At 41.7% G+C, this 72089-nt stretch overlaps 1 protein-coding gene across 1 annotated transcript; it reads left to right on the forward strand.

The window, feature by feature from the left end:
- The first annotated feature begins 17281 nt into the window (after positions 1-17281).
- On the forward strand, positions 17282-26270 carry LOC109192832. Its single transcript, XM_019343534.1, has 10 exons — positions 17282-17479; positions 17579-17695; positions 17746-17877; positions 19149-19310; positions 19512-20070; positions 20863-21771; positions 21843-22291; positions 22328-22594; positions 25371-25718; positions 25881-26270. Exons 1-10 carry the CDS (start codon positions 17282-17284, stop codon positions 26268-26270), a joined length of 3531 nt encoding a protein of 1176 aa, XP_019199079.1.
- Positions 26271-72089: the final 45819 nt, after the last annotated feature.

Genomic DNA, 72089 nt, shown 5'->3' on the forward strand with positions numbered 1-72089 from the left:
CGTCCCTATAGCCAGAAAATTGGCTATGTCTGCGTACCATGGTACGGTCGACCCTCCCAATAACTTTTCTTCAAGAAAACATTCATCTATTTCTTTTTCAAACTCGACGGCTTCATTATCCTCTAACCTTGACAAGTGATCAGCGGCTCGATTCTCTACTCCTTTTCTATCTACGATAGTAACATCGAATTCTTGGAGTAATAAAACACATCTGATCAGTCTAGGTTTTGTTTCTTGCTTCGTCATTAGATAACGAATAGCAGCGTGGTCCGTATGAATTGTAATTTTAGACAATAGCAAATAAGATCAAAACTTTTCCAGGGCAAATACAATTGCCATAAGCTCTTTCTGGGTTGTTGTGTGCGCCCATTGAGCTTTATTCAAAGTACGGCTTGCAAAAGCAATTGGTTGAAAGGCTTTCCCTACTCTTTGACCCAGAACTGCACCAACAACGAAATTACTTGCGTCACACATCAATTCGAAGGGTTGGCTCCAATCTGTTCCTATTAGTATGGTGTGCTTATCAACCGCTCTTTCAAATTTATAAAAGCATCTAGACAGTCTTTTGTCATTTCGAACTTAGCATCTTTTGTGACACCCGAATTTTCTAGCCTCTCTAAAATTCGATATTCCTCCTTTTCTCAATTATCACTTCTTTTCTGATCGAGCCATTTTAAAATATCATCATCCCTATTTCGACTATTATTGTTGTTATAAATGAAAATATAATAATGAACGTACAGTTGTAATTTTGTACATCATCCTAAGCGAGGCTCGGGCGGGGGACAATGATGTAGTGAACGGGACATTGTTAGTGCATGCTGTTCCAGTGGTAATCTGGTTTGATTCCGGGGCGTCCAACTCGTTCATATCCCCAGGACTCGTGAAGAAGTTAGGCTTAACCGAAGGCGTCGGAGTGAAGTTAAGCGTCAAAGTGGCATCCGGAGATGTTAAGGCCTGTGACCGTCTCTTCAAAGACGTTAAGATAGCCATCGGTGGAGAAGAGTTTTCCAGTAATCTAATACAGTTCGGCCTGGACAAGGTAGATGTAGTCCTGGGTATGGACTGGCTAGGGCGGTTCAGAGCTCAGATCTTGTGTGGTGAGCAGAAAGTGGTTTTGAGAGGGCCAAGTGGAAAGAGGGTGTCGTACCGAGGATCAACAGAGGAACCGGGGATTAAGTTAGTGTCCATGATGAAGATGAAAAAGTACGTGGAGAGAGGTCACAAGATCTTCCTGTACTCAGTTGAAAACCTGAAGGCAAAAGGAGATGCGGCTCAGACCATACCTGTTGTATGTGAGTTCCTGGATGTCTTCCCCGAGGAGATTTCGGGAATGCCTCCTCTGAGAGAAGTGGAATTCTCAGTAGATCGTGTACCTGGTACAACGCCTATCTCTAAAGCTCCCTATCGTTTAGCGCCTAAGGAGATGCAGGAGCTGTTAGAAAAAGGCTACATCCGGCCGAGTACATCACCGTGGGGAGCGCCGGTGCTTTTTGTAAAGAAGAAGGATGGGAGCATGAGGTTGTGCATCAACTACCGCGAGCTGAACCAAGTCACAGTCAAGAACAAGTATCCCCTGCCGCGGATCGACGACTTGTTTGATCAACTCCGAGGTGTCGGGGTGTTCTCCAAGATTAACCTAAGATCAGGTTACCATAAGTTGAAAGTGGTAGCAGAAGAGGACATCCCTAAGACGGCGTTCCGAACTCGCTACTGCTACTACGAGTTCACGGTGATGCCGTTCGGGTTGACCAACGCGCCAGCAGTGTTCATGGATCTAATGAATCGAGTGTTTAAGCCTCATCTCGACGACTTCGTGATCGTGTTCATCGATGACATCCTTGTGTATTCTCGGGATAAAGAAGAGCACGTGGGGCATCGTCGGACAGTACTCCAGATTCTAAGGGAAAAGCAATTGTACGCCAAGCTTTCGAATTGTGAGTTCTGGAAGGATAGCGTGGCATTCTTGGGCCATGTGATAGACATCAGAGGCATCTCGGTGGACCTGGATAAGATTCGGGCGGTGAAGGAGTGGACCGTTTTGACGACTGTGGCGGAAGTAAGAAGCTTCCTCGGACTAGCGGGTTACTAGCGAAGGTTTGTGTTGGACTTCGCTAAGGTGGCTCAACCGTTGACAAAGTTGTTAAAGAAGGACATGCCTTTCCAATGGAATCAAGGTTGCGAGTTAGCGTTCTGGGAGTTGAAAGAGAGGCTCACGACCGCACCGGTACTAATCCTACCATCAGGGACAGAGGGGTTCGAGGTATACATCGATGCATCCAAGAAAGGACTAGGTTGTGTGCTGATGCAAAACGGGAGAGTGATAGCTTATGCATCGCGACAGCTTAAAGTGCATGAAGACAACTACCCCACGCATGATTTAGAGTTGGCAGTCGTAGTTTTCGCTTTGAAGATTTGGAGGCATTATCTGTGTGGCGTGCGTTGCAAGATCTTTACGGACCACAAGAGCCTCAAGTATATCTTCACCCAAAAGGATCTCAATATGCGTCAAAGACGGTGGTTAGAGCTCATCAAAGACTATGATTGGATTTACAATATCACGAAGTAAAAGCAAATGTTGTGGCGGACGCCCTAAGCAGGAAGACCATACTTGCCGTTAGTTCCATTTGGATAGTGGCTGACGAGCTTTGCAAGGAATTTCAAAGGATGAACCTAGAAGTGGTGGAACGAGGTGAAGCCGAGTCGGAAGCCCGTCTTTTCAACCTAAGGGTCGTACCTACGCTTTTGGAGGAGATCAAAGCGAAACAGTTGAAGGATGCTAGCTTAAGGAGGGCAAGGGATGACCTAGCCAAAGGAAGAGGGGGACCGTTTGAGTTGTCCACGGACGGGGAGTTGAGATACGAGGGCCATCTATGTGTACCTACATCATGTGATCGGTTGAAGCGTCAGATTTTGGAAGAAGGCCATAATACACCTTACTCGGTGCATCCCGGAGGCGACAAATTGTACAAAGATGTGAAGAAGCTTTTCTGGTGGCCTAACATGAAGAAGGAGGTAGCGGAGTTCGTGGGCAGATGCTTGAATTGTCAGAAGGTGAAACCGGAGCGTTGTAGGGTCAAAGGCTTAGTACAGCCGTTGGAGGTTCCACAAGGAAAATGGGACTCCATATCTATGGACTTCGTGGGAAGCTTGCCAGTAACCCGTTCTGGTAAGGATAAAATCTGGGTAATAGTTTATTGCTTGACCAAGACCGCTCGCCTTATCGCGATGAAAGAAACATGGACAATGACGCAGTTGGCCCAAGCCCATGTTAGTCATGTGGTGAAATATCATGGAGTACCAAGGGATATAGTCTCCGATCGGGATCCAAGGTTCTTATCGCAGTTTTGGAAATCCTTACAAGCAGCCTTGGGAACCAAGCTAAATCTCAGTACCGCCTTCCATACGGCAACAGACGGTCAAACAAAGAGGACTATTCAGACTATCGAGGACATGTTGAGAGCATGCATGCTGGATTTTCAAGGATCATGGGAGGATCACCTAGATTTAATAGAATTCTCCTACAACAACAATTATCACTCGAGTATACGCATGGCTCCTTATGAAGCTCTTTACGGCCAAAAGTGTCGCAGTCTGTTGTGCTGGGAGAATATGGTCAATCCGATAGTTTTGGGACCGCAGTTCTTGCTTGACACCGCAGAAAAGGTTAAACAGATTCAGGGAAGGATGAAAGCGGCACAAGATCGTCAAAAATCCTACACCGACTTAGCAAGAAGGCAAGTAGAGTTCGAGCTTGGAGATAAGGTTTGGCTGAGAGTATCTCCTACCCGGGGAGTGATGAGGTTTGGAAGGAAGGGCAAGCTAAGCCCCCGTTTCATAGGACCTTATGAGATACTTGAGAGGGTTGGGAATCTAGCTTATCGATTGGCTTTACCTATGGAGCTGGAGCGAGTCCATAATGTCTTCCACGTATCTCAGCTTAAGAAATATGTTCACGACCCGACACATGTTCTACCACCGGAAGTGATTCCTTTGGACGATGATATGTCGTATGAAGAAAGGCCGCTCAAGATCCTGGATTTTAAAACCCGGGATATGCGTATGAAGTCCGTGAAGATGGTAAAGGTTTGGTGGTCACATCAAGGCGTAGAAGAAGCTACTTGGGAGCTGGAATCAACCATGAGGGAGCGTTATCCAGACTTGTTCTCGGCAGGTACCTCGTTTTACCACTTGTTAGTTATTTGTTGCTTGCCTCGTGTGCTTGTTCTTGCATGCTTGTTTATTGAGTAGTTAGCTTTGGTGGTTGGTGCTTTGAGCTAGTTGTTTAGGTCTGGGTTGTTGGTTAGAAGTTGGTGGTTGTGTTTGGTTTAGAGTTTGATATGCTCAATATCTCCGTTGGTAAAATTCTTTCAATCCTTATATCGATATACCTTCTTGCTTGCTTTGATGTCTTGTGAATCCTATGGGTTTTGACCATAAGGGATGTTCTTGACACTCTTGTCACATTGTTGCTTCATACCACCGTTTATTTTGAATTCGTCGTAGCCAAGCTTCAGGGATGAAGCTTCTTTGAAGGGGGAGTGTAAGATCTAAGCTCCTCTTGTGTTTTTAGTGTTTTCTAAGGTATCTTTTTATAAAGGTGAAATCGTTATGTTGTTTTGGTGTGTTCTTGAAGTGGGTGTGGAAATGGAACCTTGTTGAGAGCTTTCTGAAGTGTTTAAAGTGAAAGTTGAGTCCTCAAGAGGTAACCCATACTCTACAAAATCTATTTTGCTTACCTATATGATGATTTCTTGGATTCTACATGTGTTTTGCTATGAAATGTGAGTGTTTATGCATTGTCTTGTGAAAATGCATATCTAGAGCTTGTGTTTAGGGTTCTTGTATGCCATTGCTTGGCTATTCCTTTGATTCAAGTCATTTTGTTGTATTTGGTGAGATTTGGCATGTTTTGGACTCGAATATAAGCTTGGAGTTGAAAATCCCCGAAGGGATTAATTTTGGTACAGGTGATGTACCCGCGGGCGGAACGGCGGGTAGTGCACCACCCGCCGCCCCACCCGCGGGGTACAAGGTGGTTTGGTGTGGTGTTCCCGCGGGCGGAACCACGGGTGTGGGTCCACCCGTGGGCCCACCCGCAGGGTACATATGTTGGTTGTGCGGAGATTTGTTCCCCGTGATTATTTTGACTCGGTATTTGGTCTTTTGACTTCCCGATGTTCTTTTGTGGAACTATTTGAGCGTCTTCTTGATGTTTCCTATGTCTAGAACTATATGGTAGGAATCCATGTAGGTTTTGGTGTCTTGAATCGTGCTAAGTGTTCAACATTTTGATTCGTTGAACCGTGATGAGTCTTGTGTGTTATTCCGAACTATGTTTGGTTTACCCGTTTGATAAGCATGCTAGTTCGGTGTTTAAATGCTAGCATGTGTGTTGTTTGTCCTTTCCTATTGGTTGATGATGACTTGTGTTAATCATCGTTGTTGTTGGACTGTGATCCATTCCTTGTTGAGTCTGGTTTCATATCTTCGTTGTGATCCGTTGATTGATTCCTGTTGTGGTGTGGTGTGCGTGGCTGTACCTGGATTGCACGATTAATGGTATGGGACATTAGTCACCAAGGTACGGCAGTGGTCCTCGTGGTGGCCATGACTCGATTATGGAGTTTGTGACCTGTGTGTCGGGTTCACGTATTTCTTGGGAGGCATGTGTTGCCAAGGCATGTGTTGCCATGTGTGTGATCGGTACCCTCGTGTACTATGAATTGGTGGTTTTGTTGGCGGTTTGTCAGCGGATGGGGACGACGGTCATCGGAGGGAAAAGGTTGGACTTGGTGTACAGGGGTCCTAGAGGTAAAGGTTGGAACTAGCTATAAGGTTGGGGGTAGCTATAAGGTTGGAACCGGGCATATGGAAGGCATATCAATTCGTGATGGGTGATGTCACGAAGGCTTGTGTAGCCGTTGTTGTGTATTTCTATATTTGTGACGTTTGATGTCACAAAGGCATGTGTTGCCAATGGGTGTGTCCCTATTCTTTGTGTTATGCATGTCGTGTGTTAATCTACTGTGTGATGGTAGAGTATACCTTGAGCCGTTCTTGTGAGTCGTTACTGCTTCTTGTCGTATTGGGGTGTGTTCCCTCATCTTTTGTGAGTGCATAGAGTCTTGTGTTGATCTCTATCTTGGCTTTCGAAATTGATATATACTATATCCCGTTTCGCAAATGATTTTGTAAACATATAAACTATCTACATATGATATATCACATGTATTGGTGGGTTACCAGCATCATTCGCTGGCCGGACGTCGTGCACTTTCTTATGTGTTTCTTTTAGGTGATGAGTAGACGAGAGCGCGATCTAGAACCTATTAGCTTAGATCCCTAAATTTTGAGACGTTGTGGCCTGTGTGCCAATGTTAGACATTAGTACTGTAACACCCCGTGTTACGGCCTTTAATCCCGAATTAATTATTTAATTAATCCCGTTAATAATAAGTAAAAAGGATTTAATTTCGTTAGGAATCCCTTTAATTAATTAATATGGTCCACTATGGACCATGGACCCTTATCCCTAAAACAAGCCCTTAGTCCTTATAAGGAATAGAATTAGTAAACCCATACCAATCAGACCTTAATTAGGACTCCTAGATATATATATATAAGGACATAGGAGGCACCTAGAAGTCACACCACAACAGATATCACCAAACAAGAATTCCAAGGGATTCCCCACCACCAAGCCTAGGGAGGTCAATCGGATGGAAATTTTAGGGAAGAACCTTAATAGCCAAGGGAGGATTAATTAAGGCTAAGAGGTAACCCATGTCTCAACAAAACCTATTTTCCTTGCTATATTCTCCTTCTTTGGCTCCCTCTATATACTTGTGTCTTGATGAATTTCTTTATGATAGTCGTGATATAATCTTGTTGATTGATGTGGTGATTTTATGTGTGATCTTGATGATCTTGATGTTTAAAAGAGGTTCTTGATATTTATGTGATGAGTCTTGATAAATCTTGATGTTTTTTTATGATAAAGATAAAATATGATTTTAATGATTGGGGTGGGATTAGAGCCTTAAGATGGATTGGGAATTTGTATTGTGATGTTCCTGATTTATATTCGGGTGGGAATTCGCATGTTCGGGTGTTATTTATGTTTAGAAGTCATGTTAGGATGTATTCAATATGATCCTTGTTTTGATCCGTTAATTGCCTACGTGGTGTCGTTATTTACCTTTAAAAGTGTCTAAGCATGGTTTCGGGTTCCACAAAGGATCCGAGGACGTGTAGTTGATAAAAGAGTCAGTGGGGGATAGGTGGGGGTAGGGGTACCCGCCACGTACCCACTGCACGTGAATCACCGCCAGGCAGCGGGCAGCCGGCGGGCAGACGCCTGACCACCGGCCACCCGCTGCCCGGAGGTCCATCGCCGGCGGGTGATCCCCCACCCACCGGCTACCCGCTGGTCCGATACCCACCCCAGGTCCTCGACTTCCCCGTTTGATGTTCCCCATTCCCCGTGGTGTCCCAACGGACCCCGTTTGTCGGATAAAAGAGTCTTAGGAATTGCATGCTAGCTGAATCGGTAACCCGTTGATCTAGGTGGAAGTCGTATGAACCCCTTACGACTATTCTTAGTATGTGAATGATCACACGTAAGCTTATTTATGCGTCTCCCCCTCCCAATGTGCTATTATGTGCTATTATGTGTTATGTGATGCATGATTCCCCAATTCAGTTGCGCTCAAATTGGCTATACGGGCAAGTTGGATGGGTTGAGAACCATACCAACTGTTAACCAGGCCGGTTGTGATCGGTGAGGTATATAAATAGTATATAGGGTTGCGGTCCACTGTTTGGTTACACATGAGTTGCGGTTCATTTTCCTGGCTGCGGTCAGTGATTCACTTCTTGGGCTACAGCCCACGGGCCTCGTGTGCGGATGGTCCACCGACTGGACGCGCCAGCGGTGTGTAGGGCTATGGTTGGCCACGATCCACCGAGTGAAGGGCCAGCGGTGTGTAGGGTCGTAGTCTCCGAGGATATTCGCCCACCGACTAAGTCCCTCAATGGTGTGAAGGGCTTGATACGCTCCGATCCACCGACTGTGCTCGTCAACGGTGTGTAGGGTCGTAGTCCACAAAAGAGGATCGCAGTCCACCGACTGAGCGCGTCAGTGGTCTATACGGTTGGTTGCGATCAACCCCTTCATGCTGCGGTACAAGGTAGGATGCTGCGGGGCCATGTTAGTGCTATACACACTAACCCGCATGTTCGGGGCATGTGATTGGTCCCGGGGCGCCACCAAAGTGTGCTTATGTGATTTGAATGATGATGATTTGAATGATGACTTGAATGACGAATGAATGATGAGTGAATAATGATGTGGATGATTTGAAAGTAAACTGTGACCTTAGATATATGTTCTTTATGATGTTGTCTCTATATAACTGTTTATCATTGTTAAATACGCTTATCCCTACTTGTCGAGTCTATCCCTGATTTTAAAGCTAGAGTCCCCTAAGTATACATCTTCCTGCTGCAAAATGGTTTTCATATATATATATATATATATATATATATATATATATATATATATATATATATATATATATATATATATATATATATATATATATATATATATATATATATATATATATTGTATTTCAACGCGTTGGAGTGGGTTACCAGCATCATTCGTTAAACAGATATATCTGACTTTCAGGCACAGATGAGTAGACCCCGGACCGCGCTAGAGATCCGAAGCGTAGATTAGTTAGTTTTCCTTTCGGCCTGCATGTCATGATTATGTATTGACATTACTTTGAGGATATTTAGTTAGTTTAGCATGTGCATCTGAGTTCACCAGCTCAGATGTGGCATAGCACCCCGCACTCTTATGTTTAGTTTTGGGATTTAATGAGAATTTACCTTTATTATATAAGTTTTAAAAGTTTCAAAATTTCGGGGTGTTACAAGTATTCCTGTTTCTGAATGAATTTAGATAGTGGATTTATGCAGATGTTTCGCCTGTGCGTTCACCTTTGAGTGGGTGTGGCATAACACCATTTATTTCCTATTCATATATTCCATGTTTAGTCTTCCGCTGTGTATGATGTTATGACTAGTTATCTGCATGTCTAAGGCTTAATTTAGCATGAAAATTAGGGGGTGTTACAACACTATCACACCAAGTCATATACTGTGGAGTCAGCACCACGGCCCGATTCATAGTGGATCAGTGTGGAGGGCTCCAAATTATCAACAAACATGTATCACGTAGTCATCCAACGACTCGGATCACATGCATAATGTCATCGCAATGAAATGCACCGCAGCCCAATGGAAACAGAGCTAGCAACTTTATGTGTATACACCCCCTATTGAGATTCCAAGCTCAACGGGTTAGTTACCATCTCTGGCAACCGGAATGAGTTTCCCATGTTGCCCACAAGTCACAAGTAACCAAACGGCAGTCCGGAGCTTCACAACCGGTCCGTTCACACATAAGTCCCCACACTGTCCGGAGCTTAATCAAGGAATAATCGTACACACGGGATCACATCAAGGGATTCAATCAAGGGGTTTCAATGAAGGACATGAAACAATACTCGACAACAACAATAGACCTCAATCCAATATCAACATGATTGGCAACACGAGTTGCCCAACCTCAATAGAAAGAGACAAACAACACATACTTGCATCAATGACACCAAGACTAGCATGCCTATCAAACGGGTAAACCAAAATAGTTCCAATGAAACACAAAGACTCAACATCAATCCAACGAATCACAAGGTTGGATCATAAGCACACGATTCAAGACACCAAATCCTAACATGGATTCCTATCTCACCGTTCTGGACATATGAAACATCAAGAAAACTCAAAAAGCTCAATAATTCAACAACGGAATGTCAAAATATCAAATACCAAGAAGAAGGGATCACGGGGAACAAATCCCCGCAATCCCCAAACATGTTCCCCGCGGGTGGGGCCACGGGTAGACCTCCACCAGCGGGTACACCCTGCACACAAAAATTCAGAATTCGCGATTTTGCACTTTTGAGGCCAAGTTCAAGTCCAAATGACCCCAAATCTTCCACACAACAAAGATATGACTTGAACCTATGAATAGGTCATACAATAGCATTCAAGAACCATAAATACAAGCTCTAAAAATGCATCATCACAAGATCATGCATCAATCACTCAAACACATCAAGAATGCCACATAGAAGCAAATAATCATTATTATCAAGTGAAAATAGGTTTTGTGTAGCATGGGTTACCTCTTGTAGACCAAGAACACCTTCTTCAACCTCAAAGCGAGACCAAAGCTCCTCTAGATGAACCTAGCACTTCACCCACCACTAGATCTTCTACAAACTCCCAAAACCCACAAGGTAGAAGAAAGAGTTAGAGAAAAGATGGAGGAATCTTGTAAGTAAAAGGTAGGGAAGGATAGATCTTAACATTACTAGCCTTGTAGTGTTGGAAAGTTGGAATCATGGTGGAAGACTATGCAAAGCTTGGAAGATCCCTTTTTGACTTGGAGAGCAAGCTAGGAATATTTTAGAGAGAGGTTGGAGAGTTTTTAGAACTTTGGCTGGCATGGAATGAAGACAAGAGGTCTTGCTAGGTAAACATGAGAACCTCTCACTAGTGAAAAGATCAAGTTACCCTTACTAAGGTTTGGATGAATAAGGGATTGAGGTACAACACACATAAGGCACAAGGTACACCTAGAAGACTAGTCAATTTCTAGTCCTTCGATTATGAAATATCATGATTTTAGGAAGAAATTACCAAGGAAGGCTAGGATTAATTCCTTAATTAATCCCAATTAGCATTTAGATTTACGAGGTGTCACATAATAAGTGCGATTCCAGATCAAGCATGGTCAAAAGTGTGTTGTTGTAGACTGAGGGAATAGGAATAGGAATATGGATATAGGGTAAAATGGGGAGTTAGAACCACCCCGAGTATCGTTCGCTTAAGGATAACAACTTGGAGATCATGAAGATCTGTGGGTTGACTACCTAGACACTTAGACAAGAGATTCCTACCGAACAATTTGAAGTAAGGTTTTGGCAAAAGATATTGCGTAACAAAGGTTAGTGCTAGAAAGCTTAAAGGAAATTGTGATAGTCAAAAGATAGATGGAGGTTTGTGGTATGCTTGTGGTGCAATGGCGTTAGTTTGAGGTAGCGGGATTTAATGAAATGACTTTGCTCAACTCACGAGGACCTACGCTTAGTCATGGCATTAAACCTAACCCTCTAGGCAACAATTCCTTGTCCTAGGAATTTCATCGAACACCTAGCCTACTGTCCTTCCCGTGCCTTATCCTCTTGGATCTGAGGGCGGGGGAAGTGGACGGGCACATATTCCGGTTGGTCATGATATCTCGCCATCCAACCTCTCTCAAACCCGCTTGAACCTTGTGGCCATCAAAGTACAAGAGGCCTTACAAAACCAGCCAACAACAAGATTTCAATGAAGCAAATTCAATTCGTAAATCCTAAACATTTGAAATCCTAACTAGTCATCTCAACTCACACACCCCCAAACCTCACATAGATTTAGCTACACATCAAAACAAGCATGGTTCCAACAACGCAAAGCATAGAATAACAATCCATTACATTAAGTATAAAACGAGAGTAAACCGAAGAATCGAAATCGTTACCCAATAGCTTCACAGTCTTAGCTCCAAGACTTGGTAGTTGATGTAGACTTTTCAACAATTCTTCAAAGCAATTAAGAACCCTAGATTCTACAATTATTCTCTCTCTAAATTCTAAAAAGTGGAAGTGTAAAAATGTGTAGAATCCCGTCATCCAATTTTGCCCGCGCTGTTTTATACTTCGAATTCCCATTCACGCTCGGCGTCATGCCGTGACGCCGGCGTGAATGGGTTTTAAGCTTCGCCCGTGTTTAGTTCTCTCGGCCGCATTATATCTCCTTCACGCTGGCTCTCACGGCATGAATGGGCAATAAGATTGTATGTTCTGTCCCTTTGTGCTCGACTGGCCTCCGGACGCGCTCCTTTCTTGGTTTCGTTCCATCAGTTACGTTTTCCGTCGTTTTCTTATAAGAAAATGAAACCATGCCCTTTTCACACTTTAGATGTCTGAATGGGGTATGGTTTCCACACTTTTAAACCTTAGCACAATTAGAAAAACGGATTAAGAACAAAAGAAAGGTAAAAGGATCTCCCTTTTAAATCATAATGTCCATTGTAGGTCAGTTTTGAAACATCTTTGATAATTCCATCAGCACGAACGCTATTGATTCTGCAGGACAGACACGAGAGGATATGATGCGGCCCAACATAATGAAGATCCATCAAGAGTACCAATTGGGCCAATCACAAGGCCCATGTCCAAACGATTAAGACAACTCTTCATTGGTGATATTCAAAGATGCTGGAAATCCAAGTCAAGCCCATTTGCAAAAGATGAAGAAGATTTCAAGGCTTTTTATAATTGTTTAAGTGCTGATTTTGGTGATTAAATTAGGCCCAAATCAGCCCTATTATTTTTGGTCATCATTAATTTAAATTGTTTGGCATAAAAGAGAAAACACTAGTTGTATTTAGAAAGGATTCCTTAAATCCTTTTCTAAATAAAACTCTATTTACTTGTTTTCTAGATTAGGTTTAGGACTCTTTTTCCCATTGTATTTAGATTACAATGCTGCCCTATACCTATAAATAGGGCACATCCATATCAGTTTGAAACAGGCTTTAATTCAATAAAATTCTTAAGTTTTTCTTCACACTTGTGTAAGAAACCTTATGGCTAATTGTGGACTCAATTAGTGGCTAGTCGAGGACTCGAATAGCAAATTGATTCGTGGACTCGAATCAATCTTCCTTTCTTCAACCTTAGATTTAGGTTCGTGGACTCGTTCTTAAATCGAAGGAAACTAGATCTGACTCGAATTGATTGAAGATTGCATCATCGAGGTACTTGAAGCTACAATGGGATTCTTCCAAGTCTTTGAGGATTCGAGACAAAGGGTTTCTCGTGAGGTTTAAGGTATTTCGATCCATCTCTATCTCTAGTTTTGAGAGCATTCTTGGGACAATATTCCATCTTTATTTGAACCTTGGACTAGGTTCATATCAGGCTATAAAAGAAACAAGACAGAAATTGCATAACAAAAATGGAAAACGAACCTTGGGTTGCCTCCCAAGCAGCTCTACGTTTTACCGTCTTTAACCCGATGAGATTCTGAAGCTCTTTTAGAAATCTTCAAGTGCCATGGCAGACACTACCTGTCCAGGTTGATCCAACCCATGGTATTTCTTCACTTGCTATCCATTGAACTTGAATATCCCTTTTTCTGGATGGAAAATATCTAGACTTCCATAAGGGTATACTTTTTCCACCCTGAAGGGCCCAGACCATTGTGACTCTAATTTTCCAGGAAAAAGTTTTAGCCTCGAGTTAAACAGCAGCACTTGATCTCGTACCTGAAATTCCTTTCTTCGGTTGATATGTAGATCATGATACTGTTTACCCTTTTCTTTGTAGGATTTATTAGTTTCATAGGCTAGAATAAGCCATTCATCTAGCTCGTTTAGCTGCCATAGGCTTTGGTTTCCTACTATATGCAAATCCTCATTTAGTCTCTTCAAGGCCCAGTATGCCTTGTGTTCAACTTCTATCGGCAAATGACATGATTTCCCATATACAAGCCTGTAAGGGGTGGTTCCAATGGGAGTTTTGTACGCTGTCCTAAATGCCCATAATGCATCATTCAACTTATCGGCCCAATCCCGTCTATTTTTTGATACTGTTTTCTCGAGTATGGCCTTGATGTCTCTGATCGCGTTCTCAACCTAGCCGCTTGATTGCGGATGATATGGCACTACGCTCCGGTGCTGCACTCCGTGTCTTCCAAGGATTCTAGATATCGGAATGTTGCGGAAGTGGGTCCCTCGATCGCTGATGATTACTCTGGGGATGCCGAATCTGGAGAACAACCTCTTAATAAATATTACCACGCTCTGGGCATCATTTGTCCTAAGTGCTTCGGCTTCTACCCATTTGGAAACATAATCAATAGCTACCAAGATGTACTTAAACCCTCTTGATTCTGGGAATGGCCCAAAAAAATTCAATCCCTAGATATCAAAGATTTCACAAGAAAGAATGTACGTTTGAGGCATTTCAGCTCTTCTCGTAACGTTTGCTATTCTCTGACATTCTTCACAGTTCTGTACACAGATTTGGGCATCTCTAAAAATTCGTGGCCAATAAAATCCAGCTTCCAAAACATTCCTCGCTGTGCGATTTGCCGAATGATGTCCTCCGTACCCTCCTTTGTGGCAATCTCTTAAAATTATGTGTCCTTCTTCTTCCGGAACAAATCTTTGTATTATTTGATCCCCACATACTCGGAACAGATACGATTCACCCCAGAAATAATATTTGGCTTGCCCGCCATAATTTTACGTTTCTCACGTTCTGTAAGATAACATGGCAGCGTCCCTCTAGCCAGAAAATTGGCTATGTCCGCGTACCATGGTACGGTCGACCCTCCCAATAACTTTTCTTTAAGAAAACATTCATCTATTTCTTTTCAGACTCGACGGCTTCATTATCCTCTAACCTTGACAAGTGATCAGCGGCTCGATTCTCTACTCCTTTTCTATCTACGATAGTAATATCGAATTCTTGGAGTAATAAAACCCATCTGATCAGTCTAGGTTTTGTTTCTTGCTTCGTCATTAGATAACGAATAGCAGCGTGGTCCGTATGAATTGTAATTTTCGACAATAGCAAATAAGATCGAAATTTTTCCAGGGCAAATACAATTGCCATAAGCTCTTTCTCGGTTGTTGTGTACGCCCGTTGAGCTTTATTCAAAGTACGGCTTGCAAAAGCAATCGGTTGAAAGGCTTTCCCTACTCTTTGACCCAGAACTGCACCAACAACGAAATTACTTGCGTCACACATCAATTCGAAGGGTTGGCTCCAATCTGTTCCTATTAGTATGGTGTGCTTATCAACCGCTCTTTCAAATTTATAAAAGCATCTAGACAGTCTCTTGTCATTTCGAACTTAGCATCTTTTGTGACACCCGAATTTTCTAGCCTCTCTAAAATTCGATATTCCTCCTTTTCTCAATTATCACTTCTTTTCTGATCGAGCCATTTCAAAATCTCATCATCCTTATTTCGACTATTATTGTTGTTATAAATGAAAATATAATAATGAACTTACAGTTGTAATTTTGTACATGTATTATTTTTGAACTACAAACTAATTATTTTAGAACAAGGGTGTTATATTATTTTGGGTTATATAATTATATATGTACATTACTTATGTATTATATGTATTATATACATATATATGTTATTGTATGCATGTAACGTGTAGAATATATATATATATATATATATATATATATATATATATATATATATATATATATATATATATATATATATATATATATATATATATTTATTTATTTATTTATTATATATTAGTATGCTTGTAGACTAAGTACATTTTAACATGTGGTCAATTTTGATAAAAGATAATTCCATAAAATCTTCCAATTTCAATTTATATGATTACTATAATCCTCTATTAATCATAATTATTTTTCCATCCACCTTTATATATCCTCTATTAACCATAATTATTTTTCCATCCATCTTTATATCATTAAATAAGAGTTTGTAGTCAAGTTATCTTCTGCTTCTTCCTTGTTCCTTGGCCGAAAATCATCATAAGAATAATCTTCTTTCTTCCGTTCTCTTCATTCGGCTTCAGTATTTAAAAAAAAAAAAATTCTTCTTCTCCTATTCTTTGAGTTGAAAGAATCCACTCAAGCCTAAAGAGGAGCCTTTGAATCCTTAAAAGGCTAAGAGGAAAATTTGCGAGCTGTCGTAGGCTCCCAAATTAAAACCTTACAAACGTAGTAACGAGAGTAAGGATCGATCCACGAGGAGTAACTAGTTTAATGTATGCTCAAATTAAAGAGTTTAATGTATGCTCAAATTAAAGGAAGGAGGGTTTGGAATATAATGAGAATAAAGATTAAATAAAAGAGAAATTAAATAAACGAGAAATTTAAATAAACGAGGAAAGGATGAAGAATAAGATATTAAAAAGAATAGAAAACCTTGGTTAGTAAAGATCCACCACCGAAATTTAGCACTGATCATTGATTCAAAAGGTAATTAATATGTAATTGAATATTTGTCGTGAAATTATTTCATTTCCGTTTTCCCTTAGTTGTAGATAACTAAAGCACAAGCGGTTTATTTACCCCTAACTACTAAATAATCTAAGACAAGCGCTATAGATTTAATTTAATAGCAGGAATAGGAACTAGGAAAACCGACAAACTAAATAACACAAGCACAAGCGGTTGCACATGAGACCAATTATCACTAAAGCCGTCAATAATTAACCTCAATTGCTACTGAATATTAAAATAATTTGTAGCACAACATTATCTAATATAGCAAATAATTATATCAAATAAATAACTAGTAGGCCTCCCTAGCAATTAAATGTATTTAATACTCAAATACATACAAACTATATAATAAAACTAAATAAATAATCTCAGAGCATAATGAACTCCGGGGCTTCAATTTACTAAACCAAGCTAGAAGAAATTAGCCACGAATGAACATTGGTAACAACTTTAAAGAATAATCTAAAGGGGGAAGAATGAACAAAGAATGAACGTTTTTCAATACTACTGCTATCATCTATTTATAGTATTCTCAAAATAACCTCAATCAATCTCCCCCATCCGTTTTCCTATTTTTTTAGCCGTATGATGAAGTCTTCCGCGAATGCTGCTTAGTCTTGCGTCCGAATCGGTTGTGTTGTTTGACAAATTCCACTTCTCGCTACTGCGCCTACATAAGAAAGAACAACATAAATATTTTATTTGGTTATTTTCATGGTTTGGAATTTTTAATTAAAAAAGAATTTGGGCTCCACATTAACATTAGAGTAATGTTTAATTAGTGAGTCTAAATTTAACATATAAATTGGTCCACTTCACTAATTATGAAATAAATATAAATTAATCGTTATTAGCTTATTACGTAGATGAGTGCAAAATAAATGATAAATTATTTTATTAAGTAAATAAATACTAAACTAAGTTTACTTTATTTTAATTGAAATTTTCTCTCTAGGGTTTTCTAGAGTTCTCTCTAAGTTTTTCTAGGGTTTCTTCCTACGGTTCTGAATTGGCTTCGTATTTGGCTGGCGATCGGTGCGACTGCCTCTGTGCTGATCGGCGAGCGTTTGCAGTGATGGAGCGACAGACGAGCGCGGCTGTTGAGGAGGAGTTGGTGGAGGGGTATGCAGGGATTGCCCTGCATGACGAAGACGACGTACTGGTATCAGCTGAAGAGTTCGTCCCGGTGGAGACGGGAGAGAACCGGCGAACGTGGGTGCTGGTCGGCAGATTTTTGACGAGACGCATGGTGAAACTGGAGTTCATGCGGGAGGTTCTGGCTTCCGTGTGGCAGCCCGTGTGTGGTGTGCAAGTCTCAGAATTACAACCTAATTTGTTTATGTTTGTATTCTATGATCACACGGACTTGCAGCGTGTGTTGGATGAGGGGCCGTGGTCGTTCGATAATCACACTTTGGTGTGTACACTGGTGGATGATGGGATACTTCCGGTGGATATGGTGCTTGATAGTGTTGATATGTGGGTTCAGGTTTATGGACTCCCAATGGGGTATACAGGTATACATCCATGGTCATACAGGAGCAGGTTGGTAATTTCCTTGGTGGGTTTGTGAAGGGGGATGAGAGGTTTGATGACCGGCCGTGGAAGGCGTTTTACCGAATCCGTGTCAGTATTCCGGTGGCTAAGCCCTTGCGGAGGAGGATGAAGTTGGTAAAACGGGATAATACGTGGTGTTGGGGGAGTTTTAAGTATGAAAGATTACACACTTTTTGCTTCTTTTGTGGCTTTTGTTAGGCCATTCATACAAATTTTGTTTGCAAGCACATAATTCAACACTCACGGTGGACTAGTACCCGTATGGGGTTGAGATGAAGGCGGGGTTGCAGCGTGGACCGAGACCGGTAGGCCATTCTTGGCTAATTCCGGTGGGGGGGGGGGGGGGAAGAGGGAGGAGGCGGTTGAGGGTGAGGGGATGCCGGTTGGCTCGGGGATAAATGGCGGGTTTAGGGGTGATTCGGTAAGGCAGCCAGTGATGGAGGAGGGGGTGGTGACGTGTGGACCGAAGAGGTGGAGAGAGGAGGGGCGGGATGGTGAGGGAGTTGGGGAGAGGGTTGGTGTGGATGTGGCAATGACAGATATTTCAAAAAACTTGTTCATGGCGGGTTCTGGTTCTCATACCCGCCCGTCATTATGAGTTTTTTGAGCTGGAACTGTCGTGGCTTCGGTGATCGACGAACAGTTCTGATGAGGACAACCAAAGGCTCAAAGATCAACATACAAATAAGAGAAGTCACAATTACAAGTTCAAAAGCTAAGAAATTGCGACGGGTTGTAAATGGATTAATCCATGCAATTTGCCAAAAATAAGTGAGGAATTAATCTAAATGGTCCAAATTTTCGTGGCTGCATTGGGAGAATTCAAATGAAGCTAAACTCAATCCATTAAGGCAAATAAATTCTCATTTAGTATAGTTTTAATATTATTCATGTGCTATATTTATTTTATTTTAGGTTACATGTCTAGGATGAATGAATATCATTCATTGCCTTGTAATGGAGTCTTTTGATCTCCATAAGAGTTATGTATTAGCCTATTTAAAGGCTACACAATCAGAATTTTAAAGATAGAGATGAATGAAGTTGAATGAAAGAAATGCTTAGGCATTTTGTTGTCTCTCTTGTGTGTTGAGAGATGTTATTCTAGGCTTATCAAGATAATACCAATCTTGTGGTGCCATCCATTCCTTATCACCTAGGACCAAGGTGTGGCGGAAATATCTTTATAGAAAAACACAAAAATAATCCCCCAAACCAACCCCTACATCAACCAATTCCATCTCCAACACCCTCAAACCGTAATTGTTGTTCCTGCTGTTTTGGTGAGGAAAAGATCGGGCAACCGAAGGAATCTTTGGTGAATCGAATCTTGAGTTCATCCCCCAAAGATCCGTATCAAGTTCGGGAACTGCTGGATATGGCAGGCATCCAGAAAGAAACCTGATTTTATTTTTCTTATGGAGACGAAGGTTGGTAGGGATCATGCTGAGTGGTTACGTGTGAAACTGGGGTTTCAGGGTCTGTTCTATGTGGATAATAGGGGGTTGAGTGGTGGCTTGGCCTTGTTGTGGAAAACAAATGATACGGTTAGTTTGCTAAGTTATTCCAGAAACCATGTTGATGTAGTTGTGCGGATTGATGGTTTTGCGCCCTGGAGGATGACGTGATTTTATGGTTTCCCGGATCGTAGTAGTAGGGAGGAGTCATGGAATCTGTTACGACACTTAAGCTCTCGTTCAACCCTGCCTTGGGTAGTCTTGGGGGATTTCAATGACCTGCTCTTTCAGTATGAGAAGAGGGGATGGTTTCAGCATCCTGAATCGTTATTGAGAGGTTTTGGTGAAGCGTTGGATGATTGTGGTTTGGTGCAGATCCCTATGATTGGGTACCAATTTACTTGGGAAAAGGGGGAAGGCACGGAGACTTGGGTGGAGGAGAAGTTGGATATGGTTGTGGCGTGTGATGAGTGGCGGGTGGTAGTGGAGGGTGCAAGGGTCTATAATATTCTTACTAGGAGATCGGACCATTCGGCTCTATTCCTGGACATTCGGCCAGGCGTGGGGAACCGTGTAGGGCCTCAACAGTTTCGTTTTGAGATGGCCTGGTTACTGGATGAGGGCTGTAGGGAGGTGGTGGAGGAGGCGTGGGGACATGGGATTGAAGATTTGCAGACCCGGTTGGAGAGGTGTGGTATGAGGCTTCAGAGTTGGGGTGGTGATCGTTTCCTTAAGTTTGGAGAGCGAATCGCTAGTCTCAAGAAACAAAAGATGAATTGTCGGGGCCGTATGAGCCCTCAGGCGTTGGAGGACTTTCGCCGTCTGGAAACTTATATGAACCTAGTCCAAGGTTCAAATAAGATGGAGTATTGTCCCAAGAATGCTCTCAAAAGTAAAGATAGAGATGGATCAAAATACCTTAGACCTCACGAGAAACCCTTTGTCTCGAATCCTCAAAGACTTAGAAGAATCCCATGTAGATTCAAGTACCACGATATTGCAATCTTCAATCAACTAGAGTCGGATCTAGTTTCCTTCGATTCAAGAACGAGTCCACGAACCTAAATCTAAGGTTGAAGAAAGTAAGATTGATTCGAGTCCACGAATCAATTTGCTAGTCGAGTCCACGACTAGCCACTAATTGAGTCCACAATTAGCCATAAGGTTTCTTACACAAGTGTAAAGAAAAACTTAAGAATTTTATTGAATTAAAGCCTCCCTAAAACTGATATGGATGTGCCCTATTTATAGGTATAGGGCAGCATTGTAATACTAAATACAATGGGAATAACAGTCCTAAACCTAATCTAGAAAACAAGTAAATAGAGTTTTATTTAGAAAAGGATTTAAGGAATCCTTTTTAAATACAACTAGTGTTTTCTCTTTTATGCCAAACAATTTAAATTAATGATGACCCAAAATAATAGGGCTGATTTGGGCCAAATTTAATCACCAAAATCAGCACTTAAACAATTATAAAAAGCCTTGAATTCTTCTTCATCTTTTGCAAATGGGCTTGACTTGGATTTCCACCATCTTTGAATATCACCAATGAAGAGTTGTCTTAATCGTTTGGACTTGGGCCTTGTGATTGGCCCAATTGGTACTCTTGATGGATCTTCATTATGTTGGACCGCATCAGAAACTGAATTGGTAAGGCTTGAGAAGCAGGATGATGTATTCTGGAGGCAAAGAGCTAAGCAGTACTGGCTTCGTGGGGCGGATGCAAACACTCGTTTCTATCACAGGTATGCTTCTGCCCGTAAACGTAAGAATACTATTTTACGCCTTAGAGATGACTTGGGAGGTTGGGTAGATGGTGATGCAATGAAACCGGTTGTAATGAATTATTTTAAAGACATTTTTACTGTTAATCCGGTTGTGAATGATGGGTCGGGCTTTTTTGCCTCTATCTCCACTCGTGTAACCCAGTCTCATAATGATTGGTTGAATCGACCTTATGATCCGGGGGAGGTTAGGGATGCTTTGTTTGCTATGTTTCCAGACAAGGCCCCGGGTCCGGATGGAATGAATCCGGGCTTTTATCAGAAATTTTGGGATATTGTTGGGACAGATGTCACTGGTTTTATGCTGGAATGTTTAAATATGGGGGCTTTCCCACCTGGCCTTAATGAGTCAAATATTGTGCTTATTCCAAAAACGCAGTCCCCGGAGATGGTAACGGATCTGCGTCTGATCACCCTGAGTAACGTTGTGTATAAGGTAGCTGCGAAAGTTATTGCTAACCGTATGAAGCCCCTGTTGGGTGATGTTATTTCTGTTTCGCAAAGTGCTTTTATCCCTGGCAGGTTGATAACGGATAACATTTTGATTGCTGCTGAGGTAGGCCATTTCCTAAACAGGAAACAGTTGGGAAAGGTGGGATGGGGAGCACTGAAGTTAGATATGGCGAAGGCGTATAATAGAATGGAGTGGTCGTTCTTGAGAAAGATGATGTTGGCGTTGGGTTTTCAGGTTAGGTGGGTGAATCTGATTATGGAATGTGTTACTACAGTATCATATAATGTCATGATTAATGGTGTGTCTGGAGGTCAGATAATCCCGTCCCGTGGGCTCCGTCAGGGGATCCTTTATCCCCATATTTGTTTATTATCTGTGCAGAAGGGTTATCATTGTTATTACAGCAGGCTCTGGATAGAGGTGTAGTACATGGATTAAGAGTGGCGAGAGGGGCCCCTGCTCTCTCACATTTCTTTTTTGCGGATGACAGTCTGTTGTTTTTCAAGGCAAATGTGGATGAGGCACAGGCGACCAAACGGTGTCTTACATTCTATGAGGAGCTCTCTGGCCAGACCATTAAATATCACAAATTGAATATTTGTTTTAGTAGAAACACTCAGCAAGTGGATAGGGATATGGTGGCTGCAGTATTTGGGGTTCAGCAAGCGGCAAATTTTGGAAAGTATTTAGGCTTGCCGGCTTTTGTGGGAAGGAATAAGCGTGCGGTGTTTGCATATGTGGAGGATAAGGAGAGACAGAGAATTGGCTCATGGAATAAGAAACTTCTGCCACGGGCAGGGAAAGAAGTTTTGTTGAAATCTGTGGCTCAGGCAATGCCGACTTTTACTATGAGCGTATTTCTGTAGCCTGATTCTCTGTGTAAAAATCTGGAGTGTGTTATGAATAAATTCTGGTGGCGTAATGGGAGGGATGGGGGTGGAATTCACTGGCTTGCTTGGGATAAATTGAGTATACCAAAGAAGTATGGTGGATTAGGCTTCAAGGATTTGAGAGCTTTTAATTTAGCTATGCTGGGCAAGCAGGGTTGGAGGTTTCTGAATAATCCCCAATCACTGGTAGCGAAGGTGTATAAAGCCAGGTATTACCCAAATTCTGATTTTCTGAATGCCCCTGTTGGAAATAATCCATGCTTTTTGATACGGATCTTTGGGGGATGAACTCAAGATTCGATTCACCAAAGATTGCTTCGGTTGCCCGATCTTTTCCTCACCAAAACAGCAGGAACAACAATTACGGTTTGAGGGTGTTGGAGATGGAATTGGTTGATGTAGGGGTTGGTTTGGGGGATTATTTTTGTGTTTTTCTATAAAGATATTTCCGCCACACCTTGGTCCTAGGTGATAAGGAATGGATGGCACCACAAGATTGGTATTATCTTGATAAGCCTAGAATAACATCTCAACACACAAGAGAGACAACAAAATGCCTAAGCATTTCTTTCATTCAACTTCATTCATCTCTATCTTTAAAATTCTGATTGTGTAGCCTTTAAATAGACTAATACATAACTCTTATGGAGATCAAAAGACTCCATTACAAGGCAATGAATGATATTCATTCATCCTAGACATGTAACCTAAAATAAAATAAATATAGCACATGAATAATATTAAAACTATACTAAATGAGAATTTATTTGCCTTAATGGATTGAGTTTAGCTTCATTTGAATTCTCCCAATGCAGCCACGAAAATTTGGACCATTTAGATTAATTCCTCACTTATTTTTGGCAAATTGCATGGATTAATCCATTTACAACCCGTCGCAATTTCTTAGCTTTTGAACTTGTAATTGTGACTTCTCTTATTTGTATGTTGATCTTTGAGCCTTTGGTTGTCCTCATCATTCCCTCACTCTTTGAGAAGATTCGTCCTCGAATCAAACTTGCCTCGGTCAAATGGAAATGAGTAAATTTCCCAACGTGTGAATTGTATGTCTGCATCAATGAAAGTGAGTGATCCCATGTTTCCTTGAACTTGGCACAACATTACCGCAAATGCATTTAACTTTTGATGTCCCTTTGTCATGCTTCCAAACCTATTCTCAATCCTTGAATTACATTCATGAACATGCAATAAACTTGAAACAAAGATTATTTGGTTCTCAAGGTCTTCTCCCTCATTCTCTTTCTCACAAAGTTCATAAGACAATTCTTCTTCCTCATCTTCACTTTTTTTCTCAATCTTTCCTTCTTTTTCACTCAAATATTCCTCATCTTTGTTTTCACATTTGTGTTCACACATGTTTACATCCTCATTCATTTCTTTTGAGCCCTCATCATATGACAAGGAAAAAGGTATCAAATTCTCAACCTCTTTTTGCTGCAATTTCTCTTCAATTTGTTTGGCATTGTATAGTAAAGTAAACAAGCACTTGCACCGATGAGGAAGCAATCGTGCAATTTCTTTTCTAACACCATACACAAATCTGTTCTTAGTAATCATAGCTGGTTCAATCACGCCATCACGGATCATCAAATCTCTTAACTTATTGTAGAATTCTTCCACACTAAGAGATCCTTGTTGAAGTGTATTTAACTCAAAAGACTCCATGGATAATATGAAACAATGAACAATAAACTAGAAAACACAAGGAATGGCAACACAAATCTGGACAGATTTTAAGAGTGACTTTGAAGAATTTTCTGGAATATTGTGGATGATATTTTGACCCAAACTTTTCATGAAACTAAAGAGTGGTAAGTTTTGTACTTCCAAAAAAAATTTCAAAGCAATTGGATATGTGGAAGTATTTTTTTTTGGAATTTGTTCTCTCAACAGTGCAGGCTGAAATGTTGACAGAAACTGTTCTAACAGTGGCCGGAATTCAACGAATTTTCTGTGTTTATAGGAATATGATTTTAACACAAAACTTTCATGAAACAATAGAGTGTTAGGTTGGGTACTTCCAAAAAAAATTTCAACACAATTGGATATGTGGAAATATTTTTTTGGAATTTTTCTTTCAGAAGACGCAGGCTGAAAATTTACTGCAGAAACAAATGAAACAAGAATTGATTGGTAGATTGTTAACCTCTTTTGTGTGAGGAATGAACCCAAAGCTCTGATACCAAACTGATACGGATCTTTGGGGGATGAACTCAAGATTCGATTCACCAAAGATTCCTTCGGTTGCCCGATCTTTTCCTCACCAAAACAGCAGGAACAACAATTACGGTTTGAGGGTGTTGGAGATGGAATTGGTTGATGTAGGGGTTGGTTTGGGGGATTATTTTTGTGTTTTTCTATAAAGATATTTCCGCCACACCTTGGTCCTAGGTGATAAGGAATGGATGGCACCACAAGATTGGTATTATCTTGATAAGCCTAGAATAACATCTCTCAACACACAAGAGAGACAACAAAATGCCTAAGCATTTCTTTCATTCAACTTCATTCATCTCTATCTTTAAAATTCTGATTGTGTAGCCTTTAAATAGGCTAATACATAACTCTTATGGAGATCAAAAGACTCCATTACAAGGCAATGAATGATATTCATTCATCCTAGACATGTAACCTAAAATAAAATAAATATAGCACATGAATAATATTAAAACTATACTAAATGAGAATTTATTTGCCTTAATGGATTGAGTTTAGCTTCATTTGAATTCTCCCAATGCAGCCACGAAAATTTGGACCATTTAGATTAATTCCTCACTTATTTTTGGCAAATTGCATGGATTAATCCATTTACAACCCGTCGCAATTTCTTAGCTTTTGAACTTGTAATTGTGACTTCTCTTATTTGTATGTTGATCTTTGAGCCTTTGGTTGTCCTCATCACTTTTGTTGGAGGAGTATTATGGCTGCACAGGACCTAATTACTCGTAATATCAGGCGTAGAACCAATGGTAACACTACGTTGGTATGGGGTGATCCATAGCTATTAGGGGATTCTGCCCCAAGAATCGTGTCGGATAAACCCCCTCATTTGGGGGAGGTTAAAGTGCAGTCTGGATTAATAGACCCCGCATCCTCTACCTGGGACATTCCTTTACTTAATGAGTTATTTTCATTCGAAGATGTAGAGCGTATTACTACTATACCAATTAGTCCTGCCTTTGATGATTTGTGGTATTGGCATGGGTACCCAAAAGGAAATTATACAGTGAAGGGCGCTTACTGTGAATTAATGGGGACCGTTATTGTACCCCCAGTGGCTTCTCATCTTGGAATAAAAATTTGGAACCTAAAGGCTCCCCCTAAGTGGAAAGTTTTCTTGTGGAGAGCGGTGAGAGGAGTGCTTCCCACCACTATGAATTTATACAATAGGAGGGTAGAAGTCCCATTAGCATGCCCTTTGTGTGCTCTATGTTCTGAAAATGTTTTACACTCTTTGGTACAATGTGATTATTCTAAATGTGTGTGGAATATTTTGGGTTTAATGGTGCAGAGTACGGTGGGTGATGATTTTGGTGCATGGCTCGAATTATTATTGCAAAATGTTGATGAAAATCATTTCACTTCTATGGTGGCCATCATGTACCATATTTGGCTACAACTGAACTCGGCGGTGTGGGAGTTCAAGGTGGGAAGGCCAGCGCAGGTGCATGCGAAGGCATTGGCATCCCTTGATGCTTGGCGTACGGCTATGGTTAGCCCAGATCGGCAGCGGCAGCACACTGCATCCAGTGTCGCGGCTGGGCAGTCGCCCTTGGCGCTGCAATGCTCCTTCGACGCAGCATTCTCGGCCGCAACAAGGAGATGGGCCTTTGGCCTTGTGTTGCAAGACGCGGATGATGCTTTCATTGCGACCAAGAACAGCCCTCTACCGTTGTGCTAGGGACCCTTTATGGCGGAAGCTTATGCTTGTAAGGAGGCCCTATCCTGGCTTAGAGATCGTGGGGTTACGGAAGTTGTGCTCCGGATAGACTGTTCGAACCTATGTCACGCTCTTATTAATTCAGCGACTGATTTTCGCACTTATGATGGTGTAGCTGTTTCAGCATGTCGAGACTTGATAGCTTTATTAGTTTCTTGTTCAGTTATTTACATTCCCCGTACTTCAAATGTTTTAGCTCATTCGTTAGCTCAGGCAGCCTCTGTGCAGGCGAACTCTTCGATGTGGGAGGATGTTCCTCCGGCTTTTCTTTTGGCTTTGATTAATTAATATATGCAGCATATTACTTTCAAAAAAAAATACTAAACTAAGTTAAATAATATGAATTAATAATTATAACACACATAAATAACATATAAAAATAATACTTATCAAATTCCCCACACTAAAATGTTTTCTTGTCCCCAAGCAAAATATTATTTGCAAAGTAAATTAAAAAGAAATTCCCAAAACTCATAACACATCATGAACAATAATATGAAGCATCATGCAATTAATAAGTTAGTACCCCTGTTCAAAAATAGAGAGAACTAAATAAGTAAGCCTTCACAGGAATATCACTCATCACTCAAGTCTTTGAAGGTATAAATTTCACTCAAGTTCATTCCTATAAAATTGCTCTACCATAGGCTTGCATATCTTCTCAATCACCACTACAAGAGCCGAGCATGACACAAGTCATAAGGACTTTTCACAGGTTGTAATGGGGCTAGGGCTAAGGTAGGGAATGTTTTAAAAAAGTAGCTCAAACAAAACCTTCAAACTAGAGGAGCAAATAAATACAGATAATCCAAGACCCTTACTCAACACCCCCAATTTTTCATTCAAAACATTTTCCATTGCCATTTCAACTATCATTCTCAAAAATAAAGACTTCATCAATATTACCAGAAATTCTCCTTGCTTCATTTATTTTGAGGTAACTTCAGACTCAGAACAAACTGCTGATTCTTTCTCATTTTTCTCAGAATTTTCAGCAACATTTTTCTTTTTCAAACATATATTCTTCATTTCTTCCAATCTTTCATACTTTTTTTTTTTTTTTTTGGAATCATGAACTGTCTTCGTTTTCTTTTTCATAGAAGACCAACGACAAATTGGCAATGAAGATACAACCCGCCCCACTCTCAATCATATTAACAAAACAAATGGTCTCCCCCACACTTATTCTTCACAAACTCATGTAGATTACAAGAATAATTCAAAATTATTCTCCACTAGTTATTCAGCTGGGTCAAGGTATTATTTTTAGATATAAAAGGCTTGTAATGTGGTTCAAAAAGAAAGAAAATAATGGACATAAAGCTCAAAGTGGTTAACAAAGAAAAATAAATCATAGGACAAACTGGTTATTTGGCTAGTGAGGATCAAGATCAAATAATGGCCTTAATCACACTTGAATCATGCACGGTCAAATTAACTTTAACAGAGAATCAAGGCAAGTTCTAGAGTAACAAAATTATTGAAGAAATCACACAATAGAAAGAAAATAAGACCAAAGTGTCAGTCAATGGCTCAAAACACTCACAGGTTTATTGCTTACTTAATATAGCCACTACATATCAAACAGGAAATGCTAACAAACTAATCACAACTTGCCAAACTATTTGTTCAATCATGTTATGAATTCCAAGAAAGGAAAAATATAATAATTTTTCAAAATAATATTCTTTTTGCAGAAATACTAGCAAAGTATTTATTGATTTTTTTAAAAAAAAAATTGACATAAGCAAACAATTAATAAAACTAAATCCCCTCCCCCACACTTATTATCAACATTGTCCCCAATGTTGAATAAAAAAGCACAGAAAAAGGGTTATTGAATGAGAAAAGGGAATAAAAGAAAAATAATGGAACAAACACGCCTTCGGTTGCCTCCCAAGCAGCGCATTTGTTTATCGTCATTGGCTCGACTTATGATATTTCTTTAAATTTCCATCGGTTTTTGAGTACCTTCGATGATTATGAGTATTCAAAGAAACAGTCCCTTCATGCAGATTAGTACTCAAAGATGATTTATTATTTTTTTCTTCTTTGATTTCGTTAGACGCAATTTTATCAAATTTAACCAGCTTCAAAGAATCAACAAAAATTGCAAAAGTATCATCACTAGGAGATTTCATGGTATAATAAATATTAAAAGTCACAAGTTTACCATTGGACTCCATTGCAAGCATACCACTATGAATATCAAATTTTGTTTTTGCAGTTTTTAAGAATGGACTTCCTAACAAAATATGAGAAATTTTATTATCATTTTTCATATCAAGCACATAAAAATCAGCTGGAAAAACCAAGTTATTAACATCAACAATCAAATCCTCAATCACACCCCTAGGAAATGTTGTAGATCCATCAGCCAATTGAATGACTGCATTAGTTTTATTCAGGGGTCCAAGATTTAAAGAATTATAAACAGAATATGGCATGACATTAATAAACACTCCTAAATCTAGCATAGCATTTCCAAATTTCACACCACTTATCATGCACGGAATATTAAACATACCTGGATCTTTGCACTTCTCAGGAAGATTGCTTTGACTAGCCATAGAAACATTCTCTTGCACTTTCACTTCCTCAACTCTTTCTGTATTTTGTTTCTTTTTCAAAGTGCATAACTCTTTTAGAAAATTTGCATAGCGAGGTACTTTTTTCAAAGAATCTAAAAATGGTTTATTAGCCTCACATTCACGAAATGTCTCATACAGATCATTATTTGATTTTCCTCTTATTGGTTCTAAAAGAGCTTGAGGAAATGGGGGTACTGGTTCATAATCAGAAAGAGAAGAAAGCTTACCTTGGGACTTCTCTTTATTATTGGCAATGTTACATGCACTTGTTTCCTTGTCTAAATCAACATTATTTTCCAGCGACATACTTCTCACAGTAATTGCACTTACATTCTCTTTAGGATTAACCACCGTTTGAGAAGGTAGTTTGCCAGAACTCTGTGCTTCCAACCGACTTACCATAGTTTCAAGTTGACCCATCTGTCTTTCCAAGTTCTGAATATTAGCCTTTGTTTCTTGAATACTAGTTCTTGCTTCATGAATACTAGCTCTTGTCTCTTATTGGAATAGTTGTGTTTCTTGTTGAAACTGCAAAGTGTTAGTAGCAAAAGATTTAACAATATCTTCTAGATTCATACCTGAGCTAGAGCTTTGGGTTGGTTGTTGTCTTGAAGGAAATGGTTGTCTGTACTACTGAAAATTGGAACGATTTGGTTCCATTGTGAGTTCCCATAGCTAAGATTTGGGTGATCCCCCCATCCAGGATTATATGTATTAGAAAACTGATCATACATACCTTGAGGTTGTCCAGGAAAACCTCCAGCCATGTTGACTCGTTCAATAGGTTCTTCTTGAAGAGTTGGGCATGCACCAGTTTGGTGCCCAACTACCGAACAGATTCCACATGCTTTTACATTTTGTATATTGCCTACAGCTAATTGACGAACAAGAGTAGTTAAACCAGAAATTTGTTGTTCGAGAGCAGAAATATTTACGTCATTCACTTGCTTAGACGGTTGGCCAAGTCTATTGCCAAATTGTTGAGAATTTGCAGCCATGTTTGCAATTAGAGTTCTTGTAGCGTCTGGTGTGTAACACCCTAGATTTTCGAAACTTTTAAAACTTATATAATAAAGGTAATCTCTTATTAAATCCCAAAACAGAGCATACTAATCATAAGTGTTTGGGGTGCTATGCCAAGCTAAACTATCTAATTATCCTCAAACAACGTCATTACATCATTATGGCACGTAGGCCGAATAGGAAACTAACTATCTAAGCCTCGAGTCCTCTACCGCGCTCTGGAGCTAGTCATCCGTGCCTGAAAGCCAAATATATCTGTTCAGCGAATAATGCTGGTAACCCACTCCAACGCGTTGAAATACAATATAGGTAAATATATATATAGATATACGAAAACCATTTCGAAGCAGGAAGATATATACTTAGGAGACTCTAGCTTTAAAACCAGGAATAGACTCAACAGGCAGGGATAAGCACATTAAACAAGGATAATAAGTTATATAGAGATAATATCATAAAGACATGTATCTAAGGTCATCGTTCACTTTCAAATCATTCACATCATCATTCGATCAACATTCTTGTCACACAAGCACACTTTGGTGGTGCCACGGGACCAATCGCATGCCCCAAACATGAGGGTTAGCGCATATGGATCTAACACAGCCCCGCAACACCCTACCTCATACCGCAGCATGAAGGGGTTGATCGCAACCAACCGTATAGACCGTCGATAGTTTCAACGGCGGATCACAGCCCTACACACCGCTGACGCGCTCAATCGGTGGACTATGATCCTCTTTTGGGGACTACGACTGATGAGGACAACCAAAGGCTCAAAGATCAACATACAAATAAGAGAAGTCACAATTACAAGTTCAAAAGCTAAGAAATTGCGACGGGTTGTAAATGGATTAATCCATGCAATTTGCCAAAAATAAGTGAGGAATTAATCTAAATGGTCCAAATTTTCGTGGCTGCATTGGGACAATTCAAATGAAGCTAAACTCAATCCATTAAGGCAAATAAATTCTTATTTAGTATAGTTTTAATATTATTCATGTGCTATATTTAATTTATTTTAGGTTACATGTCTAGGATGAATGAATACCATTCATTGCCTTGTAATGGAGTCTTTTGATCTCCTTGAGAGTTATGTATTAGCCTATTTAAAGGCTAAGAACAATCAGAATTTTAATGATAGAGATGAATGAAGTTGAATGAAAGAAATGCTTAGGCATTTTGTTGTCTCTCTTGTGTGTTGAGAGATGTTATTCTAGGCTTATCAAGATAATACCAATCTTGTGGTGCCATCCATTCCTTATCACCTAGGACCAAGGTGTGGCGGAAATATCTTTACAGAAAAACACAAAAATAATCCCCCAAACCAACCCCTACATCAACCAATTCCATCTCCAACACCCTCAAACCGTAATTGTTGTTCCTGCTGTTTTGGTGAGGAAAAGATCGGGCAACCGAAGGAATCTTTGGTGAATCGAATCTTGAGTTCATCCCCCAAAGATCCGTATCAGTTTGTATCCTAAACAAGTAGAAGAAATTCAATTGACATTGATGCAAGCTCTCAAACCAGCCTCAAAGAAGGAAGAAATCAAAGAGAGAAAAGTGGAACCTCCATGTTTGGAATTGCAATCATCACTCCAATCCTCTAACTCAGTTTGTAGCCAAACAAAAGGACCACAATCAGTGATACTGTGGAAAGGACCAGCCCATGGTATCAAAGTGCAACCTCTCTTGGTAACTAAAAAGGATAGTAAGCAAGAGAAAAGAAGGGGAGTCACTTTCTACTCACTTTTATTTCAAAAGGATGCATTAGAATTCTCTGGATTTCTTTGCCATATTTCTATTAATGCCTTACTTACTAGATGTCTTAAAATTTGTTTGCATCCATACATCCGAGATTCCTTAATTTTGGTTTTATTAAAACTTTATTTGATAGAGATAAGGAATCACTGGGAAGTTATAAGGCACATTTGAAAACTTCTTATGTGAAATACTACTTGCTCAAGGGGTTTTGGTTCAAAGTCAAAGGGATTGGCACTTTTTGTTGTCTTTTGGGTACTGATTTAATTGTTGATTCACATAAGGGGCAATTTGGTTTTCCAAAGAGTGATGATGTTTTGCATGGATATTTTCATTGGCCAAAGAAGGAAAAAGATGTAGAATCTTATGTTCATAATTGTGCTACTTACCACCATAATACATCTAAATCATTACTTGATATTTCCATGGATTTTGTGTTTGGTTTAGCCTTAAGCTCTAGGAGGAAAGTTGTTGTGCTTGTTGACAATTCAAACAAGATGGCTAAATTTAATATGTCTCATTTTGTTGAACTATTACCATTCATAATGTTTAAATTCCATGCTGTGTCATTAGACTTAATTCCCTTACTTGTTGATTGTAGGATGATGATTGGAGCTACTCGTGTCAAGCATCCCATGAAAAAGTTCCATGAGCGTGATAAAACACAAAGTGAGCTTGCTAATTTGTCTTTCATTGAAGATTTGGATTCGAGGTCGAATCCTTTTCAAGAAGGGGAGAATAATATGAACCAGCTCACACAGAATCCAATAAGGGAACATAGTAGGCTCATCAAAATGCCCATAACTACATCTTCAAAGCACCATTGGTGGAAGAATCAAGGAAGTCCAATAATAATTCCATTCGATAGAGGAAAGTATTATAGTGGCCTGTTTCAAGTGATGTCACGGATCGAAGACAATGGTTAGAAGATTCAAGGTCGAATCATTTTTCAAGAAGGGGAGGATGATGCGGCCCAACATAATGAAGATTCAGCAAGAGTACCAATTGGGCCAATCACAAGACCCAAGTCCAATCAATTAAGGCAACTCTTCATTGGTGATGTTCAAAGATTGTGGAAATCCAAGTCAAGCCCATTTGCAAAAGATGAAGAAGAATTCAAGGCTTTTTTATAATTGTTTAAGTGCTGATTTTGGAGATTAAATTACGCCCAAATCAGCTTTATTATTTGTGGTCATCATTATTTTAAATTGTTTAGAATTAAAGAGAAAACACTAGTTTGTATTTAGAAAGGATTCCTTAAATCCCTTTCTAAATGAAACTCTATTTACTTGTTTTCTAGATTCGGTTTAGGACTCTTTTTCCCATTGTATTTAGAATTATAATGCTGCCCCTATACCTATAAATAGGGCACATCCATATCAGTTTCGATCAGGCATTAATTCAATAAAATTCTTAAGTTTTTATTTACACTTGTGTAAGAAACCTTATGGCTAATTGTGGACTCAATTAGTGGCTAGTCGTGGACTCGACTAGCAAATTGATTCGTGGACTCGAATCAATCTTCCTTTCTTCAACCTTAGATTTAGGTTCGTGGACTCGTTCTTGAGTCGAAGGAAACTAGATCCGACTCTAGTTGATTGAAGATTGCATCATCGAGGTACTTGAAGCTACAATGGGATTCTTCCAAGTCTTTGAGGATTCGAGACAAAGGGTTTCTCGTGAGGTTTAAGGTATTTCGATCCATCTCTATCTTTACATTGAGAGCAATCTTGGGGCAATACTCCATCTTATTTGAATCTTGGACTAGGTTCATATCATGTTGTCACAAAGGCATGTGTTACCAATGGTTGTGTCCTTATTCTCTTGTGTTATGCATGTCGGGTGTTAATCTACTGTGTGATGGTAGATTATGCCTTGAGTCGTTATTACTTCTTGTGGTCTTGGGATGTGTTCCCTTATCTTTATTGTGAGTGCAAAGTGTCTTGTGTTTGACTTCTATCTTGGCTTTGAAATTGATATATAGTATATCCCGTTTCTCAAATGATTTTGTATATATAAATTATCTACATATGATATTTCACATGTATTGGTGGGTTACCAGCATCATTCGCTGACCGGGCGTCGTCCCATATATCTATGTGTATCTTTCAGGTGCTTAGTAGATGAGAGCGCGGTCTAGAGGTTGTTAGTGTAGATCCCTTCCCATGTGATGGTTTGGGCCTGCGTGTCATTGATTAGACTCTAGACTTTATGTTGTTGATGTTGCTTTTTGGAATTGATAGATTATGTTGCAAATGTTTACGCCTGTGCGTTCACCATTGTGTGAGCGTGGCATAACACTCTACGTTTTCCATCTATTTCATTCTTCAGTTTTCCGCTGTGTATGCTTTTATGGGTAGAATTATCTGCATGTTTAAGGTTTAAATCGGTATGGAAATCGGGGGTGTTACAGTTGGTATCAGAGCCTAGGTTTGAGCCTAGGATGATAGAGTCTAGACTTCTAAGTGGCTAAGTGTGGTTTGAGACCTTACGGTGACCATATGAATCTAAGTGTTTAGGCTTAGGGTTCTTAGGATGCACGGTGAGCTGAGCGTTGCTTATAGCTGTTTGCTTGTTTGTTGTCTTGTTAGTAACAGTGTTGTTGTTATAGAAGCTTTGCGATGCCTCATCGTCAGCGTATCGTGACGTTCGAAGATGTGGGTGATACGGCCAAGAGACCCAGAACAACAGGAGTTCGTAACACTCCTAGTGTGGTCGAGCAGTGGATTCGAAGTGGCACGTCCACTTGGATAAGTCCCAGCACAGCTACCCTGCCAACGTCTCGTGATCTAAGAAGGAATAATGGGTTGGGAACCCAGAGTTTGTCGGAAGAGTCATCACAAGAGAGGATCCTCATCCTAAGCGAGGCTCGTGCGGGGGACAGTGATGTAGTGATCGGGACATTTCTGGTGCATGCCGTCCCAGCGGTAATCTTGTTCGATTCCGGAGCGTCCAAATCGTTTATATCCCCGGGACTCGTGAAGAATTTAGGCTTAACCGAAGGCGTCGGGGTGAAGTTAAGAGTCAAAGTGGCATCCGGAGAAGTTAAAACCTGCGACCGTCTCTTCAAAGACGTTAAGATAGCCATCGGTGGAGAAGAGTTTTCCAGTAATCTAATACAGTTCGGCCTGGACGGGGTAGATGTGGTCCTGGGTATGGACTGGCAAGGGCGGTTCAGAGCTCAGATCTTTTGTGGTGAGCAGAAAGTGGTTTTGAGAGGGCCAAGTGGGAAGAGGGTGTCGTACCGAGGATCAACAGAAGAGTCGGGGATCAAGTTAGTGTCCATGACGAAGATGAAAAAGTACGTGGAGAAAGGTCACGAGATGTTCTTGTGCTCAGTTGAAAACCTGAAGGCAAAAGGAGATGCGGCTCAGACCATACCTGTTGTATGCGAGTTCCTTGATGTCTTCCCCGAGGAGATCCCAGGAATGCCTCCTCCAAGAGAAGTTGAATTCTCAGTGGATCTTGTACCTGGTACAGCGCCTATATCTAAAGCTCCCTATCGTTTAGCGCCCAAGGAGATGCAGGAGTTGAAGAATCAGTTGCAAGAGCTACTAGACAAAGGCTACATCCGGTCGAGTACGTCACCGTGGGGAGCGCCGGTGCTCTTTGTAAAGAAGAAAGATGGGAGCATGAGATTGTGCATCGACTACCGCGAGCTGAACCAAGTCACAATCAAGAACAAGTATCCCCTACTACGGATCGACGACATGTTTGATCAACTCCGAGGTGCCGGGGTGTTCTCCAAGATTGACCTAAGATCAGGTTACCATCAGTTGAAAGTGGCAGACCAGGACATACCTAAGACGACGTTCCGAACTCGCTACGGCCACTACGAGTTCACAGTGATGTCGTTCGGGTTTACCAATGCACCAGCGGTGTTCATGGATCTAATGAATCGAGTGTTCAAGCCTCAACTCGACGACTTCGTGATCGTGTTCATCGACGACATCCTTGTGTATTCTCGGGATAAAGAAGAGCATGTAGGGCATCTTCGGACAGTACTCCAGATTCTGAGGGAAAAGCAGTTGTACACCAAGCTTTCGAAATGTGAGTTCTGGAAGGATAGCGTGGCATTCTTGGGCCATGTGATAGACAGTAGAGGCATCTCGGTGGATCCGGATAAGATTCGGGCGGTGAAGGAGTGGACCGTTCCGACAACCGTGGCGGAAGTAAGAAGCTTCCTTAGGCTAGCGGGTTACTACCGAAGGTTTGTGTTGGACTTCGCTAAGGTGGCTAAACCGTTGACAAAGCTTTTAAAGAAGGACATGCCTTTCCAATGGAATCAAGCTTGCGAGTTAGCGTTCCGGGAGTTGAAAGAGAGTCTCACGACCGCACCAGTGCTGATCTTACCATCCAGGACAGAGGGGTTCGAGGTATACAGTGATGCGTCCAAGAAAGGACTAGGATACGTATTGATGCAGAATGGGAGAGTGATAGCTTATGCCTCACGACAGCTTAAGGTGCATGAAGAGAACTACCCCACGCACGATCTAGAGTTAGCAGCCGTGGTTTTCGCATTGAAAATTTGGAGGCATTACTTGTATGGCGTGCGTTGTAAGATCTTCACGGACCACAAGAGCCTCAAGTATATCTTCACCCAAAAGGATCTCAACATGCGTCAAAGACCGGTTAGAACTCATCTCAGACTATGAGTTGGACATACAGTATCATGAAGGGAAAGCAAATGTCGTGGCGGACGCTCTAAGCAGGAAGACCAAACATGCCGTTAGTTCCATTTGGGTAGTGGCTGACGAGCTTTGCAAGGAATTTCAAAGGATGAACCTAGAAGTGGTGGAGCAAGGCGAAGTCAAGTCGGAAGTTCGTCTTTTCAACCTAAGGGTCGTACCTACGCTTTTGGAGGAGATCAAAGTGGAACAATTGAAGGATGCTAGCTTAATGAGGGCAAGAGATGACCTGGCCAAAGGAAGAGGGGAACCGTATGAGTTGTCCACGGACGGAGAGTTGAGGTACGAGGGCTGTTTATGTGTACCTACATCATGTGATCGGTTGAAGCGTCAGATTTTGGAAGAAGGCCATAATACACCTTATTCGGTATATCCCGGAGGCGACAAATTATACAAAGATGTGTAGAAGCTCTTCTGGTGGCCCAACATGAAGAAGGAGGTAGCAGAGTTCGTGGGCAGATGCTTGAATTGTCAGAAGGTTAAAGCGGAGCGTTGTATGGTCAAGGGTTTAGTACAACCGTTGGAAGTTCCACAAGGAAAATGGGACTCCATATCTATGGACTTCGTGGGAGCCTTACGGTGACCCGCTCCTGTAAGGACAAAATCTGAGTAATAGTTGATCGCTTGACCAAGACTGCTCGCCTTATTGCGATGGAAGAAACATGGACAATGACGCAGTTGGCCCAAGCTTATGTTATTAAGGTGGTGAAATATCATGGGGTACCAAGGGATATAGTCTCCGATTGGGATCCAAGGTTCTTATCGCAGTTTTGGAAATCCTTACAAGCAGCCTTGGGAACCAAGCTAAATCTCAGTACCGCCTTCCATCCGACCACAGACGGACAAACAGAGAGGACTATTCAAACCATCGAGGACATGTTGAGAGCATGCATGCTGGATTTTCAAGGATCATGGGAGGATCACCTAGATTTAATAGAGTTCTCCTATAACAACAGTTATCACTCGAGTATACGCATGGCTCATTACGAAGCTCTTTACTGTAAAAAGTGTTGCAGTCCGTTGTGCTGGGAGTATATGGTCAATCCGGTAGTTTTGGGCCCGCAATTCTTGCTTGACACCGCAGAAAAGATTAAACAGATTCAGGGAAGGATGAAAGCGGCACAAGATCGTCAAAAGTCCTACGCCGACTTAGCAAGAAGGCAAGTAGAGCTCGCGGTTGGGGATATGGTTTGGCTGAAAGTATCTCCCACCTGGGGAGTGATGAGGTTTGGAAGGAAGGGCAAGCTAAGCCCCCGATTCATAGGACCTTATGAGGTACTCGAGAGGGTGGGGAATCTGGCTTATCGGTTGGCTTTACCTATGGAATTGGAGCGGGTGCATAATGTTTTCCACGTGTCTCAGCTTAAGAAATATGTTCATGACCCAACACATGTTCTACTACCGGAAATGATCCCTCTGGACGATGGTATGTCTTATGAAGAGAGGCCGCTCAAGATCCTGGATTTTAAGACCCGGGATACGCGTAGGAAGTCAGTGAAGATGGTGAAGGTTTGGTGGTCACATCACGGCGTAGAAGAAGCTACTTGGGAGCTGGAGTCAACCATGAGGGAGCGTTATCCGGAGCCGTTCTCGGCAGGTACCTCGTTTTACCGTTTCTAGGTGTCGTGGTTGCTTCGTGTGTTTGTTTTGCTTGCTTGTTTGGTTGGGTTATTGGTTTAGTAGTTTGTGTTAGGAGTTAGGCGGTTAGACCTTTGGTGGTTGAAGAGAAGTTGGTGGTTGTGCTTGGCTTAGAGGTTGTTATGCTCATTATCTCCGTTGATTATTTCTTTCCAACTCTTGGATGACATGACTTCTTGCTTATGTTTGGTACCTTTTTGAATCCTTTGAATTTTGACCAAATAAGTATAGTCTTGACACTCTTGTCACATTGTTGTTTCATTTCATCGTTTGATCTAATTCGTCGTACCCAAGCTTCGAGGACGAAACTTCTTTGAAGGGGGAGAGGATGTGACACCCCGTAATCCAAATTCAATTAAGGGATTAATTAAGTAATTAATCTTAATCCAATTGATAATTTATTTCCTTAAATTCCTGAAAATTCAATAGTCGGGGACTAGTAATTGACTAGTCAACCCAAAGTCAAGTGTTGTACCTAAAGCTTTGTGAGTACTTCCCTTGTTCCCTTACACCCCTTCATTTTAGTAAGGGTAATAAAGACATTTCACCTTATGTTAGTATTGCAAGCTAACCTAGAAGACACCCTTCATTCTTTCACATACACTTTCTAAACGTGAGCTCCTCCTTCTCTCTAAAAGTTAGATAGCTTTTCTTGCAAGCCAAGTTGGAGCTTTATCAAATCTACAAAGTTTGTCTTCAAGATTCCACCTTTCTTACCTTTGACCATCTAGGAGGGTAAGATCTACTTTTATCTTGTGTTTTTAGTGTTTTCTAAGGTGTCTTTCCTTAAAGATAGAATCTTTATGATCTTTTGGTGTGTTCTTGAAGTGGGTGAGGAAGGTGAACCTTGTTAGGAGCTTTGGGAAGTGTTAAGTGAAGGTTTTTGTGTACAAGAGGTAACCCATGCTCTACAAAATCTATTTTGTCTACCTATATGATGATATATTGGATTCTACAAGTGATTTTGCTATGAAATGTGAGTGTTGATGCACTGTCTTGTGAAAATGCATATCTAGAGCTTGTTATTAGGATTCATGTATGCCATTGCTTGGCTATTCCTTTGATTAAAGTCATTTTGTTGTATTTGGTGAGATTTGGCATGTTTTGGACTTGAATTTGAGCTTGGAGTTGAAAATCCCCGAAGGGATATTTTTGGTACAGGATGTGTACCCGCAGGCGGAACGGCGGGCAGTCTACCCGCCGCCCCACCCGCGGGGTACAAGGCCGATGGGAATGGTTCCCACGGGCGGAACCACGGGTGGGGGTCGACCCGTGGCCCCACCCGCGGGGTACGTATGTTGGTGTTGGGCGGGGATTTGTTCCCCGTGATTCTTTTGACTCGGTATTTGATCTTTTGACTTCCTGATGTTCTTTTGTGGAACTATTTGAGTGTCTTCTAAATGTTTCGTATGTCTAGAACTATATGGTAGGAATCCATGTAGGTTTTGGTGTCTTGAATCGTGCTAAGTGTTCAACATTGTGATTCGTTGAACCGTGATGAGTCTTGTGTGTTCTTCGGAACTATGTTTGGTTTACCCGTTTCATAAGCATGCTAGTTCGATGTTTAAATGCTAGCGTGTGTGTTGTTTGTCATATCATATTGTTGATGATGACTTGTGTTAATCATCGTTGTTTTTGGACTGTGATCCATTCCTTGATTGAGTATGGTTTCATATCTTTGTTGTGATCCGTTGATTGATTCCTATTGTGGTGGGGTGTGTGGGGCTGTACCTGGATTGCACGATTAATGGTATGGGACATTAGTCACCAAGGTACGGCAGTGGTCCTCGTGGTGGCCATGACGTGATTATGGAGTTTGTGACCTATGTGTCAGGTTCATGTATTGATGCGGCCCAACATTATGAAGATCCATCAAGAGTACCAATTGGGCCAATCACAAGGCCCAAGTCCAAACGATTAAGACAACTCTTCATTGGTGATATTCAAAGATGGTGGAAATCCACGTCAAGCCCATTTGCAAAAGATGAAGAAGAATTCAAGGCTTTTTATAATTGTTTAAGTGCTGATTTTGGTGATTAAATTAGGCCCAAATCAGCCCTATTATTTTTGGTCATCATTAATTTAAATTGTTTTGCATAAAAGAGAAAACTCTAGTTGTATTTAGAAAGGATTCCTTAAATCCTTTTCTAAATAAAACTCTATTTACTTGTTTTCTATATTAGGTTTAGGACTCTTTTTTCCATTGTATTTAGAATTATAATGCTGCCTGATGAGGACAACCAAAGGCTCAAAGATCAACATACAAATAAGAGAAGTCACAATTACAAGTTCAAAAGCTAAGAAATTGCGACGGGTTGTAAATGGATTAATCCATGCAATTTGCCAAAAATAAGTGAGGAATTAATCTAAATGGTCCAAACTTTCGTGGCTGCATTGGGACAATTCAAATGAAGCTAAACTCAATCCATTAAGGCAAATAAATTCTCATTTAGTATAGTTTTAATATTATTCATGTGCTATATTTAATTTATTTTAGGTTACATGTCTAGGATGAATGAATACCATTCATTGCCTTGTAATGGAGTCTTTTGATCTCCTTGAGAGTTATGTATTAGCCTATTTAAAGGCTAAGAACAATCAGAATTTTAAAGATAGAGATGAATGAAGTTGAATGAAAGAAATGCTTAGGCATTTTGTTGTCTCTCTTGTGTGTTGAGAGATGTTATTCTAGGCTTATCAAGATAATACCAATCTTGTGGTGCCATCCATTCCTTATCACCTAGGACCAAGGTGTGGCGGAAATATCTTTATAGAAAAACACAAAAATAATCCCCCAAACCAACCCCTACATCAACCAATTCCATCTCCAACACCCTCAAACCGTAATTGTTGTTCCTGCTGTTTTGGTGAGGAAAAGATCGGGCAACCGGAGGAATCTTTGGTGAATCGAATCTTGAGTTCATCCCCCAAAGATCCACATCAGTTTGGTATCAGAGCTTTGGGTTCATTCCTCACACAAAAGAGGTTAACACTCTACCAATCAATTCTTGTTTCATTTGTTTCTGCAGTAAATTTTCAGCCTGCGTCTTCTGAAAGAAAAATTCCAAAAAAATATTTCCACATATCCAATTGTGTTGAAATTTTTTTTGGAAGTACCCAACCTAACACTCTATTGTTTCATGAAAGTTTTGTGTTAAAATCATATTCCTATAAACACAGAAAATTCGTTGAATTCCGGCCACTGTTAGAACAGTTTCTGTCAACATTTCAGCCTGCACTGTTGAGAGAACAAATTCCAAAAAAAATACTTCCACATATCCAATTGCTTTGAAATTTTTTTTGGAAGTACAAAACTTACCACTCTTTAGTTTCATGAAAAGTTTGGGTCAAAATATCATCCACAATATTCCAGAAAATTCTTCAAAGTCACTCTTAAAATCTGTCCAGATTTGTGTTGCCATTCCTTGTGTTTTCTAGTTTATTGTTCATTGTTTCATATTATCCATGGAGTCTTTTGAGTTAAATACACTTCAACAAGGATCTCTTAGTGTGGAAGAATTCTACAATAAGTTAAGAGATTTGATGATCCGTGATGGCGTGATTGAACCAGCTATGATTACTAAGAACAGATTTGTGTATGGTGTTAGAAAAGAAATTGCACGATTGCTTCCTCATCGGTGCAAGTGCTTGTTTACTTTACTATACAATGCCAAACAAATTGAAGAGAAATTGCAGCAAAAAGAGGTTGAGAATTTGATACCTTTTTCCTTGTCATATGATGAGGGCTCAAAAGAAATGAATGAGGATGTAAACATGTGTGAACACAAATGTGAAAACAAAGATGAGGAATATTTGAGTGAAAAAGAAGGAAAGATTGAGAAAAAAAGTGAAGATGAGGAAGAAGAATTGTCTTATGAACTTTGTGAGAAAGAGAATGAGGGAGAAGACCTTGAGAACCAAATAATCTTTGTTTCAAGTTTATTGCATGTTCATGAATGTAATTCAAGGATTGAGAATAGGTTTGGAAGCATGACAAAGGGACATCAAAAGTTAAATGCATTTGCGGTAATGTTGTGCCAAGTTCAAGGAAACATGGGATCACTCACTTTCATTGATGCAGACATACAATTCACACGTTGGGAAATTTACTCATTTCCATTTGACCGAGGCAAGTTTGATTCGAGGACGAATCTTCTCAAAGAGTGAGGGAATGATGAGGACAACCAAAGGCTCAAAGATCAACATACAAATAAGAGAAGTCACAATTACAAGTTCAAAAGCTAAGAAATTGCGACGGGTTGTAAATGGATTAATCCATGCAATTTGCCAAAAATAAGTGAGGAATTAATCTAAATGGTCCAAATTTTCGTGGCTGCATTGGGACAATTCAAATGAAGCTAAACTCAATCCATTAAGGCAAATAAATTCTCATTTAGTATAGTTTTAATATTATTCATGTGCTATATTTAATTTATTTTAGGTTACATGTCTAGGATGAATGAATACCATTCATTGCCTTGTAATGGAGTCTTTTGATCTCCTTGAGAGTTATGTATTAGCCTATTTAAAGGCTAAGAACAATCAGAATTTTAAAGATAGAGATGAATGAAGTTGAATGAAAGAAATGCTTAGGCATTTTGTTGTCTCTCTTGTGTGTTGAGAGATGTTATTCTAGGCTTATCAAGATAATACCAATCTTGTGGTGCCATCCATTCCTTATCACCTAGGACCAAGGTGTGGCGGAAATATCTTTATAGAAAAACACAAAAATAATCCCCCAAACCAACCCCTACATCAACCAATTCCATCTCCAACACCCTCAAACCGTAATTGTTGTTCCTGCTGTTTTGGTGAGGAAAAGATCGGGCAACCAGAGGAATCTTTGGTGAATCGAATCTTGAGTTCATCCCCCAAAGATCCACATCACTGCCCCTATACCTATAAATAGGGCACATCCATATCAGTTTCAACCTTAGATTTAGGTTCGTGGACTCGCTCTTGAATCGAAGGAAACTAGATCCGACTCTAGTTGATTGAAGATTGCATCATCGAGGTACTTAAAGCTACAATGGGATTCTTCCATGTCTTTGAGGATTCGAGACAAAGGGGTTTCTCGTGAGGTTTAAGGTATTTTGATCCATCTCTATCTTTACTTTTGAGAGCATTCTTGGGACAATATTCCATCTTTATGTGAACCTTGGACTAGGTTTATATCAATTTGGTATTCAGAGCCTAGGTTAATCTCATTCTTATCTTACATACTACTTTTTTTTTCGTGTCTTATTCATTAAAAAATCCTAAAAAAAATTTCCTTTGCATTCTTGATTGTGTTCTTGAATCTTGATACATGTTCTCCAGTTTCTTGAAAAACAATCCCGAAAGCGTTTTCCCTTTTTCCCCTCATATATCAACGATACCTCACAACTCCTAAGCACCATGTTATCCCAAATTCAGTCAGGAAAACAACCCAATCTCACCCTTACCTATATACAAAGCGCATTTACGCGCAATCACACCCTGTCCAGATTTCCGCGTTCTGTGACCAGTTTCAAAGAATGACCTATATCTCGAGATCTACTGGTTAGATATATCTGAAATTTTGATACGTTGTAAATATCTTCTGGGGAGTTCTATTGATATATCATACACTTGCTAATTCCTTACGGTCATTGAGATATTGATCTTCGAATTAAGGGTAGCGTTTCTGTTATCCTGGGTGATTCTTGAAATTCTTGATTCTATTTTGAAGGGGTTCTGTGGATCCTCTTGGTCCGAAATTTTTGTTGATATTTACAGTAGTTATTTTGAGGTTACTTATCAAAAAAAATGAAAAAAAAATCAAGAAAGTTGAAAAAAAAAAGCAATAAAGAGAAAGCAATAAAGAAGAAGAATAAGGTTGGGGAAAGAATCTGGTTGGTTGGAGAATTTTGGTGGGATAAAGAAGGGGAAAAGTATAAGGTTGGAAGGAGTTCTTGATATATTCCTATTTGGTTGTGGTACACTTGATCCCCGTTTACATTCTATTTGTGTCTATCTTCTGATATTGGTGTTGCATATCTTTCTGCCATACTTATTTCTTTGCATTCCTTTTTCTTTCAAATCTTGCTCAGTTTCTTTGCTCGTATTCTCCTTTTTCTTTGCTTCTTGCTCTCAATTTTATTACCTACCTCGCGATACACCTTACTCTCAAAGGCTTATGAAGTTTTCCAAGGTACGTTTTCTTGAACTTTGAGGTTGAATCCATATCAACTTCAGTTCCGGACTAGAAATTTTCCTTTTTGGAAAACGGCTTGTGAGAGTATTTGCCACCTGGAGTGATACACGAGTGGAGTGTGTGTTTGTAAGAGTGTGTAGTGAACCCCCCAGAGCCATACGTTCCATCTCTTACCCGTGAGCTGAGAATAGTGAGGGAGTGAGCCAACTTTTTTGGTTTCACTAACATGAATACTCACATATCTTCTTGTTTTTAGATTTTGTTTCTCATCTACAGATGGCTGAAGAGGTTCCAAACACACGTAAGAGATTAGAGCAGAAAATAGATGCTCTAGCCTTTGCCATGGAAGGTTTAAGCACTCGAATGACTAATCTAGAGCAACACCCTAAGCGAGTGCAACTGCCACTCTATACTAGGGGAAACATTCATGGAAAGGATGCATTATCGTTATCAATTCGGATCGTTGTATGAATTTAGCTAGTGCAGCCATGGTGGACTACCTTAAGTTACCTCTTATCAATCACCCCCAACCATACAATCTTATTGATTCAGGGGGTGTGAGAGTGACTAAACAAGTTTTTATTCATTTTTATATTGGCAAGTATTATGATGAGGTCCTATGTGATATTGTGCCAATGCGTACTGCACATGTTTCACTTGGAAGGTCATGGCAACATGATAGACATTTTTATTATAATGCACTCAACAACACATGCAATGTCACCTATAATAGATTTATACATGTGCTTAAGCCTCTACTTTCAAAACAAGTAAAAGAAATTCAACTGAGATCGAAGCAAGCTCTCAAACCAGCCTTGAATAAAGAAGAAATCAAAGAGAGCAAACTGGAACCTCCACGTTTAGAATTGGAGTCACCACTCCAGTCCTCTAACTTAGATTGTAGCCAAACAAAGGAACCGCTATCAGTGGTACAGTGGAAAGAACCAGCCAGAGCTATCAAAGTGCAGCCTCGCTTGCTAACAAAAAAGGATACTAAGCAAGAGAAAAGAAGGGGAGTAACTATTTACTCACTTTTATTTCAAAAGCATGCATTAAAATTTTCTAGATTTGTTTGACATGTTTCTATTAATGACCTACTTTGTAACACCCCGTGTTACGATCCCTAAAACCAATTAATCATTTAACCAATTACCCAAAAGAAAGAATTAAATCACAATAATTAATTAGGAAAGGCCCACCATAGTCCATGGGCCCTTATCCCTAAACCCAATCCTTAGTCCTAAAAGGAATAGAGTTAGCAAACCTATAGTAATTAGGCCCTAAGTAAGACTCTTAGATATATAAATAGGGAACATAAGGAGACACCTAGAATTCCCACCACAATAATCCCTCACCACACAAGAAGCTCCAAGAATTCCCCTAGGAGAAATCAAGAAAGAAGAAAGCTTCAAGAAAGACCCTTCATAGCCAAGGAATTAATTAAGGCTAAAAGGTAACCCATGTCTCAACAAAACCTATTTTCATAGCTATGATTCCCCTCTTAGGATTTCCCCATATTATTGTGTATTGATGATTTGTGATATTATTATTGATGATTGGTGGGATGATTCCATGGTTGATCTTGATAAGGAGAGGTTCTTGATAATTGTGGTGTTCTTGACAATTATATAACGTTCTTGATAATTATATGGTGTTCTTGATGTTCTTAATGATTATATGAGGTTCTTGATAGTTATATGATATTCCTACCGAATCTTGATTTTAGAAGATGAATTGTGTTCTTGTTGATTTAAAAATAATTAGAACTCTAGGTTATATCGTGGAATCCGTATGGTATTATTCTTGGTATATTGGGTGGGAATTCGCATGATTGGGTGTTGATTGTGTTTAGAAAAGCATGATAGGTTATGTGCCATATGTTTCTTGATTTTGATCCGTTAATTGTCCACGTGTGTTATCAATTGCGTTTGAAAGTGTCTAAGCATGGTTTCGGGTTCCACAAAGGTTCCCGGGGCGTTTTTGGTGAAAAAGAGTCAGTGGGGGGGTAGGTGGGGGTAGGAGACCCGCCACCTACCCGCGGCCTATTTGGGCAACGCCGGCAGCTGCCCGCCAGGCACCCGCTGTCCGGAACAGTGCCTGTAACACCCCGTGTTACGGCCTTCAATCCCGGATTAATTATTAAATTAATCCCGTTAATAATAATTAAATATGATTTAATTCGGTTAGGTTTCCTTTAATTAATTAATAAGGTGCACCATGAACCGTGGACCCTTGCCTAAATTAGAGTCCTAAGCCTATTAGGAATAAAGAAAGTAAACCCTTTACTATTCAGATTCTAATTAGGAATCCTAGACCTAGTTATCTATTAGGAATAATGGAAGTAGGCATTTTACTATTCATACTACGATTAGGATTCCCTTTAATTAATTAATATGGTCCACTATGGACCATGGACCCTTATCCCTAAACCCAATCCTTAGTTCCAAAAGGAATAGAATTAGCAAGCCTATAATATTAGTTCCTAACCAGGACTCCTAAATATATAAATAGGGGACATAAGAGGCATCTAGAACCCCCCACCACAATAAACGACACCACCCCAAAGAGCTCCAAGAATTCCCTTAGAAGAAATCAAGAAAGCAAGAAAGCTTAAAGAAAGACCCTTCATAGCCAAGGAATTAATTAAGGCTAAGAGGTAACCCATGTCTCAACAAAACCTATTTTCATAGCTATGATTTCCCCCGTAGGATTTCCCCATATTATTGTGTATTGATGATTTGTGATGTTATTATTGATGATTGATGGGATAATTCCATGGGTGATCTTGATATCGGGAGATTCTTGATAATTATGGTGTTCTTAACGATTATGTGGAGTTCTTATTGATTATATGTTGTTCTTGATAATTGTATGGCGTTCTTGATGCTTATGTGTTATTTGTACCGAATCTTGTAATTAGAAGACGAATCGTATTCTTGTTGGTATAAAAGTGATTAGAACCCTAGGTTGTATCGTATAATATTATTCTTGGTGTATCGGGTGGGGAAATCGCATGTTTGGGTGTCAATTATGTTTAGAAAAGCATGATAGGTTATGTGCCGTACGTTTCTCGTATTTGATCCGTTAATTTTCTACGTGTTGATCGTTAATGGCGTTGTAAAGTGTCTAAGCATGGTTTCGGGTTCCACAATGGTTCCCGGGGCGTTTTGTTTATAAAGAGTCAGTGGGGGGTAGGGGACCCGCCACCTACCCACGGCCGGAAGGGGCGTCTCCGGCAGCGGGCAGCCGGCGGGCGGGCAGCTGCCCGCCGGCGACCCGCTGCCCGGAACAGTGTTTACCGGCGGGCAGCCGGAGGGTGGCCCCCACCCACCGGCTACCCGCTGGAAATCTCCCCCATTCAGGACCGAGGCTTCCCCGTTTGATGTTTCCCCGATCCCCTTGGTGTCCCAACGGACTCCGTTCATCGTGTCGTGTCTAGTTTGATGTTTCGGGTACCGTTCGTAGGTTTATGAGTCTTTTATATTGCATGCTAGTTGAATTGGTATCCCGTTGACCTAGGTGGAAGAAGTATGAACCCTTTAAGACCATTCTTAGTATGTGAAGGATCACGCATAGGTTTTGTTATACGCTTTCTCCCCTCCCCAATGTGTTAATGTGGGTTGCATGTGCTTGCTATGTGTTATGTGTGCATGATGCCCCAATTCGGTTGCGATCGGATTGGTTATTCCTGAGCTGCGGTTCAGAAGCTGGCTGCGGTCAGATTTACACTCTCGGGCTGTGGTCCACCGTTTGGTTGCGATCAAACGTTTCTACATGAGCTGCGGTTCATACTTTCCTGGCTGCGGTCAGATGACATACTCTTGGGCTGCGGTCCACTGTTTGGTTGCGATCAAACTATGATGAGCTGCGGTTCATCGGTCGATTGCGATCGACCCCTCCGTGTTGCGATACGGGGCAGGGTGCTGCGGGGCCATGTCAGAGCTATATGCGCTGACCCTCATGTATGGACATGCAATTGGTCCTGTGGCGCCAACAAAGTGTGCTATGTGATGAGATATGGATGAGTTATGAGTATCTTGGGGGATGTGACTATGGGATTTATGCTGGGGATTGTTTATGTTGGGTTATGATTATTATTTGTGCTCAGCTTTATCTGTCTTGCCTGTTGTGGACTGTATACGCTTGTTATAATTGTTGCTTGTGTCTAGCCTTATCTGTCGAGTCATTCCCGGTTTTAAAAGCTAGAGTTCGTAGGATATATCTTGATGTTCAAAATGGTTTTCGTATATCTATATATATATATATATATATATATATATATATATATATATATATATATATATATATATATATATATATATATATATATATATATATATATATATGTATTGTATTTCAACGCGTTGGAGTGGGTTACCAGCATCTCTCGCTGAACAGATATATTTGGCTTTCAGGCACAGAAGAGTAGACACTGGAGCGCGCTAGAACCATGAAGCATAGTAGTAGATAGTTTCCCTTTCGGCCTGCGTGCCACGTTATGCATTCACTTTGTTGAGGATATTAGTTAGTTAGCCTGTGCACCTGAGTTCTCTAGCTCAGGTGTGGCATAGCACCCCGTACTCTTTATATTATGTTTTGGGATTTAATGAGATTTTACCTTCTTTATATAAGTTTCAAAAGTTTCGAAAATCGGGGGTGTTACAGTTGGTATCAGAGCCTAAGTTTGACCCTAGGATAAGACTCTTAAGACCGGTCTTTAGGACATTAGGCTTGAACTCTAGGTACTTAGGAACATAGGATTCAGGAATCTTAGGACGCGCGGTGAGATTGTGAAACCTACACGTAACCTCCCCTCACCTTATCCCTCTCTAACTTAAAATAACTTCCCCCTACGCTTACCACACCAAGGTAAGGTTGCAGCACACTGACTCATCGATACAATAAATATTGACCCTGAAAACCAGCAGCATGGCGCCAACAAGAAGACAGTCAAGGATCCCACACTCCTCGAAGAATGAACCCGAACCTTCAACAAAGTCCTCGGGTTAGTGGAATACACAGAGGAACGCCGCGTAGGGGTAGCCTCATTCCACTTCAAGACACGAGGCTGATCTTTGATAAATCCACGAAGAACCCACTTATTGGCAACAACCAGGGGTTCAACTAGGAGTGCCTAGGGGCACGGTTACGGGGACGATTCCACCCCGCACCTGTAAGGGCAACCATGTACGAGGAAAATCCTCCACCAAAAACAAGGGATGACCACCATCAGGGAATACCACAAACAATCCCTCCAGCTGGCTCGTTTCGCGCCTGAATAAGATCCTACAGAGACAACCAAGAGAAAGAAGTCTGTGACAACTACGAAACCCAGAAGGCCCTAATTGTAAGCAAACCCCGCACACCCAACGAAGCCTACACCAGTAATGCCAACTTCTACCAAACGGGGAATTTAGGGACAAACCCGAAAGAAGGAGTAACGGAAGTGGGAGACCGCTCCCTCCAGCATGAGCGAACCCTTCCGGAACTGGTTAAGAATGGGCGCAACTATCCCAGCCCGGAGACCAGGAACGCCAATTAAATGCAAGAAAGAAAAGTAGTACATAAACAACGTCTTTTCTCAATCGTTAGCACGAATTGTCGAAAAGGACTCGATATGACAAGAAGAGGCAACAGACGCATGGAAAGTATCATACAACTAGAGCCTCCCGGCGATAAGGGTCTTACCTGGGAACAAGGACCTTGATGGTTTTATGACACCGTAAGAAGCACATGTAACACACAAAATCGCCAAAACACCATGCGACGTCAAAGGCAGTCAATCAATGCATTCCAAGGAAGAGTAATGCATCACCAAGCACTTGGTCACCAAAGGACTGAACAAAGAACGAGCGACAAGTCGAACTCCAAGAAAAACCAAGAAGGCTTATCATTAATCAAGCAAGGCAAAAACAAAGGTGGCTTATAACCAACCACCCGGTGAAGGTGACGAGGTTGTTAATTGGAAACCGGACCCGGCCTACTGAGCAAAAAGAACATGCGAGAGTCTTGACTCATCTATAAACTCGTACCTAAGGATCAATAAAACTATACGATGGGCCACCCTATGTATTCAAGTCCCTTCTATTGTGCACATGGACATGGGGCTTGTCGGGACTTGAATCTGTGCATTCTTGGGGTTTTCCCCGAAGGAATTCACTCTTCCTAGTCACCTTCCCGCGGGTCCCCAACGGGACCTTGACGGGTCCCCAACAGGAGCTTGGCAGGCGGACGACCGCCCACCTCGCGCCCACTAGTACAATGTGCTGATTTCTTAACTCATCACTTTATTGATTCATGGCGCACTTGTGCGCCTCGATTGATGAACGCGAGTCTTGGGTAAAGAACCATGGGTCGCCCAAACATGGTGTCATCGGTAAAAGACCTTGACACGCAAGACACCATCGGAAAAGCACAACCAATTGCATTACACGTGGGGTTGAAGTTGGACTCTACGATGCAACCGACTAGGGATGATTGGCATAAAGGATTGTGCGAACCAAGGAGGCGAGTTGGGAACTCGTGCTAAGGACTCACGAAGACCTTAAAGGTCAAAATGCTAAGGATGGACCGGGACTCCTTCAAACCATGGATATCGTTCAAGCAAATCAGAGGACTCCTTACAAGTTGTATGGAATCAAGAACTACGTAGTCCGTGGTGCTAGGCAAAAAGTAAAAAGCACATTTGTGCCAAGATCTCAAGGGTCATTAAGGACCCACAAGGAAATGAGATGACTCGTAAAGTCACCGAGTCATTCCACAACAAGGTTAGGTAACCAACTGTGCTTCAAAAAGAAAAAGAGCATGCAAGGACACCCTCACCATTAAAAGTAACACAAAAAGGCACAACTAGTCGAACCTCGGGGAAGACATGAAGTCTTACTAAGAATTTCATTCACTAAAGAGGAGATGAAATTCAATAAGAAGGGAAAATCAACCCAAAGTTTACCGACTCCCAAGAAACTTTGGGAAGAATTTGGGAAGTGAGCCCTAAGAGATTGGCTTGGTTGACCAAACTTGCTCAAGACCTTGGACGCATTAAAGAAGTAAGTGCTAAATCATCACGGGAGATTCCCTCAAGATAGGGGAGAAGGATGAAACCTTAGCCTGGGAAGCAAGGTCTAACAAGGATCTTAAAGTCAAGCAAGTGCCAACACCAAGGAAGAAGGATCATCAGTTCGTCAATACTTCTTGATCAAAGCATCAAACCAGAATAGTCACTTGAAGATCGAGAACCCTTAACCCATCCTAGCCGAATTCCCTTCCCTCCATCGGAAAATCGGCCCCCTCCTTATTTCAAAACCCTTTCTACCCTTCAACCACACTCTTGATCCCCTATTTTAACGATTCCATACAAAGTGGCAACCTCACACCCTAAGTTGCAACCTTGAAAACATTGATCCTAATTCCTAAATTCACTTTGTCCTCAGGTTTGAAACCCACTCTCTTAGCCCTTTAAACCTAATCGTTCCCAAAAAAACCCAGCACACATAAACATACAATTATACAGTTTCCCCGTAGAACGCTTTCGCTATAGGACCACCGTACTACTTTGGACTCGTTACCCCCGCAATGATTTCCAAGCTTCGGGGACGAAGCTTCTCGTAAGGGGGGGAGCCTGTAACACCCCGTGTTACGGCCTTCAATCCCGGATTAATTATTAAATTAATCCCGTTAATAATAATTAAATATGATTTAATTCGGTTAGGTTTCCTTTAATTAATTAATAAGGTGCACCATGAACCGTGGACCCTTGCCTAAATTAGAATCCTAAGCCTATTAGGAATAAAGAAAGTAAACCCTTTACTATTCAGATTCTAATTAGTAATCCTAGACCTAGTTATCTATTAGGAATAAAGGAAGTAGGCCTTTTACTATTCAGACTACGATTAGGATTCCCTTTAATTAATTAATATGATCCACTATGGACCATGGACCCTTATCCCTAAACCCAATCCTTAGTTCCAAAAGGAATAGAATTAGCAAGCCTATAATATTAGTTCCTAACCAGGACTCCTAAATATATAAATAGGGGACTTAAGAGGCATCTAGAACCCCCCACCACAATAAACGACTCACCACCCCAAAGAGCACCAAGAATTCCCTTAGAAGAAATCAAGAAAGCAAGAAAGCTTAAAGAAAGACCCTTCATAGCCAAGGAATTAATTAAGGCTAAGAGGTAACCCATGTCTCAACAAAACCTATTTTCATAGCTATGATTTCCCCCGTAGGATTTCCCCATATTATTGTGTATTGATGATTTGTGATGTTATTATTGATGATTGATGGGATAATTCCATGGGTGATCTTGATATCGGGAGATTCTTGATAATTATGGTGTTCTTAACGATTATGTGGAGTTCTTGATGATTATATGTTGTTCTTGATAATTGTATGGCGTTCTTGATGCTTATGTGTTATTTGTACCGAATCTTGTAATTAGAAGACGAATCGTATTCTTGTTGGTATAAAAGTGATTAGAACCCTAAGTTGTATCGTATAATATTATTCTTGGTGTATCGGGTGGGGAAATCACATGTTTGGGTGTCAATTATGTTTAGAAAAGCATGATAGGTTATGTGTCGTACGTTTCTCGTATTTGATCCGTTAATTGTCTACGTGTTGATCGTTAATGGCGTTGTAAAGTGTCTAAGCATGGTTTCGGGTTCCACAATGGTTCCCGGGGCGTTTTGTGTATAAAGAGTCAGTGGAGGGTAGGTGGGGGGTAGGGGACCCGCCACCTACCCGCGGCCGGAAGGGGCGTCTCCGGCAGCGGGCAGCCGGCGGGCGGGCAGCTGCCCGCCGGCGACCCGTTGCCCGGAACAGTGTTTACCGGCGGGTGGCCCCCACCCACCGGCTACCCGCTGGAAATCTCCCCCATTCGGGACCCCGGCTTCCCCGTTTGATGTTTCCCCGATCCCCTTGGTGTCCCAACGGACTCCGTTCATCGTGCCGTGTCTAGTTTGATGTTTCGGGTACCGTTCGTAGGTTTATGAGTCTTTTATATTGCATGCTAGTTGAATTGGTATCCCGTTGACCTAGGTGGAAGAAGTATAAACCCCTTAGGACCATTCTTAGTATGTGAAGGATCACGCATAGGTTTTGTTATACGCTTTCTCCCCTCCCCAATGTGTTAATGTGGGTTGCATGTGCTTGCTATGTGTTATGTGTGCATGATACCCCAATTCGGTTGCGATCGGATTGGTTATTCCTGAGCTGCGGTTCAGAAGCTGGCTGCGGTCAGATTTACACTCTCGGGCTGCGGTCCACCGTTTGGTTGCGATCAAACGTTTCTACATGAGCTGCGGTTCATACTTTCCTGGCTGCGGTCAGATGACATACTCTTGGGCTGCGGTCCACTGTTTGGTTGCGATCGAACTATGATGAGCTGTGGTTCATCGGTCGGTTGCGATCGACCCCTCCGTGTTGCGATACGGGGCAGGGTGCTGCGGGGCCGTGTCAGAGCTATATGCGCTGACCCTCATGTATGGGCATGCGATTGGTCCTGTGGCGCCAACAAAGTGTGCTATGTGATGAGATATGGATGAGTTATGAGTATCTTGGGGGATGTGACTATGGGATTTATGCTGGGGATTGTTTATGTTGGGTTATGATTATTATTTGTGCTCAGCTTTATCTGTCTTGCCTGTTGTGGACTGTATACGCTTGTTATAACTGTTGCTTGTGTCTAGCCTTATCTGTCGAGTCATTCCCGGTTTTAAAAGCTAGAGTTCGTAGGATATATCTTCATGTTCAAAATGGTTTTCGTATATATATATATATATATATATATATATATATATATATATATATATATATATATATATATATATATATATATATGTATGTATTGTATTTCAACGCGTTGGAGTGGGTTACCAGCATCTCTCGCTGAACAAATATATTTGGCTTTCAGGCACAGAAGAGTAGACACTGGAGCGCGCTAGAACTATGAAGAATAGTAGTAGATAGTTTCCCTTTCGGCCTGCGTGCCACGTTATGCATTCACTTTGTTGAGGATATTAGTTAGTTAGCCTGTGCACCTGAGTTCTCTAGCTCAGGTGTGGCATAGCACCCCGTACTCTTTATATTATGTTTTGGGATTTAATGAGATTTTACCTTCTTTATATAACTTTCAAAAGTTTCGAAAATCGGGGGTGTTACAGTGCCGCCGGCGGGCAGCCGGCGGGTGACCCCTCACCCACCGGCTACCCGCTGGTTTGTACCTCAATTTGGGATTTTGGCTTTCCCATTTGATGTTTCCCCTATCCCCGTGGTGTCCCAACGGACTCCGTCCATCGTGCCTATGTCTAGTTTGATATTTCGGGTACCGTTCGTAGGTTGTATGTGTCTTATATATTGCATGCTAGTTGAATTGTATCCCGTTGACCTAGGTGAAAGAAGTATGAACCCCTTAGGATTATTCTTAGTATGTGAAGGATCACGCATAGGTTTTGTTATACGCTTTCTCCCCCTTCCCAATGTGTTAATGTGGGTTGCATGTGCTTGCTATGTGTTATGTGTGCATGATACCCCAATTCGGTTGCAATCAAATTGGTTATTCCTGAGCTGCGGTTCAGAAGCTGGCTGCGGTCAGATTTACACTCCCGGGCTGCGGTCCACCGTTTGGTTGCGATCAAACGTTTCTACATGAGCTGCGGTTCATATTTCCTGGCTGCGGTCAGATGGCATACTCTCTGGCTGCGGTCCACTGTTTGGTTGCGATCAAACTATGATGATCTGCGGTTCATCGGTCGGTTGCAATCGACCCCTCCGTGTTGCGATACGGGGCAGGGTGCTGCGGGGCCGTGTCAGAGCTATATGCGCTGACCCTCATGTATGGGCATGCGATTGGTCCTGTGGTGCCAACAAAGTGTGCTATGTGATGAGATATGGATGAGCTGTTGCTATGAGTACCTTGGGGATGTGACTATGGGATTTATACTGGGAATCGTATATGTTGGATTATGGTTATTAATTGTGCCTATCTTACCTGTTGTAAACTGTATATGCTTGGTATAACTGCTGTCTGTGCTTAGCCCTATCTGTTGAGTCGATCCATGTTTTAAAAGCTAGAGTCTCGTAGGATATATCTTCATGCTTCAAATTGGTTTTCGTATATCTATATATATGACTATATGTATTGTATTTCAACGCGTTGGAGTGGGTTACCAGCATCTCTCGCTGAACAGATATATTTGGCTTTCAGGCATAGACGAGTAGATCACGGGAGCGCGCTAGAAGCTTGGGGCGTAGATTAGATAGTTTTCCCTTTCGGCCTGCGTGCCATGACTTTGTATTGATACTGATTGAGGTTTTATTTAGCCTGTGCACCTGAGCTCTCTAGCTTGGGTGTGGCATAACACCCTGTACTCTTGTATTGTATTTTGGGATTTAATGAGATTCTATCTCCATTATATAAGTTTTAAAAGTCTTAAAAATTCGGGGTGTTACAGTTGGTATCAGAGCCTAAAGTTTGACCCTAAGACAGACCATTAGGACATAGACTTGAACTTTAGGGACATAGGATTCGGGAATCCTAGGACGCGCGGTGAGATTGTGAAACCTACACACTTTATCCCTCCCCTGTCTAAAGAAGACTTTTCCCCCCACTTATCACATCGAAAGAAGAGCACCAAGCTCTAACTTAACGATCTTATAAACATTGACCCAGAAAGACGACAGCATGGCGCCAAACAGAAGACAATCAAGAACTCCAGAACCCGCCTCCCACGACCCCCTGACCCAAACACTACAACAACTAACGCAAGTCGCCCAGGCACTAAGCGACGTAGCTCTTCGCAACAACAGGCCCCCGCCTACTCCATCAAACACGAACTCAGACGTCGCCCGACAAGTTTCAAACTATCAACCGCCCACGTTCTCAGGAGAAGAGGACCCCGTGATCCTGGAGGAATGGATCCGGACCCTCAACAAGATTCTCGGGTTAGTAAAATGCCCAGAAGAACGTCGCGTGGAGATAGCCTCGTTCTACTTCGGACACGAGGCCGATCTTTGGTGTATCCACGAGGGTCCCGCTTACAAACAACAACCGGGGTTCAACTGGGAAAACCTCAAAACACGACTACGAGAACGATTCTACCCAACACACGTGAAAGCATCCATGTACAAAGAGTTCCTCCATCTGAAACAAGGGACAGCCACCGTCATGGAATACCACAAGCGATTCCTCGAACTGGCGCGCTTCGCACCAGAGCTAGTCCCCACCGAAGTAACCAAAATAGAAAGATTCGTCTCGGGCCTCAACTTCGAAGCCCGAAAAGCACTAGTGGTAAGCCGACCTCGGACTCTCAACGAGGCTTACTCCAGTGCCGCCAATCTCTATCGAATCCAACTACTCCAGCGCGGGGTTCAGGAACAGGTACGAAAGAGGAACGCCGGAGGGGGGAGCACCACCGGTAAAAAGAACAAGGAACGACACCAACACAAGACCAAGCAACCTGACCAACCAGAGACCGTCCCTAGGGAACAATGAATCAAACCCAAGAAGCTTCCCTTGCCCAAAATGCAACAAAAGCCATAGAGGGAAAGATTGCATTGGCAATCCCTGGCGATGCTTCAACTGCGGAGAAGAAGGGCACAAGGCCTTCCAGTGCATTCAACCCCAAAGGCCACGCCCCACCACCACGGGCCAACACGGAGGCACCACCCACCAAGGGAGCTACGGCGCTCCTGGGAAAATATTCGTCATGAGCCGCACTCAAGCCGACCTCGGGAACGAGAGCAACCTCGAGGAGGAGACCCTAACCCCAGAAGACGAGGACCGCGCAAACCCCACGGAAGAAAACCAAGAAGATGAATTCTGTCTAGGTTAGACCGGCAAATTCCTTGTAATCACCTTCGTAGTAAAACTACTTACTTAGCTCAATTACTTCGGAATTATTATAAATAAAAGATTAGATCGAAATCCGATCCTACGTACAAAGATAAAACCAAAATTATACTACAAGCCAAGCCTCCCACCACTAGAGGACGAAAGAGGGAAAAAGACAAAGGACCACATCATCAAAAGCATGGTGTTGCCAATAAGAATGGAACCCTTGACCACACATATACAAGACCAAGGTCTTGACCACTAGGCTAAAAGTGTTTCTTGAAACCTCAAGGGAACACTTTCTTCTTAAAGCCCTACAAGTCCCTAAACCCACAAAAAAAAATCCCCAAATCAAAAACCCTTCTTCTCCCTCTTCTTCTTCTTCCACACCCTCTCTCTCCCCTCTTCTCCCTCTCACCCCCGCCGACCCAACAACATCCAGCAACCACCACCCACCCGTCGCCGTCACCGACCGAACCACCGCCGGCCGTCCAAGCAACGCACCACCGCACACCACCGTCGCTACCCGGAGGCAACCCGCGACGCCGTCACCATCCGCCACCCACCCGGACGAACCCCGCTGCCACACGCCTCGCCATTGCCGGTTCCACCCAAAACCACCACCACCGCGCCGAACCACCGCCGAAGCCAAGTCCACCGCCGCCGCGTCGCCAGAAACCCGCACCACCTCTTCGCCGGAGAATTCTCCGCAGACTCGCCGGAAAACGCCGCCTAGCCGAAAACCAAGATGCCAAAGAAGCCCCTTGGAACCCGTACCCCGGAATGGAGCAACGCCGATTATACCGTAATCGGAGGTAAAGCCCTTGAACTCGACCAATTTTCTCCGGAATTGGTTGATATGCTTAATCACCAAGGGCTTTTGGATGCGTATCTCGCCATCAAGGGGGATACGTACCCCGAATTGGTGAAAGAATTCTATCAACATCTTGTAGCCACCAAACGGGGTGATAAGCTAGAAATCACCACCAAGGTCCGCGGCAAGGAAATCATACTCTCCGAAGGCCGTTTGGCCAAGGTTTTGAAATTGACCACCACAGGTGTGTCAAGCTATGACCGAAAGGGGTGGATTGATACCCAAAACACGGGGTACAAAGACTACCTCGGGTACCTACTCGGGAAAGAGGAAGGATTCACCTCGGCCACACGACCGAATAGAAAGTGGCTATCGGCGGAACAAAAGATATTGGTTATGATTGTAACCGATAGCCTCCTGCCCACGAACAATAAAAGCAAGGACGTGGGGAGTTTAGAGTGCACCTTTGCCTACTTCTTGAAACACAAAATCAAGTTCAACCCGCCGGCCCTTATGAGTCGTTATTACTTCTTGTGGTCTTGGGATGTGTTCCCTTATCTTTATTATGAGTGCAAAGAGTCTTGTGTTTGACTTCTTTTTTGGCTTTGAAATTGATATATACTATATCCCATTTCGCAAATGATTTTGTATATATAAACTATCTACATATGATATTTCACATGTATTGGTGGGTTACCATCATCATTCACTAACCGGGCGTCGTCCCATATATCTATGTGTATCTTTCAGGTGCTGAGTAGATGAGAGTGTGGTCTAGAGGCTGTTAGTGTAGATCCCTTCCCTTGTGATGGTTTGGCCTGCGTGCCTTTGATTAGACTCTAGACTTTATGTTGTTGACGTTGCTTTTTGGATAGATAGATTATGTTGCAGATGTTTACGCCTGTGCATTCACCGTTGTGTGAGCGTGGCATAACACTCTATGTTTTCCATCTATTTCATGCTTAAGTCTTCCGCTATGTATGCTTTTATTGTTAGAATTATCTGCATGTTTAAGGTTTAAATTGGTATGGAAATCGGTGGTGTTACAATTAATGTGGTTCACGAATGACCGTGGATCCTTGTTTATTATAAGGACTTTAAGTCTATTAGGAATAAAGAAAGTGGGTCTTTACTACTCAGATTCTAATTAGGAATCCTAGACCTATATATCTGTTAGGAATAGAAAGTAGTTCCTTACTATTCAGACTCTGATTAGGATTCCTAACTCTATAAATAGGGGATTAGAACGCAATTAAAACCCTTACCACCCATAGTTATATTACACGAAATTATTCCAAAGGGATTCCCCACCACCAAGCCTAGGGAAATCAATCGGATGGAAATCTTAGAGAAGAACCTTAATAGCCAAGGGAGGATTAATTAAGGCTAAAAGGTAACCCATGTCTTACAAAACCCATTTTCCTGCCTATATCTTATATATTGGCTCCTTTGATGTTGTATGTGTAATTCTGTGATTGAGTCTTGCCTAGGATTTATATTGTGTTTATTTGATAATGTAATTTCTATATTTGTGTTAAATATTACGACTAGATAATATTTTAGTATGAATCTGTTTGAGTGATTGACATAGCACTGTCGTAGATCAGTCAGTAGATCAGTGAATTGTAACACCCCGATCAGTGAATTGTAACACCACGATCCGACACACCGCTGACGCGCACAGTCGGTGGACCGTGATCCCCTTTACAAGGGGGGACTTACGACCCTACACACCGTTGATGCGTACAGTCGGTGGACCATAGCAGATCAAGCCCGACACACCGCTGAGCTAAACTCAGTCGGTGGGCGAAAATCCTCGGAGACTACGGCCCTACATACCGTTGTCCCATCACTCGGTGTATCGCAGCCAGCCGTAGCCCTACACACCGCCTGATTACTCAGGTCGGCGGACTACAGCCTTCCTAGGCTTGTTGGCCCTACACACCACCTGGCGCGTCCAGGTCGGTGGGTCATATCACCGAGGCCCATATTTGGACCTGTAGTCCAAGAAGTGAATCAATTTGGCCTTAGCCACTTCTGAGCCTTAGCTCAGGAACAATCCATTTGGCCTTCAGCCACTTCCGAACCTTTAGTCCAGGAACAATCCATTCGGTCTTCAACCGACTTCTGAACCTTAGTCTGGGAACAATCCATTCGGCCTTCAGCCGACTTCCGAACCTTAGTCCGGGAACCACCCAATTGGCCTATAACCAAAATGAGGGATCATGCAACACATAACACATAGGAGCATGTAATAGCATATTGGGAGGGGAAAGACATATAAATAAACTTACGTGTGATCATCCACATACTAAGAATAGTCCTAAGGGTTCATACAACTTCCACCTAGGTCAACGGGTTACCAATTCAACTAGCATGCAATCACTAAGACTCATTTAACCTACGAATGGTACCCGAAATATCAAACTAGACTCAAGCACGACAAACGGGGTCCGTTGGGACACCATGGGGAGTAGGGAACATCAAACGGGGAAGCCAAAGACCCGGGGTGGGGTAGGGACCAGCGGGTAGCCGGTGGGTGGAGGGCCACCCGCCGGAGAACACCGCCCGACAGCGGGTCGCCGACGGGCAGGCGACTGCCCGCTGCTGGGCGGTGTTCTTCGTACAGCGGGTAGGTGGCGGGTTCCCCTACCCCCACCTATCCCCCCCCCCACTGACTCTTTACTCATATATTCGTCCCGGGAACCTTTGTGGAACCCGAAACCATGCTTAGACACTTTTAAACGCAATCAACGACACCACATAGGCAATTAACGGATCAAAAGCAAGAATCACGTAGGACTCGTCCTATTACAACTTATAAATATAAACAACACCCGAACATGCGAATTCCCACCCAAATATATGACAAGAACATCCCAACACAAATTCCCAATCCAACCTAGGCCTCTAATCCCACCCAAATCATCAAGATCATATTTTATCTTTAACATCAAGAAATCTCAAGATTCGTCAAGAATCATCACATCAAAATCAAGAACTTCTTTTCAACATCAAGATCATCAAGATTATCAAGAAAGCATATAAATCATCTTATTGAAATAACATAGCACAGTTATCAAGAATATAGAGGGAGGCCAAGGAAGGAGATTATAGAGAAGAAAATAGGTTTTGTTGAGACATGGGTTACCTCTTAGCCTTAATTAATTTCTTTGGCTATGAAGGGTCTTTCTTGATTTCTCCTAAGGGAATTCTTGGAACTTCTTGTGTGGTGAGAGATTATTGTGTTGTAAGATCTAGGTGCCTCCTATGTCCCTATATATATATATATATATATATATATATATATATATATATATATATATATATATATATATATATATATATATATATATATATATATATATATATATATATATATATATATATATATATATATATATATATATATATATATATATATATATATATATATATATATATATATATATATATATATATATAAGAGTCCTAATTGGGGTCTAAATGGTATGGGTTTGTTACTTCTATTTCCTATAGAACTAGGGAATTGGTTTTGGGGATAGGGTCCATGGCTTATGGTGGGCCCTTCCTAATTAATTAATGCAATTTAATTCTTTTCTTCTTGGATAAATAATTAAATGGTTAGGGATCGTAACACGGGGTGTTACACTCTCCCCCTCCCCCCCCCCCCCCTTAACTGGAAGCTTTGTCCCCGAAGCTTTTGTTTTGTTTGTGTTGACTCCTTCTCCTATCCCATGCTTTCGTCTTGATTACCTTCTGTGAAGAGTTCGGGGTAGCGTTCCTTCATTGTGTCCTTGAGTTCCCATGTGGCCCCTTCGGTCCCGTGGTTGGTCCAGAGGACTTTCACCATTCCGATGGTTCTTTGACGTGTGGTTCTGGCCTTGGTGTCCAGGATTCTTACGGGTTTTTCTTCGTAAGTTAGGGTGTCGTCCAGGTCCACGACTTCGGGTTGTAGTACGTGGCTCGGATCATGTATATATTTCTTTAGTTGGGATATGTGGAACACGTTGTGTACTCGCTCTAGTTCGATGGGTAAGGCGAGACGGTAAGCTAGGTTCCCGACCCTTTCCGTAATTTCGTAGGGGCCGATGAATCGGGGGCTGAGCTTCCCCTTTTTCCCGAACCTCATCACCCCTCGTGTGGGTGAGATTCTTAGCCAGACCTTTTCTCCAGTGGAGAATTCGGCTTGCTTTCTTCCTAGGTCGGCGTAAGATTTTTTACGGTCTTGGGCGGCCTTCATTTTCTCTTGTATGTGTTTGACTTTGGTTATGGTGTCTTGTAGGTATTGGGGTCCGAGTGCCACTGGGCTGACCATGTCTTCCCAACATAAAGGGGTTCTGCATTTTTGGCCGTACAGTGCTTCGTAGGGTACCATGCGGATGCTTGCGTGATAGCTGTTGTTGTATGAGAATTCGATGAGGTCTAAGTGTTCTTCCCAGGTTCCTTGGAAGTCTAACATGCAGGCTCTTAGCATGTCTTCGAGCGTTTGGATGGTTCTCTCAGTCTGACCGTCGGTGGTGGGATGGAAGGTCGTGCTTAGGTTCAGCTGTGTCCCCAAGGCTGTTTGGAGAGACTTCCAGAATTGAGAGAGAAATCTCACGATGTTTTGGGGGACTCCGTGGTACTTCACCACTCGGCTTATGTACGCCTTGGTCAGCTGAGTCATTGTCCATGTTTCCTTCATGGCAATGAACCGCGCGGTTTTGGTTAGTCGGTCCACTATTACCCAGATCTTATCTTTGCCTGTTGGTGTTGTGGGTAATCCCCCAACGAAATCCATGGATATGGAGTCCCATTTTCCTTGTGGTATTTCGAGGGGTTGTACGAGCCCTTTAGGCCTGCATCGTTCGGCCTTCACTCTTTTGCAGTTTAGACACTTGCTCACGAAGTCTGCGGTTTCCTTTTTCATGTTGGGCCACCAAAACATCTTTTTCACGTCTTGGTATAATTTGTCGCCTCTGGGGTGCACTGAGTACGGTGAATTGTGCCCTTCTTCCAGGATTTGTTGTTTTAGGTGGGGGTGTGTCGTGGGTATGCACCACCCACCTCCCTTTGTAGCGGAGGCTACCGTCTTCCCATATTTTGAATGGTCCGTCTTTTCCTTAAGTTAGCTCGAGTCGTATTTTCTCTAGTTCCAGATCTTAGATCGATTTTAGAGAGTACCCCTGCTCCTTTGAGTTGGTCGAACAAGTCATCGATTCGAGGGAAAGGATACTTATTCTTTATTGTGACTTGGTTTAATTCCCTGTAGTCGATGCATAGTTGCATGCTTCCCTCCTTTTTCTTGACGAATAGTACTGGTGCTCCCCATGGGAGGTGCTGGGGCGTATGTATCCTTTATCTAGTAATTCCTGAAGTTGTGTTTTTAATTCCTTCATTTCCTTTGGCGCCAGTCTGTAGGGTGGCTTTGAGATGGGGGCGGCGCCAGGCATTAAATCTATAGTGAATTCGACTTCCCTGGTTGGGGGTGCCCCGGGGATCTCGTCTGGGAAGACATCGGTGAATTCGTTCACCACTGGAATGGTTTGGGGCTCGGTTACCTTGGTGTTGAGATCTTCGACTGAGCATAGGAAGGCCTCGTGTCCTTGTGTCAGATATCTCTTCATTTTCATCATGTTTACTACTTTGATGCCCGGGTTCTGGTGGGTTCCATGGTAGGATACCCGCTTGCCGTGGGGTCCTCGTAAGACCACTTTTTGTTCGCCGCATAGGATTTGTGCTTGGAATTTCTTTAGCCAATCCATCCCAAAGATTACTTGTATTCCATCTAGTCTGAATTGTATTAGGTTGCTAGGGAATTCCACTCCAAGGATGGTGATCATTATGTCCTTGTACATGCGGTCACATTTTATAATCTCGCCGGATGCCACCTGGACTTGCAGCTGCACTCTTGTGCTGGTGTTTAGACCGAGTTGTGTGGCGAATTCGGCTGCTATAAATGAGTTGGTGGCTCCTGAGTCAAATAGTGTAGTGGCGGGAGTGGCGTGTATGAGGAAGGTTCCGGAGACTATGTTGCTATCTCCGATTCTGGCTTTACTTATGGTAAGGATCCTTTCGCGTGTGATTCCCGCTTCCTTTGAGGGGGCTGGTGTTATGGTTTTGTGGGGAGTGGTGGTCCTGGCGATTTTTGGTTTTCGAAGGGGGCGTGTGTGACTTTCTTCGATCCCCCTTTTTGTGGCCCAGGTGTGTTTCCTGAGGTTTGTTTGATAATTGTTGTAGTTGGGATGCCTTGGCATAGGCTTCCTCGAGAGTGCTTGGTTCTCGTGCGGCTAGGGCTCTCTGGCTTTCGGGGTTGAGGCCCTTTACGAATTTTCTGATTTTGATTGTCTCTGTAGGTACTAGTTCGGGTGCTAGGTGTGCCAGGTTGAGAAAATGCTGGTAGTATTCTGTAATAGGGGTTGTTCCTTGACTTAGATGGAGGAATTCTTCATATACGGTTGCCCTCATGTGCCTGGGGTAAAATCGTTCTCGTAATAGCGTGTTTAGGGCCTCCCAGTTGAATTCGGGGCTTTGTTCGTGACTGGGTTCCTCATGGGCCCACCAGGTGTCGGCTTCGTGCCTGAAGTAGAAGGAGGCTATTTTTACTTGGTGATTTTCTGGGCATCCCGTTGCTCTGAATATTTTGTCAAAGGTTTGGATCCATTCTTCGAGAACTGTGGGGTTCTCTTCCCCTGAGAAGATAGGTGGTCGGTGTTCTGAGACTTGGTGGTGGATTTCTAAGTTTCTGTTTGGTGATGACGGTCGAAGGATGGTGTTGCTTAGTGTCTGGGCAGCCTGGGCCAGACGTTGCAAGTTCTGGATCAAAGATTCATGTGTGCAGGGTCCTGGTGTCTTTGCCTGTTTCCTTGTTGGTGCCATCCTGGGGTTCACAGGCCGATGTTACTTTGCATCCTTACCTTGATTCTATGAATGGAAGGGGAGTTTTTGTTTTTTAAATAGGTGTGGATTAGTGCGAGGGAAAGTTTTGGGGTTTCACGACCTCACCGCGCGTCCTACGATTCCTAAGTCCTAGGTTCCTGAGTTCCTAAAGTTTAAGCCTAATGTCTTAGAATCTGGTCTTAAGAGTCTTATCCTAGGGTCAAACTTAGGCTCTGATACCACATCTGAGCTGGAGAACTCAGATGCACAGGCTAAACTAACTAAATATCCTCAATACATAATTGTGGCACGCAGGCCGAAAGGAAAGACTATCTATCTAATCCAATATCTTCTAGCGCGCTCTGGGATCTACTCATCTGTGCCTGAAAGCCAAATATATATGTTCAGCGAGAGATGCCGGTAACCCACTCCAACGAATTGAAATACATTATAGATAGATATACGAAAATCATTTTGAAGCAGGAAGATATATACTTAAGAGACACTAGATTTAAAAACCAGGAATAGACTCAGCAAATAGGGGCAAGCACATCAAACAATAATAAACAGTTAAGTAGAGATAACATCATAAGGAATACGCATCTAGAGTCACAGAACGCTTTTCAATTCCAAAACACATCATCATTCAATCACCATTCATATCACATAATCGTTGATGGCGCCACGGGACCAATCGCATGCCCTGAACATGAGGGTTAATACTTATAGCATTAACACAGCCCTGCAGCACCCTACCTCAGTACCGTGGTATTAAGGGAGTTGATCGCAACCAACCCTTTGAGAACCGCTGACGAACTCAACGTCGGACCACGATCCGAAACACCGCTGGCGCGCACAGTCGGTGGACCGTGATCCCCTTTACAAGGGGGGACTTACGACCCTACACACCGTTGATGCGTACAGTCGGTGGACCGTAGCGGATCAAGCCCGACACACCGCTGTCCCATCACTCGGTGGATCGCAGCCAGCCGTAGCCCTACACACCGCCTGATTACTCAGGTCGGTGGACTACAGCCTTCCTCAGCTTGTTGGCCCTACACACCGCCTGGCGCGTCCAGGTCGGTGGGTCATATCACCGAGGCCCATATTTGGACCTATAGTCCAAGAAGTGAATCAATTTGGCCTTAGCCACTTCTGAGCCTTAGCTCAGGAACAATCCATTTGGCCTTCAGCCGCTTCCAAACCTTTAGTCCGAGAACAATCCATTCGGTCTTCAACCGACTTCCGAACCTTAGTCCGGGAACAATCCATTCGGCCTTCAGCCGACTTCCGAACCTTAGTCCGGGAACCACCCAATTGGCCTATAACCAAAATGGGGGATCATGCAACACATAACACATAGGAGCACGTAATAGCATATTGGGAGGTGAAAGACATATAAATAAACTTACGTGTGATCATCCACATACTAAGAATAGTCCTAAGAGTTCATACAACTTCCACCTAGGTCAACGGGTTACCAATCCAAATAGAATGCAATCCCTAAGACTCATTTAACCTACGAATGGTACCCGAAATATCAAACTAGACTCAAGCACGACAAACGGGGTCCGTTGGGACACCATGGGGAGCGGGGAACATCAAACGAGGAAGCCAAAGACCCGGGGTGGAGTACGGACCAGCGGGTAGCCGGTGGGAGGAGGGCCACCCGCCGGCTGCCCGCTGGAGAACACTGTTCCGGGCAGCGGGTCGCCGACGGGCAGGCTGCTGCCCGCTGCCGGGCGGTGTTCTTCGGGCAGCGGGTAGGTGGCGGGTTCCCCTACCCCCACCTACCCCCCCCCCCCACTGACTATTTACTCATATATTCGTCCCGGGAACCTTTGTGGAACCCGAAACAATGCTTAGACACTTTTAAACGCAATCAACGACACCACATAGGCAATTAACGGATCAAAAGCAAGAATCACGTAGGACTCGTCCTATTATGACTTCTAAATATAAACAACACCCGAACATGCGAATTCCCACCCAAATATATGACAAGAACATCCCAACACAAATTCCCAATCCAACCTAGGGCTCTAATCCCACCCAAATCATCAAGATCATATTTTATCTTTAACAACAAGAAATCTCAAGATTCGTCAAGAATCATCACATCAAAATCAAGAACTTCTTTTCAACATCAAGATCATCAAGATTATCAAGAAAGCATATAAATCATCTTAGCGGAAGAACATAGCACAATTATCATGGAAGAATTCATCAAGACACTAGAATATAGAGGGAGGCCAAGAAAGGATATTATAGCGAAGAAAATAGGTTTTGTTGAGACATGGGTTACCTCTTAGCCTTAATTAATTTCCTTGGCTATGAAGGGTCTTTCTTGATTTCTTCTAAGGGAATTCTTGGAACTTCTTGTGTGGTGATAGATTATTGTGGTGTAAGATCTAGGTGCCTCCTATGTCCCTATATATATATATATATATATATATATATATATATATATATATATATATATATATATATATATATATATATATATATATATATATATATATATATATATATATATATATATATATATATATATATATATATATATATATATATATATATATATATATATATATATATATATATATATATATATATATATATATATATATATATATATATATATATATATATATATATATATATATATGTATATCTAAGAGTCCTAATTGGGGTCTAAATGGTATGGGTTTGTTACTTCTATTTCCTATAGAACTAGGGAATTGGTTTTGGGGATAGAGTACATGGCTTATGGTGGGCCCTTCCTAATTAATTAATGCAATTTAATTCTTTTCATCTTGGATAAATAATTAAATGGTTAGGGATCGTAACACGGGGTGTTACATGAATAGTCTTGGTGCCGAAATTAAATCAAACAGTAGTAAAAGACACAAAATATTATTTACCCAGTTCGATACAACAGTATCTACATCTGGGGAACCACCATCAGTGAGTCCAATCCACTATCTCAACACCGAATCAAACAGACGGTAAGAGAAAACCTTCTCACCCAATGTGTTCTACACACCACACGGTAATACTCAATCTTTTGAAAGCTATAGAGGATTGTCGAGCTCGGAGATCCGTGCTTCAGCGTCCAAAGTCCCTTTGGAGATCCGTGTTGTTGCTGTCCGTCTCACTGACCCACTCACCACTGTTCCCACAGTTGTATGGAATATGGTCCACTGATTTAAGCTCTGTAGAAATTCTTCCCAAGAGTCTTGTTAAACTCAGATCATCAATGGTGTCTTGAGAAGATGATAACTCAAAGTATTTTCTTTGTAATTCGTGGAGAGAGATTTTTTGACATTCAAATCTTGAAAGATATTTATTGTAAAGCTCCTCTCTATTTTTTTTCTCTCTCACCTTTTTCCCATGTAAACAACTAGTATATATAATACTTTGAGACTTGGATGACAAGTAATCTTCAAGGGTTTCCTTGTAGACCAAGATTACTTGCCATTTTTCCTTTTTGCCAATTCTGACTTCATCAAGAATGGTTTCTAAAACCATCAATATGGTAACTGCATTGCTGGTCATAAAGGCTACGAAATCCAATTGCTAATTTCCAAAACCCGACTGGCGTAGTGATGTTCCGCAAGATCATCATTCAGTGACTGTAACAGACACAATTTGACCTATCTAGTTTTGCCATAATAATTTGCCAATTATTAGTTGGGGTTTACAAAATTTAAACACTAACAAACTCCCCCTTTTGCTATTATTTGGCAAAACAATTTGATAAAGAATAATACTATTAAACAACCAAAAAATTTAAGCAAATAGCAGTTACAATCGTAAAGGTAAAACCCCTTCAGAAGAAACTCTAACAAATTTATCAAACTCCCCCTCAACGTATACTAAAACTCCCCCTCCATGTATACTACTCCCCCTTTTTGTCAAAATCATAGACAAAGTAAATAACTCAGTAGGGAGTTCCTCCTCATTAACCTAATTAGTAGTATCAACGTTTGGTTCAGCATCTGACTCACCAAGTAGATTTCTCAATCATGTAGATTCAGCAAGTAGATTCCTCGATCAAAAACTTCTCATCAATACTTCCCCCAATTCAACCATGAATATCACAAAATACAAAAATTCTAATTCCCTTACGGATCAAGTCATTATGTAGACTTAAAATCTCTGATACCACATGTAATTTCTGTATTTGTGTTAAATATTGCGACTAGATAATATTTCAGTATGATTCTGTATGAGTGATTGACTTAGCGCTGTCGTAGATCAGTCAGTAGATCAGTGAATAATAGTCTTGGTGTCGAAATTAAATCAAACAGAAGTAAAAGACACAAAATATTGTTTACCCAGTTCGATACAAAAGTATCTACGTCTGGGGACCACCATCAGTGAGTCCAATCCACTATCTCAACAGCAAATCAAACAGACGGTAAGAGAAAACCTTCTCACCCAATGTGTGCTACACACCACACGGTAATACCCAATCTTTTGAAAGCTATAGAGGATTGTCGAGCTCGGAGATCCGTGCTTCAGCGTCCGAAGTACCTTTGGAGATCCGTGCTGTTGTTGTCCGTCTCACTGACCCACTCACCACTGTTCCCACAGTTGTATGGAATACGGTCCACTGATTTAAGCTCTGTAGAAATTCTTCCCAAGAGTCTTGTAAAACTCAGATCATCAATGGTGTCTTGAGAAGATGATAACTCAAAGTATTTTCTTTGTAATTCGTGGAGAGAGATTTTTTAACATTCAAATCTTGAAAGATATTTCTTGTAAAGCTCCTCTCTATTTTTTATCTCTCTCACCTTTTCCCATGTAAACAACTAGTATATATAATACTTTGAGACTTGGATGACAAGTAATCTTCTAGGGTTTCCTTGTAGACCAAGATTACTTGCCATTTTTCCTTTTTTCCAATTTTGACTTCATCAATAATGGTTTCTAAAACCATCAATATGGTAACAGCATTGCTGGTCATAAAGGCTGCGAAATCCAATTGCTAATTTCCAAAACCCGACTGGCGTAGTAATTTTCAGCAAGATCATCATTCAGTGACTGTAACAGACACAACTTGACTTATCTAGTTTTGCCATAATAATTTTCCAATTTATAAGTTGGGGTTTACAAAATTTAAGCACTAACAAATAATCTTGATGTTCTTGATATTGTGATTAATTATATGTATGATCTTGTATTTTATTTATGTCTAGAGCTTGTCCCTCGGGTTTTTATCGTGAATCTCGTAGTTGTGATGTTCTTGGTATATTGGGTGGGATTATGTATGATCGGGTGTTGAGTTTAGCCTAGGACTTGTCTTTAGGGCTATCCATATAGATTTCTTGATATTCTTGTGGTTCTGGATGCTCTTGAACCGTTATATGATTAATATGGAGTCTTGGCATATTTAGGAGTCGTGTTAGAATGTATTTGAAACGATTCTTGATTTAATTCCGTTAATTGAATCCGTGGTGTTGTCGTTATGTGTTTAAATGTGTCTGGACATGGTTTTGGGTTCCACGAGAGATCCCGAGACTGAAAAGTTGCATGATTATCAGTGGGGGGTAGGTGGGGGCACGGGTACCCGCCACCTACCCATTGCCCGGGAACACTGCTCCAGCGGGTAGCCAGCGGGCGGTGGTCTGCCCGCCGGCCACCCGCGAGAATAGTGGGTGGCCGCCGGCGGGTGGCTGGTGGGTGGTCCTCCACCCGCCACCTACCCGCTGGAACCTGTTGGTGCATCGTGAAGTTTTTCCCCGTTTGATGTTTCCTCGTGTCCCATTGTGTCCCATTGTACCCCGTTTGTCGTGTATAAACCTCATTTGATGTTTTGAATACCGTTCTAGTAATTTATGTGTAATACGTGTCGTTGTCGTTATGTCTTGATTGTTATTGATTGATTATGTGTTGATTGATTGAATGATGATGGGTATCGTGGTCATTGCGCAATGGCCGGTGTGACAGATGATAATGATTTGAGATTGTGATTGGTGGAAATGAATTATTGGCGGTTGGCACCACTTGTGCCCCGTCATTGTACTAAAGGTACATGCCTAGTGGTTATTGTGCTAAAGGCACAAACCCACCTTCGACTAGCTTGCCGTTGAGCATGGGTCAGGTTATAAGTATTGCGGTGTCATGTCAGGGCTATATGCGCTGACCCCTTGGTATTGGCACTAGAGGTGCGGATCATGCGAATGGCACTGCGGTGCTATCTTGATATGTTGGTGGATGAAAGGTGGTCTGTCGGTGGGGGCATGTAGTTGCCCGGAGGAATAAGGGAGGCGATATAAGAGTGGCCTGGAGGTATAGGTTGGAACTGATATAAGGACAGAGGAGGGCTACAAGTTTGGAACTTGGTATAAGGTTGGAAGATGGATTGTGTGCCTTGATGATTACATGTTAATTGATTGTCTTTGAATGCAATTGTTGTCTCTACTTGCTATTTATGAGCTTATTTGTCTATTATGTCTTGTGCCGTATTCTTAGGACGCATGCTAGTCTTTATGATTATATTGTTGATTCTGTTATCGTGTCTTGAGCCTTGATCTTGGATTTAAATTAGAATCTTGTAGGTTATATATGTATTATGGTTTCAAAATGATTTTCTTATATCTACCTATATTGTACTTAACACGTTGGAGTGGGTTACCAGCATTATTCGCTAACGGTTGTTACATCGAATGTTTTTTAGGAACAGTTGAGTAGCTTCGGAGCGCGCTAGTTGGATTCGTGGACTTAGTTTAGATAGTTCTAGCTTTGATGAGATGTCATGCGTGCCTTGGTTTGTATTTGGATATTAATTACGCTTTGTTAGTTAGTTTAGCCTGTGCATCTGAGTTCTCTAGCTCAGGTGTGGCATAGCACCCCGACTATCATGTTTAGTTTATGCTCTATTTGGGAATTAATATTAGATTTGCCTTCATTCCATAAGCTTTAAAAAGTTTTAAAATTATGGGTGTTACAGTTGGTATCAGAGTCTAAGTTCGACCCTAGGACACTGCCTTTAGGATAAGACTTTGGGACATTAAGCTTGAACTCTAGGTACTTACATACTTGGGATGTTAAGAGTTAGACTTTAAGAATCTAGGATGCATCTAGGATAATACTCTAAGCTTGAGACTTTAAGATGTTAAGCTTTAACACTAGGTGTTTAAATTGTTCGAAATCCAATAATTTCCAATTGTTCCTATTGTGATGCTTGATGAAGATAGAGTAATCATTGGATTTGAAAATGGACTTATCAGCTGCTAAAACCTGTTTGACATGTTTGAATTGCCAGTTATACTTGTCTAAATTAAACAGTTAGTTATTATCCTCTTACTAGTATTTGCACCCGTGCGTTGCACGGTATGTATTCGTTATAATATATGAATTATAATTTGCTTCATATCCGATATTGC

The sequence above is a fragment of the Ipomoea nil genome, unplaced genomic scaffold (assembly GCF_001879475.1).
Source record: "Ipomoea nil cultivar Tokyo-kokei standard unplaced genomic scaffold, Asagao_1.1 scaffold0216, whole genome shotgun sequence".
In the NCBI taxonomy this organism is placed as follows: domain Eukaryota; kingdom Viridiplantae; phylum Streptophyta; class Magnoliopsida; order Solanales; family Convolvulaceae; genus Ipomoea; species Ipomoea nil.

Excerpts from the sequence above, each read along its gene's own strand:
- LOC109192832 (XM_019343534.1), top strand. The coding sequence starts at position 17,282 with ATGGAGCGACAGACGAGCGCGGCTGTTGAGGAGGAGTTGGTGGAGGGG. Across the intron at positions 22,292-22,327 it reads TGTTGAAATCTGTGGCTCAG|CCTGATTCTCTGTGTAAAAA; the intron begins GCAATGCCGACT and ends GTATTTCTGTAG. Across the intron at positions 25,719-25,880 it reads AAGTTTTCTTGTGGAGAGCG|AGTACGGTGGGTGATGATTT; the intron begins GTGAGAGGAGTG and ends TTAATGGTGCAG.